This window comes from Cottoperca gobio, chromosome 14 (assembly GCF_900634415.1).
Source record: "Cottoperca gobio chromosome 14, fCotGob3.1, whole genome shotgun sequence".
Taxonomy (NCBI): Eukaryota; Metazoa; Chordata; class Actinopteri; order Perciformes; family Bovichtidae; genus Cottoperca; species Cottoperca gobio.
The window spans coordinates 17,888,037-17,955,658 of record NC_041368.1 but is presented as its reverse complement, the minus strand read 5'-3'; the positions used below and the strand labels follow the sequence as shown (position 1 = coordinate 17,955,658).

General features: G+C 39.8%; 1 protein-coding gene across 4 annotated transcripts; it reads left to right on the top strand.

Annotated features, from left to right (window-relative positions):
- The first annotated feature begins 15,264 nt into the window (after positions 1 to 15,264).
- On the top strand, positions 15,265 to 62,469 carry gabrg2 (gamma-aminobutyric acid type A receptor subunit gamma2). 4 transcript variants are annotated; one of them, XM_029447825.1, is made up of 10 exons: positions 15,265 to 15,646; positions 22,920 to 23,059; positions 28,352 to 28,419; positions 31,600 to 31,820; positions 33,404 to 33,486; positions 35,275 to 35,412; positions 52,125 to 52,277; positions 54,450 to 54,655; positions 56,152 to 56,175; positions 58,589 to 62,469. In XM_029447825.1, the coding sequence occupies exons 1-10, from the start codon at positions 15,531 to 15,533 to the stop codon at positions 58,865 to 58,867; spliced, it is 1,428 nt and encodes a 475-aa protein (XP_029303685.1). In that variant the 5' UTR covers positions 15,265 to 15,530; the 3' UTR covers positions 58,868 to 62,469. The 4 variants fall into 4 exon arrangements, with proteins under 4 accessions (XP_029303685.1, XP_029303688.1, XP_029303686.1 ...); XM_029447824.1 differs by having other exon boundaries at positions 15,266 to 15,646; positions 58,586 to 62,469; XM_029447828.1 differs by lacking the exon at positions 56,152 to 56,175.
- The last annotated feature ends 5,153 nt before the right edge of the window (positions 62,470 to 67,622 follow it).

The window sequence follows — 67,622 nt, the reverse complement described above, 5'->3', positions numbered from 1 at the left end:
AATGTCTAAACAGATGGGTGTGTGTCAACATAATCTCATTTTTATTAATTCAAAGTGCCAATTAACTCCATTGAAGGTGACAAATTCAGTTTAAGGCCACTGAACCATCTTTTCTCTGTGTTCTCGTTTTCATAATGTGTTTGGGTTTCTCTAACTCTTTAGTTAATTTCATCATGCAAGTCAGTAAAGACCTCATTTTATTATTTGCTGCAAATACGTGGCAAGATGCAAAACAGGCTCTCGATGGCAAATTGTGAGAACAGAAAACACAACAAAAAGCAAATGTCCTGCCATTTTTATCCAAAACTGTGAACACAAACGGCCAGTTTTCAGAAGAGGCAAACACAAACATCATTTAGTGTTCCAGTTTGCGAAACAAAGAATGTTCCAAAAGATGTTGTGTTCTCAAAATTCTGGTTCGACAGGTGTCGAGAACCTTCTTCTTCAACACAGACCACAAAATCATCAGTTCACATCTGCAGTCATTTACAGTGTACAACGAAAACACAATAAAATGGAATAAATATTGTTTGTCAATCTGTTTGCTACTCCATATACTGTACTGTCATTTACATCAGCTCATTGCTGTTCATACACATTAGCCTTTCTGTAATATGTTCCCTAGTCAGACACTTTAGAGACTGTTAAATAGTTAGCATGGCAAATCTAATCTTGGTATTACCAGTGTTACCAGTCCATGAATCAGTGACCTGATATTTGTGTTATATTTGTCCATTTTATATTGTTGGAATTGACTTGGAAACTCGCCTAAAATGCAGCTATACAGTTGGAATAAACCATTTATTGTTCAATATGACAGCGTAGCACTGCAACAAAGCTAGACAACTGCTGTCATGTCATAGCTTTCCCCACCTTTTATTCATACAACCCTTCAGCACGGCTGCATGTCCTACTCTCTCTGATTCCAGGTTGGTCACTTCACGCTTTTACAGTACATGTGGTTTCACTGTTTGAACCGCATGTTTTCTCACAGTTAATTAGTCGAAGACACAGAAGCATTTTACTCTTCGCTGGGACCAAGAAGGACAATATTGTGAGCAGAGCACTGCGCTGCACTCTTTGCCTGCACTCTGTGATAGTTGTGAGGAAAGTAAAGAACACTATGTGAAGAGATTCAGAAATCATTGAACCTTTACTTTACTGGTCAACCTTACTGAAGGCATTTGAAGTTATAATCAAGCCATCGATGCATTTGCAGTCCTGGCAGAAGTGTATTAAATAAGTAAAAGAAAAAACAGTTATAACCTTCCCTTGAGGCACTGTTCTCTGACAAAATGTCTGTTGTTCCATCCCAGCTGTCGTGGTCCAGCTGTCTTGTCATATTCCTGCCTTTTTGTTTGACTGTTTGCCTCCCTGCTTCGCTCCTTTGGACTTGGTTGCCTGATGTTGCGTTACTGAACCACAAGCATTTGCTTCCTCAACATTTGCACAAAGATGAAGGAAAATAATCCTTGAATCTAAATATAGAAATAAAAACCTGAAACAAAGTCAAACTGGAAAAGATCTATTGTGTTGTATTCCGAAGGTACAGTACCGTATACACTGAATCTCTAGTGAGGTGTCACGGTAGGTTCAAATGTGATTGACAGACCATCAGATATACAACTGGCAGGGCATAGCAAGACCACTGTTATCTCATATACCCTTTCTCTCTGCAATCTCCGGTGACACTTCTACGCTGTCTTGCAGCTGTCCAAGCGAGTTTCATATTCAACCCAAGTGGCACCGTGAGACCAGCGGAGGCAGAGGTGGAGCGACGGAGAGAGAGACAGAGGAACAGATACAGGGTGAGGAATGATGGGAGGAATGTCAGAGACGGAGGGCGGATGAGAACAAAATCCAATAGAGGTTTTGAATGCTCTCAAGAAAGGGCATTAAAAAGTCACTTAGCTAAATCCATTATGCTTCTCAGGATGTGGCTGCCTTTATGCTCTAAATCAAATTTCACGTCCAGGTAATTGTTCTCACATTAGAAAAACTGCATCCTGCTTCCATACCCTGAATGCTCAGTCTCCCTGACCCATCCGTCTGAGATGGGGGGTGGATGAAGTGGGGAATCAGATGATGATGATGGTGATAATGTTGATGCAATAAACAATATGAGGACGGTGTCACCGCAATTGTGTTGATGAGACGAAATGAAGCATAATGAAGCAGAAACAATAACGCTGATAACAACGATGACAACGCTGGTTATGATGGAGATGATGATGATTTGATTACCTCTCTTTGTAGAAGGCTTTACTGATTGTGCGTGTGATTCTTCAGCAGTTTCTCAGTTACACACTGTCATATATGGAGGCTCCACCAGTACAATGCCATTATGCAGCTGAGCAACACCACTGACGACTGTGAAGGACAAGTGCCTTTCTCAAAGTCAGCAAGATATTCGCTTTTTGGAGGAGCATTGAAAACCAGACCAGAGACAGGTTGAGAAATTCCAATGATTCGAAAATGTCAACGACTTGCACAAAAATATATTTCAGGTCAAGTTGTCAGAGAAAAACTATGGAAAACACTTTCTGTGTGGGCAGCTACGAAAAATAAAGTGAGTTGAAGTCCTTCACTAAGATGGATCAGGTTCCCCATATGTAATCAGATGCAACAAATATCAGAAAGGAACAGTACACTACTATTCATAAGGTAGTCAAATATTACATTTCTTGTACTGTGCAGGAACTTCATTCCGTCTCCAGATGAATCTGTAGTGCACATAGCTTGTTTTGTTGTTGTTTTAGTTTTATTCTTCTTTTTCTGAAGCGTTCAACTGTGTACGTATCTGCACATTCTGTTTGATCAGTTGTCACCACATGACTTCATTATGGGACTTTGGTCACATGGTAACAGTTAGCGTTAAAGTGTATCTTCTATTAGATGTAATTCCGACTTCATGAAAAGTTGGTTAATAAGGCCTAATGCATCATTTAGGAACTCATATAGTGTACAACAAACTAGCGCCCAAATCAGAATTTGCAACACACTGCAGCCGGACCGCATTAGTCCTCATTCGTTCTGCTGCAAGTAAGAAAAATGACTGTGCCACAGCAAATGAATTACTCAAACCTTCAATGTGTGAAGCCCAAATTGACCTTTACATGGCGCCTATCAAAGAGGTGCATTGCATAATTGAAAATCTTTGAAATATAAATGGACACTGAATCTCATCAACTTTCAATGTAGAACATCAACAGGAGTGAACTCATGTGCCGTCCCTGAGCTTTGAGTTCAGTCCTGTTCTTTGGCTTGATAGGTTTTTATACTTCACCCAGAAATTGTGATTTGAATATCAATTACTCCCCCACCACACACACACACACACACACACACACACACACACACACACACACACACACACTCTCGCACAGGCTTCGCCCACCCTGTCCTTTTTTTGGCGAGGAAATTGTTAAATGTCTGGCTGAAATATTCCTTTAAGAACTTAACTGCAACATAATTTAAAGGAATCTCTCTCTCTCCTCTTACACATTATCTTGATCATTCATTATCATCTACTACTAATTGCTATTATAGGATTTATACCAGCATATTGTTTCTGTCTTTAGAAGAGCATTCCAATATGCACAGTTTTACAGAACTAAGTCGATACAGTCGGGTACAACAACATACATAACATTGGAATCTCTCCTTAAATACTGTGACGTGTTTAAGGCAAAGTGTACACTAGTGTCTCTTTGACCTTGACTCATTCGGTCTACCTCTGAAAACATGAAAAACTCTCCGAATGTCACAAACAAGAGAGTGAAGACTAATCTTTGATGTCATCAAGCAACGCCTCCTGGAGCTGTTCCAGCCGCCGTGGATGGGCCAACTTTGTGAATAGTTTGACAGCGCCCAAGGATATGTTCTGGGGATATAGGCACATCTTTTGGTTCAGAGCCCTTAGAGCTATTATGAAATTAAACCCATTTGGCTGTAAAAGACCTAACAGTTATTCTGGAGTCACACTGCAGAGTCGGCTCCCATTCTTTGACAGGAGAGTAGCTGACGAAGTGGAATGCTGATCACATAGGTTGTCTGGATTTTAACATTTGGGGTTCATTTGTTCATGTTCATAAATGCTAATTAAACTGTCCGAGATGATTAGAGTGTTGAAGTGTGTTCAATGCCCGATCTCACTAGAAATGAACATTATATGACTTGATAGTGTAATTAATATGAGTGGCTCAGACTATAGCAAGAGTAATAATTGGGCCAGTTGTACATCTGCAGCTCTATGTAATACACTTGTTTTGAACTAAGTAAATTAGTTTACTAAAATTAGTTTTACAGAATAATGTTGCAGTTTGTGCTTCTGTGCTGTTCGTATACATCGTGCTGGTATGGACAATAGTTTGGATGTTATGAGAACAAACTTTACAATTATGAGTGAGAGAGACATATTGCCAAATTAACTACAACAGTTTGGAGGCATTGTGGAAGCAGCAGCTCATCACCGAAAGCTTGTAAAAATAAAACATAACCAGGGGTATTTCTGTGAACTCAAGCGCACTCCCAAAGCGGAGTCCTAGACACATTTTCATCAAATACAGTGCTTTTAGCCCAAGGCAGATTACGTTCTCCCTAAATTAGACACAAAGCATGTTTCAGCTCCCCAGGTAAGAGCCAATGGCCTTGGGTTAAGCAAAAGGCACGAAGACACTCCCACTGATCCAGAATTAATTTAGCTGCTTTATAAACAAAGAACGCTCTATAAACTCTGTGATGTATCAGACGAGGCACAGTATGAAATCTTGTCAGGAGGGATCTACCAACAACAACTCTTGTTTATTTTTCACTTCTTGCATTTACCAATTAGGTTTTCTCTACAACAATTGTGTTTCTCTTTTATTCTCTCTCCATTTCATTGTGCAGGTGTGACTGTGGGTGTTGGCAGATTTCCTGTTCTTCATATCTCATAAACTACAGTCCTGTCCTTGGTGTGTCTCCAAACATGATCCCAGAAGTGCACTTCCCCTCTGTTAACTTTACTGCAGGTATTTATGCAGAAGGAGCCCAAGGATCTGAACTAGTAGAGACATACAACACAAGGTTATAGCTTTGCTGTCCAAGTATATACAGCAAACCGAGCTGGCACTAGGGCTCCCGCTAATGGTCTTTACAGGATGCTGATCAGAGGAGCAGAAAGGGATACGTTTCCACGGGCTCCCCACTGCTGAGTGGAGAGGGAATACAAGACACAGAGGCAGGCAGCAGCTTGCACTTACCAGGTTTAAAGCCAAATCCCAGGATACATTAGTACAGGTGTGTGGAGAGGCACTAAAAAGTTGAACAATAGAAGCTCAGATAAACAGACTGGACACTACCTGCCCGCCACCAAATAGCTGGTAAACATAGTGGAGTATTTAGCAGCTAATGAGCCAGATGTTTCCCTCAGGAGTTGGTGGAGACCAAAAGAGAGCCAAAAGTAAAGTGAATGTTGGACTTGGATTCATCAGGTGTCACCTCTGCCTGGTTTCCTAAAAAATATTATTTAATTAATTAATTATTGAATGGAAATGTATTTTGAATACGCTCATTTTTGATGTATCACAAATTGGTTTGTAATCAAAGTCCGAGGAAGCCTGCGTAAGGAAAGGTTGGGGTGGGTCGATAAGTCAAACAATGACAGGACTTCCACCCAGGAGGCCGGTGTTTGTGTCCCATGAGAAACCAAAAGTCAACATCGACTTCTTTAAATGTACATACTTCAATAACGTAACAAACATACTTATTTTAAACCAAAACATGCCCTTTAACTAAACCTAGCCAAGTGGTGTTGTTGCCTAAACATAACCAAACGGATTCGTGGTGTTTTTGTTTTGTTTTGTTTCAATTTACAATGTTAACTACGGTTTAAAACAGAAACCGTAATCCGGGACCAAATACATTTCACTCCAAACTTAATTGAGAATGTAGTTTGGTTGGATGGGAACATGCTGTACACGGCCAGGGATTAACAAACAGCGACAGATCTAGCAACCAATCACGAGAGAGTTTTTCTTTTCAAAAGAGGTGGTTTCATCCAATGCTAGAGTGATGGAGTCAGGTTGTTTCCCCGCTATTCACATTTTTTTTTGACTCATTCACACCTCCACAGAAGTGTAGGAACATTTGTGTTTTAAATACCACTAATTGCAGGCAGCAACTTATTTGGAACACACTCAACATAAGTATGGACCAGAGGAAAAAATGAATTGTGTTGCAGGAGTAGTTTGAGAGGTGTTTATACATGTTGGATACTCTATATTATTTGCCTTTGAATTCCATTGCAACTTGTGAATCCAAGCTGAATACAGATGCCATCCTCTTTGAAGGAGCGAGCAACATCCTTTTCCAAACCAACGTTCAAGTCTACAGGGGAAGAGTGTTTCAGAGAGTCCATACTGTTTGTTGTGTACTTTCTTTTTAAAATATATATTTCTTCGTGTTTCCTGGGAATTAAAGGCTCTAAACTGTATGGAAATGTCAAACCTGGCTGTTGTGTATCCTCTTTGTCAGAGACAAAATGGGAGGCCCACTCCACCATGAGCACAACAAGGCTGAGTAAATTATCAACTGTTGTGAGTAACCAATATGCCCACTCTGCACAATAGGACAGAGTGCTATGGCCTTGGGTTAAACAAGATGTTGCGTAAGCATCCTGATAGAGACACAAAGAAGAGTGACGAGGATAAAACCTTCCCCTACGCAATTAATTGAATTCAAAGGCATTAAAAACCACTGATCTGTGTGAAGATCTGCTGCACTGATCAGGTGAGGTAGGACCCCATATTCATAAAACAATTCAACTTTTGTGCTGAATTAGAGTAATTTATTTCTCCTCTAGTCATTTTGAATGTCATCGTAAAGTGAAAGGGCCATGCTGCTCTACCCTATGAAAATGATGTTTCCAGTATTGTATGATGAATAGTTTTCCATAGTATATTCCTTTGTAGATTCAGAGATTAATTTTCTACTGGTTGAAATCTTATTCTCATACGAAAGTCATCCTATTGTCTTTATTATCAATACACATGTTTCCCAAAGTTAAAGCCCAATCAAGTTGTCATAATCCATGACATCATCATCATCATCATGATGTTGCTAAATAATAATTAAAGATACAGTGGTGCTCTGCACACACATCTGCAGTATTGTTAGTCACAGCCTTTGGCCACCATTAGGAAACCCATTTAATATTATCAAAGTGAGACATACAGAAAAAATATTGCTTTCAGAATCAATTCCCCTGCTGTTTTCTTAATGACTTAGGTAACATGCTCTCCATTGAAGAGATGTTGAGTGTATATTGTTGCACCTCGATTGGATGGACTAAATGGTTCCTTTTGTATTGTGGTGCTTTGGATGCCATTAAAACACAGAAACAAGAGTTTAGAGCTGATGGTCCATGTGATGGTGAAGTGTTCCCTAGGGGACGGTCCATTTAGTGACACCCATTGCTAGTGGCCTATCCTCTTTGTGACACACGCACCAGGCTTTATTAGAGCTTTTTTATTAGCTGTGATCAAAGTAAATATGCGTCTTAATGGCTTTTTCAATCCACCAACAAAACATGGGCCAAAAAGATAAAGGGGATTTTCAAACTACGTTTTGAAGTTTTTTTGGAAACTCCAGCCTATGATGAATGTGTTCTTCAGATGACAAAGTGGGGCTCTGGCACATATTCAACTATAAAAAAAAAAAAAGGTAAATGAAAACAGAGATGCCACCTTGAAGGGGAAAATACCAGCAACACTTGCAGTGCTGTGGAGAACAACTTTATTTTGGAAACATCAGGGTGCAATGAAGGCCACAGGCAGAAATGCATTTGTAATTCATTATAAAGTTGTTCCCTACAGCACGAAAAGCATTGCTGGAAATGTCAGGGCATTAGCATTCTGCCAAGGGGACAGCTAATCGTGATAGCAACTGTTGTGTAATGATAGGGAGATTTACTTCTGATAGAAAAATGCATCATACTGTAAATACATCCCAAAGCAGATAAATATTGTTGGCATCTGCACCCGGTGTGTGGAAGCATTTGTGTTTCAGCTTCAGTTTGTTTTTCCCCTCACAAAAAGGCTTTAGAAAAGAAGTAGAAAAATTCCTGAGGGTGCGATGCAGAAATAATAAAAAAAAAAAACCCACTCCACATATTCCAGTATCCTTCTGCTTTAATTTACTTGGCGGTGCTCTGCCTGCAACTTGTACCACTCTTCCATTTTGGCATTTTCTCCCTCATATGTAATCTGTAATAGCTGCATCAGTGACTTTGGGCTCAATTGTGCTTTTGTTTTTGATAAAGCCGTGACTCTAAAGAGAACATAAAAGCCTCAGAAATAATACCGAAGCTGAAACTAGAAACTCCCCGTGATCTACCTTTGGGAGCGGAGATTATACCTGCTTAAATTCAGGCAGACCAAATACCATATAAAAGAGGCTGTGAAATCAGCCAGCTAAATTTCCCCCTAATCACAGTGGAGAGGTTAGACTCTGGCAGGCTCCTTACAAGCCACAATTCAAGAGCATGTGTGCAAGCCTCATGGAAAAGCAGACGATTGAGCTTGACTGATACAAGCTTAGAGCAAACTGAATTTCTAAATAATCCTTATGGTTTGTTCAATCTATGTACAATGGATGGTTTACTGGATCAGACCAATCTAGATAGATCCGGATAAATTGTCATATTGAACCTTGATTCAACTCAATAAAACAAGTTTGGAAACTTAAATAGAACCTAAGATATTATTAATATTTTTTCACTTGGCAGATGAACTCTCACTTTGATTTTTCTATTCCCACTGTGATTTAAAGGCCATTTGAAAAATCCAATTGAAGTAGACTGCAATGGAAGGGAACACACTGTGCTAGATTTATGTATTTGTGTTCACTGTGTTGCAGGCAAATACTTTGAATTAATATCTATATTGAATGTACAATGATTGTACCCAAACAACATATACAAAGCTATGGTTTTAGACCATTCCAAACATTACATAATGATGCATGTGTAAAACTGGCACCTTGAACTTATCTTTTATTATTTCTGTGATTTGTCGAAGCAGTTTCTAAACCCTCAAATTATAGATCGACTTATAGTAGATTGACCTATAGTATATTGACCTATAGTAGATTGACCTATAGTAGATTGACCTATAGTAGATCGACCTATAGTATATCGACCTATAGTAGATCGACCTATATTAGATCGACCTATAGTATATCGACCTATAGTAGATCGACCTATATTAGATCGACCTATAGTAGATCGACCTATAGTATATCGACCTATAGTAGATCGACCTATATTAGATCGACCTATATTAGATCGACCTATAGTAGATCGACCTATAGTAGATCGACCTATAGTAGATCGACCTATAGTAGATCGACCTATAGTAGATCGACCTATAGTAGATCCACCTATAGTAGATCTACCTATAGTACATCGACCTATAGTAGATCCACCTATAGTAGATCGACCTATAGTAGATCGACCCATAGTAGATCGACCTATAGTAGATCGACCTATAGTAGATCTACCTATAGTAGATCGACCTATAGTAGATCGACCTATAGTAGATCTACCTATAGTACATCGACCTATAGTAGATCCACCTATAGTAGATCTACCTATAGTACATCGACCTATAGTAGATCCACCTATAGTAGATCGACCTATAGTAGATCGACCCATAGTAGATCGACCTATAGTAGATCGACCTATAGTAGATCTACCTATAGTAGATCGACCTATAGTAGATCGACCTATAGTAGATCTACCTATAGTACATCGACCTATAGTAGATCGACCTATAGTAGTTCTACTGTCGATCAAATTGTACTTTATTGGCAGATTTCAAGCGGCTTACAAGCGGCTACAATGTATATTTCACTGCTTTACAGTACAGCATATTGCTTAACTGCTCATTACCCTTGGCCCAAATAAGTCAATCATTCATCACATCTGCTTACTCGCAGAGGCATTTTCCTCAAAGACCGGCATTTAAAGTGAGATCCACCCACGATCCAGACACAGTCCATACAGTTTGCCAGGTTAAATGCAAACAGTGTGAGGATAAAAGCCTGAGACGTGATTGATTTGGTGGTTTGTGCACCCTTCAAGTTGACAGATGTAAATGCCTAACAAGTTTGAAACAGTTCACACCCTCCGCAGCTGCCTGTTCACAGTGAGGGGGTTGTTGGCATCTCATATCAATCCAATTCTAGTGACATTATTCTCCATGGTGATCAAATGATCAGCTGAAAACCTCCAGGCTCTCAAGCTGTAACATGAGATATTCAAAAACAAATGCTATTAAAAATACAATAATAAAAATGAAACAGAAAGAACAATATGGTGTTTACTTTTAGTACTTGGTGCAGTATGATGTGACAATTGGGGGGGGGGGCATGTTTGTGACCACATAGTTGTGTATATGGTTGGCCAGGAACACCCAACTAGGACCAGTGAATGAAACACATGTTACTCTCATATGCCGTTAATATCCTGAGTTAAGGGAGTAAAAATGCTGAGTAAATAATGAATAATATTTTCAGATACACTCCCTAATAGGAATGTTCACTAGGTTATTCCTATAATAACAGTGTTTTTGTAGATGATGTATAAAGTCAGAGAGAAACCGTTATCAGCTCAAAGGTAAAAAACAAACAGCAAATCAAACGATGCAGACATGTTACTCTTAATGTGGGCCGTCGTTATATCAGCAGAGACAACAAATGACTCCGCATGACATGTTGTTAAGATAAAGAAACTATTTCTAAATGGGGTCGAATGAAGACAGATTTTAAAGAAAGCGGCGCTATATAACAGGCATGGCAAGTAAAAAGCTAGAGTCAGTTGGACTGAGGACCATTTAGAGACAAGGTGCATTGGGATCCAGTCTGATGGCATTTCAGATATGGTTTAAAATTTTTAGTAATGTCAGACCACAGAGAGTGCTTTCTCATGTTCATGTCCGAAAGCTCTCAGTAAGGAGGGATGTGTTTGCACATTTGCTATGTTTAATAAGCAGGCCACCTGGCCTTATACTGCATTCGTCTATTCTAGTTTCATTGCCCTTTTATTTTCCGAATCTCGCTGCAGTAGAATCTTCTCATGAAGTTTGTTTTGTATCTTTTTTCTTATTCCTCTTTTTGATTTTGATGTTACATCACTGTGGTCTAAATGCCAGACTGTTTCTCAAATCCAATAGTGCTTACAGTGGATCATTCTGCTCCCACAGCTTGATGCTAACAGAGTGGGGCTGTGACAGCATATGTGTGGGTTGTAGAACTGGAATGATAGTGGAACTGGGCATCTGTGTGTTCAATGGTGCCATTATAGAAGACTATACCTCTCCCAGCTCCAATCTAAAGATGACACAACATATCGTCACAGCCAGACTAACACATGTCACCCTGTCTGCAGAGAGAATGGGGGGCCATGACAGATGACGTTGTTATTGAAATTATTTGTAAGAAGACATGTCACTAAACTAAGTCTTCAATCGGCAGTACTTTCACTGCCTACAATGCACCTAATCTGTTTGATTGCAGAAATAATAACCCTGGATGTTTTGTTATATATATTATGCTTCATTGTAATATACTCAATATATTTCATCCGCTTCACCATGACTTCACCATGACTACAGATATTTGGATCAGGTTTGTGTGATATGTCTGTATAACACTTAGTCCACGTGTAAGCCAGGGGCCCCACAACAATTATGAATTGATGCCTGTAGAGGTAAGTACGTGCATGTATTTTCTCAATGTTATAAACACACACAGAGCCCAGGTGAATCCATGATATGGGAAAGCGCCAATTTGGCTCAAATTTCTGCTGTGACTATTGAACCAAGTGGATCTAACCTGACAGCTCATCTCCCTCTCACTCTATCTGTTACTCTCTCTCTCTCTCTCTCTCTCTCTCTCTCTCTCTCTCTCTCTCTCTCTCTCTCTCTCTCTCTCTCTCTCTCTCTCGTGTGTGTGTGTGTGTGTGTGTGTGTGTGTGTGTGTGTGTGTGTGTGTGTGTGTGTGTTTTTTAAGAGCGATTAAGGGACAGCATGAAAAAGAGAAATAGATCGGGAAATCGGGATATTAACTGCCAGCCCTGTATCATCAGAATACATGTTTAGTATAATCCCTGTATATTTAAAGTAAACATCTGGTCACATGTTGTAATAGCAAACAAAATGAAAGCCTTGTGTATCTATTTACCACCCAGCCGGGAATGTCTCCGACTAACAAAATACATCCACATGGGTTAATTCAATGTTACAATTTAGTAGCCAATGTAGCATTTATGTAAATTGCCTCTTACATCTTAGTTAGATCGATACCTTCTACTGCTAACCAGTATAGCCGATGCTGATGTCTGGGTCACGACCTGCATGGCTAGATACTCTGACAGCTGCGGTGACATGGCTGCAGGGCAAGGAGATTTATATGGCCCTAGGGACTGAATGATATGGGATGTGTGTGTGTGTGTGTGTGTGTGTGTGTGTGTGTGTGTGTGTGTGTGTGTGTGTGTGTGTGCGCCCCTGTTTGGACCAGTTTAACGTATGATAAATTGATAAATGATTATGCAGAGCCTACATTTCCATTTATATTTCCACAGCTGTAGAAATATAGAATATCTATATAGTGATATTAAAATTGAAAAATAGCATGTGAGGGCAATATGAATTACTCTACTCTGCTATGTAACTCAACTCATAATACAAGCAGGGTTTTAAATGCACAAAAGAAAAAGTTAAATGTTAAATGCAATTGTGTTTCGCAAGTGTTATAGCCTTACGAAACATAAAAAGGTCAAAACATGACCTATCTTACTGTCTTGATGTTTTGAGGTACAGTATGGACAGGGAGTATGAATTGCAAACTGGTTATAAGACCATACATAAGTATAAGTATAAATATTACGAGACTTTCTCTCACCATTTACACTGTATTTTGGAGCAGTTGTTGGTTTGTGCTTCTTGCCTGATGAAGCATCTGTCAATTTACTTAAGATGATTAACCTACGCTGAGCCTCACTTGCCACAAGTAAACACATGATGGTGTTTTCAAATCAGACACAGCTCATCTTCCATGCATGTCACACTTAGGAGAAAACAGCTACAATCAACTATGATTGCCACAGTCGAATTTTAATAACAGGAACCAGACAATGGTTGGATGTCATTTTGAGTGATCTGGTTTATAAGGCCGAAGACATGTGAAAGTAACAGTTTACCATGACTGTCACCTCATGGGACTATAGAAGTGATAACGCAGCATGTTCACTGCCATGGAATAAATGTTCAGATGGGGAATTTGAACTAATGCACCATGACAAGACGACAACTCTGAAAGCACCTGCCACTCTCCTTGGTGCTCATTTCCCCCCCTTCAACTTTTAGGCTGGTATGTTTTCATATTAAATTAGATAAATTAACTGTATTTTGTTTGACAGCAGACTTTTTATTGAATAGGGACAAAATATATAATTAAAAAAAACAGTATGTCGACTGAGGAAAAAGACAGGAAAAAATATTTCACCTTGTTGTAGTAAATTTTAACGCACTGTGTTGATACAATCTATATGAAGTCAGTAAAGATAGCAACATATGAGAAATGGCGCTCAGATAAAGGATACCTTCAGCATGTACTGTGCACACTTGAGAATGGAAACTTGGCAGATGTGTTCTTGGGTCAGTCAAAACAGAAGACAGAAGAATGCTGCTGAGGACATGTGACCTACTTTGCTCTTGTGTCCCGCACACAGTCCTAACTACCACCAAGTCTATGCTTTTCTTGTGTTGTGTTCATGCTTCATTTTGTTAATAATTACGTTACAAAATATTGTTGTTTAATGAGTATTTGTTTGCATTTTTAAAAGTTTACTACCTCTTTGTACAATGTGCTTTGGCAATACTGTTTTATAATATGGTCATGCCAATAGAATTTGAATTAGAGAGAGAGAGAGAGAGAGAGAGAGAGAGAGAGAGAGAGAGAGAGAGAGAGAGAGAGAGAGAGAGTGAGAGGGAGATATATTGCAGTGTAACAACAGTATCAAAGTAATTTATGAGACAGTGCGTGATAGGCTACCATTTTGTATTTTAGATTATGAACACATATTTTGTTCTCAAACTTCCCCTCAAGGAGTCCTTGGAAAGAAGTAACACCCCACCAAACAGGAGAATTAGCATACTTATATAAGGGTATTGCAATGGGTACTAGAGCACCTTACAAAGGACAATGCACAACTCAGAATGCTCTTTCTGGGTTACTTTCAAAATAGGCCAAACAACTTGTAAAAGCATATATATCATAGACAAATTGTGTATGCTGCCAACATATAAATGCATCCTCTGACACAGGCTACGTTGCCTCATTCAGTCAAGTAATCATTTAAAGTACTACATAAGCAGCAAAGTAAACTAATCATCTTGTTTTTTTGGAGATGACAGTATTTATTTATTTATATTGTCAAATCAACTGGGCCGTGAGAGTCAGTATTCCTCTGATTTAAGCGGTAACACACTGACAGAAGCTGTCCTTGGTGCTGATTGGTGGTTTGTCATGCAGATGAAACTAATAGAGCTGTCCAAGGTGCTGAAAGCGTGACTGGCCTCCACTCAGGCCTGTGGCTCATTTAGGATTCTAAATACATCTGTATGGCATCAACTCACACATACTTCTGCCCCTGAAAGGATTTTTATAATTACTTATACAACACTTTCTTTGTCTGCACTGTACGTAGGAAAAGTACAACTTCCAGTCTTCTATATTCATTGTGGTCACAGAGACTGCATACAATGTTATACTTGCTTATTATTTGTCTGTTAGGGACCCCAAATGTCACCTTAGATCTCATTTTGTGAGCCCCCACATTAAATTGTGTTAACTGCTGCATCACATTATTTGGCAGCAATTACACCTGCAACTAGTAATTATATCGTTACTACATAGTATAATGATATCATAGTAAAACACATGTATGTGTTAACAGTCATCCCGTGGTATACAACAATAGTGTGCTGGCAGTGGAAAAATAAAAAACACAATTGTTCCTGTAGCAGCAAGCTAAGGCTTTTCCCCCCTATTCAGTGCAGCCCTGCTTCCGCTCGGTGAAACCACGCATGTGTTGTTCCGTGCTGCAGCAACGTGCATCAGTTCCTCTCTGACCCCAGTGTTAATCTGCATTCAGACTGAGGCTCCACTGCTTTTTTTTTTCAGCTGCTCGACATTTGAGTAGCATATTACGGGGGGGCTTCGCCGTCTGTGGTAATTGTTTAGGGCCCTGCTAGGCTGACGATTCGGCAAACAGACACGCAAAAAAAAAAAACCCAAAAAAAAAACCGAGCGACGCGAAATCAAGCCTTCGACTCGCATCGATTTTGTTTTGGCTGATTTTACTCCACCGCACGTCCGCCTCGGGTCTAGATTTGCAGACCCGCTACTGCTAACGTGCGTAATGTATCGTAGAGAGGAAACACAGTAAATAGACGGACACGTCCATCTGCAATAAAGAGGAAACGAAGATGGTGACGATGGCTTCACCAAATTTAGCCTCCAAATGCTCGACAGCAATGGCGAAGCCTTCCCTCCCCCTGAAGCTGTTTCTCTGGGTGTTTATTGTCGTTAATCTCCCGAAAAGGTAAGATATTAATGCGTGATATTTCATCGCTTAACCATGATTTTTGTGTCGGCTTTGCTGGGTAGCCGTGTGTCTTATTTTAACAACACATCATTTTGCGGTGCCTCCCATCTAATACCAACACATCCCTGCTTTTAGTGGGATCATGGACAATTAGGTAGCTGAGAGGAATCTCGTTTTTTTTAGAAAACCAAGGCATATAGTGTACATATCACACGTTTAATTGTGGCTCGACATGGACGTGTGATATTACAGTGTTTTAGATAACCATAGCGACACATGCATCGCATTACTGGGAGATGGATCATAATACATTTGTTTCACAGAAAACAGAAGCGACGGACAGAGAACTGCCTTAAATATTCGGCTGTGGAAATTAGAGTGGCATTTCTTTGCATATAAGCGTTTCTATGAAGACACCAGTATCTCACACAATCTGTCCAGCGTTAGAAATAGCATAGTGGCAGGCTAATTTGCTTGAAGCTAAGGCTACATATAGTCTCTGCTAAGCTGCCTTTAAGGATCAGGTCTATTCTAAGAGCCAAAGCCTCGTTATTAAGGATGTGGCCGAACTCGAATATGTGCAAAACAGTCCTTTGTAATAAAGACAACTTGAGTTTGAGTGAAGGTACGTCTCATCCCACGTATTTGAAATAAAAAAGCATTTCAAAATGGCAGACAATCACACAGAGAATGCAAGTGTAAAGGCACAATAAGGACAAGGATAACACATATGGACTCATCCTTGTCTTGTACACACACATACACACACACACACACAGAGGCAAAGGACTGTCATTTCAGCTTTAACTGAGGTGCATATTTGAGTTTGTTGAGAGAAGCTGTTTGGTTGTCCCTGTCAAGACATTATTCTCGTTTACTAAGATGAGAGAAGTCAAGGGGAAGGATAGCTAGGCTCCTCGCTTCGCTCTCGTCTTGTGCTGTTGTAGGGTGAAAAATGGAGGCAGATAAATCAGACGACGTTCAATCACCGTCATGCCGATCGCAACCTCAGGGCTCCATGCCCAGCCTTCATTCCCAGGCCTGTGTATTTCTAATTGTATGCACAAGTAGTGTTCACAATATGTTTGAGTAAACACAACACCTTGCCCCATTGCATTACATCCACAATTGAGATGTATGGGCAAGCTATGGATTTATACATGTTGTGTATAAGTGATTGTAACATATTGAACTGAGATGTGACATTTGGGTGCTTCTTAAATAACCATAACAAGGCCAAATGAGAGCTCTTTATGTAAACACTGGTCCCATATCTGTGGCTCAAACCTTGTCATCCCCCAACGCCAGTAAGATATATCCTCTTTTCAAATAGTTTATATAAAAGTGATTTGTAATAACTAATTAATTAGACGGCTTCTCCTCTGTAAGTTTCATTGCACGTCATTTGTGATTCATGTAAGAGACTTCTTACATAAGACATCTCAAGGCCTCTGGCATGCTTTTAGTAATCTATGCTACTTTGTGACTCATTTACAGTTACTATGTGTAGTGATGTCTGAGCACATCACCATACATCAACCCAAATGCACCCCCCCCCCCCCCATCAAGTAGAAGTAAAAGACATTTTGTTAGAAATGTTTTGGCATATTGTACCATCAGTCAATAATTAGGCTTCAGATGTAGGCCCAGGAACCACTAGGAGAGCTATGGCCATGACAGGAGGAAGTGATGTCACAGTGAGGAAGTGCTGAGCTCAGGCTTTTACTTATTAATATCCAAGTGATGTTTACTGTTCTGCAAACTCACATCAAACACTTTAGGTGGCAGAAGAAAGTCATTGTATAATCAAAGTTTTTTTTTTTTTTCATATAACCATAATTGTACCAGAACATATTGTAATACTAATGTATATTTCTCATGAAGTAAGGGCTTATATTGGTTTGATGGGCATAGACACTAGATATACATACATGGGACATTACAGTAAATCAGATTTCAGGATTGTTGTTACTCGAAATTATCATAATTTGATTCTATGAATTAGTAATACAATTTCCTCTAGCGCCTGTCAAATAATAATCAGTTCTTATAATCGGACATATAGGAACAAATAAAATTACACTTTTAGGAGGTCCAGCAGGAAGTCAACAATGAATTTTCTCCATAGAAAGTAGTGAAAAAGTATTGGTATGGAATATTTTCTCTATGTCTTTCAGGGTTTTACAACATCACACCATAAAATGTCTCTAGGGTTGTGGATTTAACGATATCCTTCATCATCTAAAATATCATATATAATATATAATGCCACGTATCAATGCCAGCAATGCAGGACTCCAATAACAAAAACAACACAAAGCCTGATGTAGTTGTGGCCTCTCACAACCACAGCAACCTAAATCAAAAGGTCCTCTTGCTAAACAAGTCACAAGTAACAGATGCCTTGCCAACAGCATACCAACCCGCATAGTTACCTGCCGTTTGCATACTTTTACATACAACAAATAATGATAAAGTGACTTAAATTAAATCTTCAGTTGTTTAAACATGTGTCTTCTACACCTGCAGTGTGGACGCCTGGCTAACATTATCTTGCTAGCAATAAAATGCTATATACATAGTAAGTGAACTGAATATGGTTCATACATAACAATAATACTGTTACTACTGGCGCATTCTTTTGAGCTGCTGTAAGTGTGGATGATGTTGGACACATTTTTAGAAGAGGACAATCCAGCATGCCGCTTGTTGCATTCCAGCTTTACCCAGCCCAGTTGTACCAGTGCAGTTCCTTCAAAGTCCATACAGTGTATTGGACTCAACCAAACAAACCCTCAAACACTATCTGTCTCTTGTCATCACTGGGGATGTTGGGATGAAACATTTTGACAAACTGTCAATCTGTCATGTATCCCATAATGACTACCATATGTATTTATGTCTCCAAAAAAAGTTGTTGATAGCGCACAAATGTCAATCTTCCTTGTTCCCATGTCGATTTAAGACTTTTTGACAGGACAGTTGAATATGACAGTCAAAGCTCATAGCTGCCTCTTGCTTACAGTTTAGACAGACTGTCATATTCATCACCCAGGAGGTATTAAGGTCAGAGGGATTTCAGATTTCTCCGATATGGTAGTGTGAATTAACGACAGCGGTGATTACTCCCATTTACTCGGCCCGTTAAGTACAGCAAGAAATCTGAAGTGGGGTCATGGATATTGCCACACAACATGCCTTGCTATCTCTGAGTGTCCTATCTAAAGTCTTTTTTTACTACGGCTTTTACTACTTCTGTCTGTATTCTAAGAGATCCGGTGGATAAATTTAGATCTACTACCCTTAGTCCAAAAGGGTTTGCCCATTTCTATTTTAAGTACACAGGTACACAGCAGGTGAATGAGCACACTAGAGTAGAGAGATGATACTTTTAAAAGTAGTCCACGGATGTTTTGTTTCCCTCCATAGGTTATATATATATATGGCCTGATTGTACTGTATATGCAGAAGTTTATTACTGAAATGTTGCATTAGATATAGACACACTGTAATATCTCTGTTCATATGAAACTCAAAGCACCACGATTTAAATCTCACCCCACACAGAATTGAACCCTTCTGTCACTCCCTTAATGATTGACAAGCTATCTAATCTACCAATGATAGAGCGCATCATAATTACCTATTAATAGTTTATGTTGCTGCCGGTTTGTTTACATCTTATTTAAGTGAAACATCACATTGAAATAGTCCAAAAACATATTACTGATTGGCTCTTTAACTTGATACACAACATTGGTACTTGATCGCTGGCAGAAACAAGCCAACCTTGCTTGTCAATAACAGTTCATCTATAGGATCTGCTTTGGATTGGTCCTGTATGAGAGTACCATAACTGCAGATGTTCATTTTTGTAAATTGGCAGCCTGCGTGAGTAAGCAGAAGCACAATTTACATCCACTTTAAATTACTACAGTTTGTTAATTAGTTAATTAATTGTCCAATGTAATGTGTTATTAATGTTAGAGCTTGTGAGAGGAGGGTTGTAGCAACGAGGTTACGTGCAAGATTGGTTTGTTGCGTTGTTGCCATCAGTGCAGGACCAATTTCTTGTTGGTTGATAATAAGCATTTGGGAAACATGCAACAATGATAGCTCAGGGAACTTGATGTGGATGCTAATGAAAGGCCCATAGCTTTTTTTCTAAAGCTGGTATTGCTCTCATTACCCTACTTTAAACCAGCTCATGAATGTTTAAAACAGCAGAGGATGGGGCAGTTCTGGGGCAGTTCTCAGTGCTGCTTTACATGAAACCTGAGATGAGATTTTAATTGAGAACGGTTTAATAGTAGTGGCATACTGCAATATCTGACTAAAATGGAAGGAGTCTCCGTATGTATCTGTGTATTACCTTTGATTTTCTCTCAACAACCGTTCATCCGATCGACTTCACACTTGCCGGGTGTGTTGCTGAGGTCCCAAGGAATTGCTGTGTCGAGTGTGAAGTTGTTTGAATGAGCGCTTCTCGAGAAAGCTGCAAGCGGCAATACTGGAGGCCAAGCAATCGGCCCGTTCCGAACAGGCACGTTTTGAAGTGTATTGAGACTGTGTATCGACGACAGCACTAAATGTGCAGGGGTAGAAAGTATGAATATATCCAAATGTCCTTAATGAGAGTAGCTGTGAGCACAACACTTAACTCCAATACTCTCCATCATTACATACACATCCACGAACATACATATGCATGAAAAACAAATACGCACACAAACACACACACACACACCACACGTACACACACACACACACACACACACACACACACACACACTAGCGCATACCTCTCTGTGGATCTTCAGGTACCGAATTAGTAGGCAAAACCTCAGATCTGCCTGCAGTGGAGAACACATGACTGTTCCTTTGATCTGCTTGTCTTTGGAGCATTTCCATATACTGTGAGATGAATATAGATGATGAAATTGCAAGTTATTACACCCTTCTCTGCCCTGTTTATCCATCTATCTATCTATCTATCTATCTATCTATCTATCTATCTATCTATCTATCTATCTATCTATCTATCTATCTATCTATCTATCTATCTATCTATCTATCTATCTATCTATCTATCTATCCATCCATCCATCCATCCATCCATCCATCTATCTATCTATCCATATCCCTATCTCTATCTCTCACTCTTTCTATATATATATATATATATATATATATATAACATCCAGTAAGGCATATGTAAAAGGTTCCACCTGAGTAAGAATGTTAAGATTTTATGTTTTGGGCACTAGTGTTGTAGTGGAGACGGATGGCACTTAATGGCACTTAATGCAGTCTAAGGAAGAGTGCTGGTCAAAACATTATTCCTTGCAGCCTAAGAACACGAGAAAGCTATCAGGGCCTCCATCCTTCTATTCTCACCATTACTGTTTCTTTATTATTCAATTCAGAAGTATCTTTACCTCTCATTTCTCTCAAGCTTTTCTGAAAGCTCCCAATTGTTTCACTGTAGCTGTTTTGTGCTGCTGGGCCAATTCTCTAAATCCTTCTTTCTTGGAATCTCTCTCTCCATTGTATCTATCACTTTTGTCTCTGTCTTGTTTCTTATGAACAAATCTGTGGTATTTATAAAGTCTTCTGTCACCTGAGGCACAACTTCCTGGTAATTAGCGAAGTAGGACTCTATGTAATGCACATGCAAGGAAGATCGCACAAATAACAGGAGATATGAAATGTGTGCTGATTGCACAACGCATCTAATATTATGCAGGTCCTCAGTTCTCATAGAAAATCAGCTCCTTCCAAAAGAGTGCGTGCACATTTACACGGGTGTATTAGGAGAAACTTGTAGTGGGCGTAAAGTCATAGCAACATGTAGTTGTCAGCATATTACTTCACCCTAATGCATTTCCATACCTTTATCTTTCATTGGATTGTCTTCTCCAGCTCTCACAGAAGCTTGGTGGGACTTGAAAACCCCTATTCATGATTTGACAAAACAATCCTGCCGTCAACTTCCTCAACTTTGCCATGTTGGAATGTATTCACGTCACATCATTATTATTTATTGAGTTATTGAAGTTCATTGTGGAGGTTGTCATTCAAACTACGGGCCTCACTGTAATAGTATTAGCAATTTTTTACATTTGTTTAGATTTCTCTTGTCGCGTTTATGCAACGAAGGCCATTTTGAGAAGCAGTGGGAAGACTGTAATTTCATTTGGGCTTTTCCCTCTGTTCAATGTTACTTTTTTGCAGCAGTAAAACTTGCAGTTCAAGTCCTAAATTACACTCGTCCAAGATGGCCAACTGGATGGAAGCCAGCAAAAGTCAAAACATCTCTCTTTGAAAGTGTCACCATCATTGGACTTTCAATTTTTAAAAGAAGAAGAAATGAAAGAGTCCTCATGATGAATCTGTCCAGGTGGGCATTTAGCATTATGTCCAACTTCCTTGACATTAATGCTAATATCAGCTGTCCAGTTTCCATGACTGATGTTAACAACGTTGCTGACTATCTAACCGCATTACTTACATGAAGCATTAGCTGCACCTCTCCATGGGGAACACGTGTGTACAAGGCTTCCAGGAGGACACAATTAATAACAAAAGTGATGTGTCACATGGATGATAGCCTGGTGTGGTGGTGCACCCCAATGTTGAAAATATATAGATAAACAAGATTTGAGTTATTTCCTTTAAATCATCTAACGATCTAATGTATGGGCCCTTGTGCCATTTGTAGGCGATGATTGCTCTTTGCTTCTGTAAAAACACTAAATGGTGCAGGAGGTAGATTAAGTTTAACATCTTTGATAGGAGTTTCAATCTGAATCAAACAAAAAAAAAAGCCTGTTTGGAGGTTTATTTGTTTGATATCCGTAAGATGGCATTGCTGCGAGACAAACCAAAGTTGAATATTTGATAAAAGACAAGTGTTGAACCCTAGATGATTCATATTAATATGGATTATAAGCACATTCATGGAGGGGCACGCTCGGTCACATCGGTCTGATATAGTTGAACAAGCCGGCGTTTGCAAAAGTCTATTTGTGGTGTTACGGTTACAGGTGCTTGAAGCTGCCAGAAAAGACAAAGAAGGACCCGGATTTCACCGTTAATTTATGACATTTAATATAGAGACTGGGAATAGTGCAACATTTAAAATGTGTTTCTCTCATCTGCTAATATTTCTTTAGAAAGAATGCATAGCACACTAGCAAAAACCCTGCTTGCTCCCCTTTTAAAAGACATTATTGATTGCATGCATTTATTTTCTCTCTCCTCCCTGCAGCTCCTGCCAGACTAATGAAGATGATGAGGTGGCTAACAAGACGTGGGTGCTGACTCCCAAAGTGTATGAGAGTGACGTCACACACATCCTAAACAGCCTACTAGACGGATATGACAACAAGCTAAGACCTGACATTGGAGGTGGGTGCTGATTTTTCACAGATGATCCGTTTAGTCGCAGAATCATAAAGAGAAACACCCACGTGGATGGCCAAATTTGCAATTGAACACATTGCACTCATTAACTGACAAACATGCTTATAGCCAAGCACTTTACGCATTAACTGTAGATAATAGGGACGTAGCATCTGTGATGTCACCCACTGGTTTTTAGAAGGAGCCTGGAGACGTTCTCACTAGTTGAAGATAATCCATGATTGTGAAGCGGTCTGAAGCCTGAAACACTTGGTAATGATAAGTAAACCAACCCCACTTAACCTTTAATGTGATTGTCAAAATGTGTCACTAATAACTACTTTACATTAATAACACTTATGAGACGTTCTCCTTTTTTTGGATTATCAAGCAGCAATTATCTTAAGACACTTGTACAAACTGAGAGGAGACACTTACATACTATGAAAACTCATCCAGTGACACGTACACTTTACGTGCACGTACTTACAGAAAGCAGTTTTAGTTTTTTTTATGAAAAACACATTGGCTTTTGAGATGATGAGATGAGAGAACAGCATGGTGGTTAGGTTGATTATGCTTTTTAGTCATTATTCAGGGGTTTCAGAGGTCAGACATTTCTCTCAACAAGCCATTGATTTCGTTATTGGCTACTCACAAAAACAAAATGTTTAGGTTAGGAATCTGTTGACTTTAAATGTGTCTTTATGAAACGAAAAATACTTGCAATTTGAGTTTAACACTCGTTACTTGTTACTTTATTGGACTCTAGCCTGATGGCTTGTAATCACTTGATATCCTCCCAAAGCCCAAAGACTAAAAATGATGTTATAAATAGTACCTTACCAGTCACATTGCACAAACACAAGTTAAAGGTGCGTTTTGCAGGCTTCTCATTTTTACCGCTGCTTTAGCTGCTTTGAAATGTGACATCACCGGGTGCGGATTATATCATCTGTAGCTTTCTACTTTCCAAAAAGCCAAAATTAAACATTTGCTGTTGTCTGGATTTGAAACTGGATTAATATTTGGTAAAATACTATCACCAACACCCACCTTAGTCACAGGAATCAAATGTTAAGCAACACCTGAAAAAAATCTACTCCACTATTACTGTTTTAAATCCTAAATGGCATTACATTTAAAAGGGATCATTGACTTGATGGAGACTCAAAACACTAATTTTAGGACTTGTATTGGACTTGCCTCACCTCTGGTGGTAGCTCGTAATAACGTTAGTCATGCCACCTGATACATATTCCAATATCTCTGCAGCAAATTGTAAAATGATGAGAAATAATGACTTTTTAAGGCACATAATGAAAACGGCACTAGATGGCCTGTTCACTGGCTGTAGAAATTGAACACGGAGGGTTTAATATGCACAGCATACAGTTAATTATTACGCCAGGCTGGGTAGTACAAGGTGTCCTTGTGTGTTTGCCTGTCCACTCTATGTGTGTGTGTTTCTGTGTCGTGTGTTGACAGGCAGCCGGGCTCACTATAAAGGATGTGTACCTGTATTTATGTACATGCGTGCAATATGGTTGGGATAGCAGTCCGTCATGGTGCCGCGAGTCTTGTCTTGTTGATGTGAGAAGTAGACAAGTAGCTTACTCCCTTCACTTTGACAGACAGCTGGGCAGGGCTCCCTTGTCAAGTGCACATTTATCCTAAAGCCTGTCACGTCCATCTGCAAGAGCAGAATATGGAGATATTCAGTACCCTTGAATACTTGATTCATGGGTCGGTGTTCCTGGGAAAACTGGTTTAAGTCAGAATCTATCACACACTCTTACAGAATGATAACGATATATCACTCTATATACCAGCAGTGAATTGCTTCTCCGACCATTGTAAGGTCACAGGTTAGTGCTGTATTAAAGCGGGAAATGGCACGAATGGTTTGGAAAAATGTCAGTCTTGTCAGTCTGCGCTACAGCCGAGACACTTACCATTTGTTGGACTAAATTGAGTGTTGTGTCTTGTAGCGTTGTACATGCGAATGAAAAGGGAAACAGAAACTGACATATGCAATGAAAATACTGACCTCTATTTGGTATCTCTGCCAAAAAAACATCACAAACTGTTGAGCTACATATTGTATTATTTGCGGTTAACTGATTAACAACTGTGATGTTGCATGTTCTGGAGGTTTACAATTAGATGTTAGCAACACTCGGAGACACCAAACATGCCCTTATTACATTGATGACCATGTAGACTGGACATGGGGATTAGAGAGGGAGGTTCTTGCTCTCGCCCCTAGCAGATTCCTTCCCCTTCCTTGAAGGCGAAGCGGCCAAACCAATAGGCATCTCAAGTGCCAGAGAAAGGGGACAATCCCTCACTGGCTTCACAACCCTAAACATGGCTAATTATTTTAAATCGGGGAGGAAAAAACGACCAGCCGGAGGTACCACTGCTGAGAAATGACTTGACGCAGCTTTAAAGCGTGACTAATGAATTGAATGAAATGATGGCATAAGATGAAAGCAGCGGAGTTACATGGATGCACATAGTCAATCCGTTACACGGCTTTTATGTTGTTCCCATATACTGTACAGTATGTACAATGCTGCATATGATGTGACACATTCCACGAAGGGCATCGACTCTATACTTAAGACTTTAGAAGTGAGCTTGTGCTATAAATTGAAGAGCAGCTCAGATGTGCTTTGAGGTGCAGCCTTAGCCCAGAGAGCCGCTGCGTAGATGGGCGGCTGGCTGCCACCATCTTAACCATCATCTTCAAACACGCTATGATCTTGCTCACTCGGTGGTGGCATTCCAGCTGCTGCCAAGTTACACAGCTACAGAAGGGTTATAATTAGCTGGCTATACTGTCATGTGATCCACCAACCAATCAACCAACCAACTACACTAAGGCAAAGGGAAGATTCTCCTCCACTCCTCAGAGCGCTGCAACGCTGTGGATTTAGATGCATTGCTGATTGTGCCACAGCCTCTCTTTGAAGTCCATTGTGATGCTCATTTAATTTTAATGCCCCTGGAGTCTACTGTACGTAAGCAAACTGAAGCAAATAGGACAGAGACATTAGGAGAGAAAGAGAGAGAGACAGAGAAAATCCGTGGCTTTGATGAAGGTACTTGCCTTCTAGAAAAATTAAGATTGTTTCATGGAATTCACAAATATGGAGAGCAACGGCAAGAACGTTAATTTCTTATACAGTGAGTTTAATTATTAGGGCTAAATGATTGCTCATGCGTGGTGCTGCATTTGGTCAGTACGAGCTAATTACATCAGCCATTTACCAGGATGCCTGTGTGGTGGGTGTGTTGGCGTGTATTATGTTGTCACAGACAGCAAGTTAGAACTCTTAGCACAGCCACTTCATGTTCACTGGCACCTTCAAATAATCTTTGGAATCAGGTTTTGCATTCCTGAAAGACGTCCCATTTCTAGTTGGCTGAAGAAAATATGTTGCCATGCATGCAACTTTATATGTGATTTTACTAACAATCCGGTCCAGAAGTTACATATTTCCATTCCACATAAGTGGAATTGGTATGCCAACGTAATAATATGCACTTTAGTTCATAACCTTCACTGAAATACCTTGTGTATGTGCGAGTTTGTTCATGCGTGTGTGTGTGTGTGTGTGTGTGTGTGTGTGGATGGATGGGGGTGCAATGCATGTATTTATGTATGTTTGCCTGTGAGTGACATGAAAAATGGATGCAAACGTGCACTCACTCCCTCTGTATATCTTTCATACTCACTATAGCTCCCACTTCAACTCTCAACCTTACTCTCCTCTCAGACATAACGCCCAGTCAACCGTTAACATACACATTACATAGCAAAGTGTAGTAATCCAGGTTGATTTAGAGGATCTGACACAAAGCTTTTCAGCTTCCTCAGCGTCTGACGTCTGTCTGTCCATCTCACTCAGCTGCTGCTTTAAAGTTATGCGGCATATTCTATTGGGGAAAAAAATTTCAGGGCACTTCTAACCTAAACGTGCATCTCTGTAGCAGGTCTGTGAGAAAAGACAGTGACTGATTGACTATCAAGAGTAGCTCGCAGGCCTGAGGCGTAGAAGGGTAGACATGGGATGGATGGGATGTTGCTGAGGGCATAAAGGCATTGTGGTTAAATGGGACAGGAGTTTTTGCCGTAAATACAGCCAAAGCATGTGGTTCTTTGACATTGGCAGGAAGCCTTTTTAGAAGATGAAGTCGGCCCTGTAGGCTCCGATGTAGTCTCCTCGCAGACAAAGGAACAAGGGTTTCTATTTCATCAGCTGATGTAATACAAAGATAGTGTAATACAGTGTTGGTAAAGTAAAGTGGGACAATTTCATTTCAGGATATGCTCGAGTGAACCCAATGGCATTAGCTTTTGCAGTGGACCTTACATGAATCAGGCCGGAAATGATAAAACAATATGAAAATCTCCCACTTCTTTACACTGTAGCTGCAGGCTGCAACAACCAATTACAAAATCAAACACCTGAGACAGTTATCAATAATTTATTGAAATAAATACCTGAAAGGAGACACATTTGTAGATCAAGTCTCAAGATTCTTCTATGATAATAATAATAATAATAAGCTTTATTTGTATAGCACCTTTCATATTTTTATAATTGCAGCCCAAAGTGCTTCACAGCAAAACCTAAAAATGTGTACAACATTATACAGAGCATTTACAGTACAATAATCACAATGTTGATGTAAATGTGAAATAGCATTAATAGTATTAAATAGCAGATTAAAATAGTAAAAGTGGAAAAGGCTAATAGTTAGATAAAATAGCTGCTTTAATAAAAGCATGTAAATGAGTTTAAAGTGGCAGCATTAAAGATTGTATAAAATATAGGACTTCTTTAAGAGAGCTTTGAAATATTGGCCTGATAAGTTATAAAACATTAGACTATAAGTTTATTCAATTGGTTGTTTTAACCCGTGGCTATAAAGTATAAAGTTCCAATAATAATAAAGGTCCATGACGAAACATTCACTAAACTCAGCGCAGACAGTTTGCAATAACTCAAAACTTTCTTTTGCATGATTTCATCATCTGCACCTGTCTATTAGGTGTGTATTAGATACTAAACATGACATACCACTACAACCTAGCTGAGCGGTGATGTCTTCCAGCTGCTTCGTATTCACACATTCACAATAGGGATATTATTTCCCAGTTCTTTTTAATGATTATGATGATGATGATAGACAAAGCTGATAAACAACCTTCTGAAACGTGTTGTGCAAGCGCACGATAAGTCATTGCTCATCTCTAAAATGTGATTTCCCTGTGCTTCTTTGCAGTCAAACCGACGGTGATCCACACAGACATGTTTGTCAACAGCATCGGTCCAGTAAATGCCATCAATATGGTGAGTAATTGTGAAATGTGGTGCTAATGTGTCATTGTTGTTATCAATAATCAGCCTGCATGTATACCTAAAGGAGAATATTTGTTTTTGAACAATGTGTATCCGGCCGGCCTCCGTCCTCAGGGAGCTGAGCGTATAATGATCCAGAGAGTAACTCTCTTCTCTGGAGCTGGCAGTGTTTCAGTGTCTTGCTCAAGCACACTTCAGCAGGGCAGATGCTCGCTGTCGTGGTGGATTGCTTGGTCCACCTAATCACTTTGCTAGCCCACTGCCCTTGCAGTGTTGCAACACAATGGAGGTGTCAATCAGCTACTTAACTACTGCACTGGCTTTTGCACCACAAGGGGTAAAATGTGCTCTGCGTTGCATTAAACACCTTTTTATTTTGAGTTAGACATACCGATAAACAGTTGATCAATTGTGTTGCTCAACACACAGGCCAGATCTCAAAGCAGAATATTTGCAAATGGCTCTGTGAGTTGGCAAATCCCAAGATGTTTGCACTCTGTTGTTGCCAAGAATTGCATCAGCGACAATCTGAGGTGTCACCTGTTCAAGCTCTTTGTGTGTTCAAATAAAATACCAGTTTGTGATTTTCTGGTTTGAAGACAAGGTTTTGATCACGTCCGTCTGTTGTTATGTTTAGAGTGACACATTCAAATTGTGTGCTGGTTGTACTGAATCTATTTGTGTTCAACAACTGCAATACTATTATTTTCTATGAGCATTTTTTAAATGAAAAAGTTTTTTTCATTGATTTATATTCTATTAATCTATATGAAATCAATTGTATAAGCTTGCAATTAGGTGATGTATAGGTTAACGTTGATATGAACAAGTACATGCGCCAATATCAGAGTTAGAGGGGGGGCCGTGGGGTTCTTGTATCTTGCCATGTTGACCGCAGGTATCGAACCACCAACCATTCGACTGGTGGACAACCACTCTACCTCCTGACCTACCTACCCCCACATAGTGTATATAGTACAACTCTTAAAGTAGCAATAGAATAAAGATGGTAAAATCATGTTTTCTTTAACACACTTTATTATTGTATGCCAGCAAAGCCAAGTCTGTCTCTTTGTTACATATCTCTTACAACAATGATCAGTTTGAGCCAATACGAGTGGGAGAACTGCTTTTTTGTACGGAAGCAGATTCCAATAAACATATCAGTACATTCCTATTAATAAAAGTAACAGTTCTACGTTTAAAAAGTGTTGGACATGCTGAATTCCAGCCATCAAATACAGATAGCAAGAACCTTCTCCATGTTGTCTTTTATTACCATTGGTAATGTTGTAACAATGCACAGTAACTCATTATTTCCATATTTGAAAACTGAGGCGTAATAACAGAACGTATAGCTGTCATTGTGCAGCGAACACCAAAAGGAAAATCTGATGGTGGAGAGTAGAAATGTTCATTTTGAGAGAAAGAAGGATTCGAAAACGAGAGTCTCTTTTGCAAATCCCACATCAGCGTTGTTTTATGTGTCATTGTTTTCTGTGGCACATCCCCGCTGAGAACCCACTTCTATTGTAATTCTGCAGAGCAGTCTGCTCTACATGGTGGTGGCGTTCCATTTCACTTAGTCTTAGCTAAAACACCCACTCTCAATAACGGCAGTCACAGTGAAGTTGGAAGAGAAGCATTGATGGGATCAGTTAGAAAATGTGTTTGCGCTCACATTAGGGAGTCTGCGTGGATGCGTGTGTGTGTGTGTGTGTGTGTGTGTGTGTGTGTGTGACGAGGGCATCACGCTGACATGAAACGATGACTGATGGCTTCGCATTCATATGTAATCAGTGTGGTTGGGCCGGTGCGTTCACACTGTGACATGACAAATGTGGTGCGGTAGGTAGATTCTCTAAAGAGCATCTAAGCATGAACATCATTTTTAATTACGCAAGTAATCTTTGAAATATGGCAAAGTTGCAATTTATGTTAGATTGGGGGAAGGGAAGGGACAGACTAAGAGAGAGAAAGAGAGGGAGAGATTTGAAGAAGAAGAAGAAGAAGAAGAAGAAGAAGAAGAAGAAGAAGAAGAAGAAGAAGAAGAAGAAGAAGAAGAATGATAAATTGATGCTTTGTAGCCACTAGAGCTTGGAGTTCTTAGCTGTTCTTGGATGCGTGCAGCTTTATGAAAGAAGTGTGGCTCTGTGATAGATCCCAGAGTATATATAGGTTAAAGGAAAGAAAAAAAAAATGATGTTCATCCCACTCAGCAGGGCCCAGATGACGATCCTAAGGCATTCAATCTTTTTCTCATCATTGGATTTGAACTGTCTGCCTGTCCTTTGTGGAAAAAAAAGGATGTTGAAAGGATGGGAATGTTGCCTGGTGAAAATGTTGTTTTTCAAATCTCGTTTAGTACTCTTTGGCATGAATTTAGGCTTTATTGTTGCGCTGAGCTTTGTCAGGAAGTTAATGCCTCGATGCCCTCTTGCACACAAATCCCCAGATTGTTTCTCTCTACTGCTGTACTTTACTTTGAACCTAAGGGCTCAACCATTCCAAATAACAAAAATAAATAAGAGACCGATAACTCCCTCTCACCGTGTCTCCTTTCCCTCTCACATTAGACCACATCACACCTTAGCTCTAAGCTCTTTAACTCTGCCCATCCCGCTTTTCATCCCTCATATGTATGTTCTAACACAGCTCTCACAGGGGTTGAATAGAAGACAGAAGATTGTGTCAAGCTCAGGACAAAGTGCTACCAAGGCAGCAGGTTATGAGGTTAGATAATACTTGAGCCAAACAAAGGGAATTATTAATTGCCTGGTTGAACATTTAATTTTCAGGTTGAGGGCGTCAAGATGGTCTTTTTCAGCAGAACTCTTTAGTACGGACAAAAGGACTTCTTGGCCTGAATAGAAACCATCTTGTCTGAGTGCATGCAAATGTGTTCCAGCGTTAGGTTTCCACTGGCATAGAAAAGTTCCCCTCAGCCAGAGGAAACAGAGCAGTGCTTTTTGCAGCCCACATTTCTATTTGATCTCATTGCATCTCACAGTAAAAAGCCACATATTGTTGACAGCACTGGTTGCAAACCGTTTGCAAGGATTTCCTGACAAACGGAGACTTTTATCGAGTGTGTTACATAAAGCATATTCAACTTCTGAACTGAAGTGAAACATAACAATCCGGGTAAAACTGTGTTTTATCTGTCATCAGGAATACACCATCGACATCTTTTTTGCTCAGACCTGGTATGACAGGAGGTTAAAATTCAACAGCTCGATGAAGGTTCTGCGTCTCAACAGCAACATGGTCGGGAAGATCTGGATCCCGGACACTTTTTTCCGCAACTCTAAGAAGGCCGACGCCCACTGGATCACCACGCCCAATCGCATGCTTCGAATCTGGAACGATGGTCGGATACTCTACACCCTCAGGTAAAACGTCAGGGCTGCCGGAGATGAGATATTAGTAAACAGAAAAAGAAAAGTGATTTGGGTATTCCTCATTCGTATGTGACACACAGTTTCATTATGGAATGTGGTGGCAGAATGATCTAATTTACCACTTATCACTCCCGTTTTATCACATTGAATGCTTAAATTGTCAGTTCTCATTATCCATTTTGCATCCATGTTTGTGTGTCCAAAGCAAAACATCCAAAAGTCCTTTTGATTTGAGATGTTGTGGGAAAAGAGCATATGTCCCTGTGTTGGAACCATAGCTTTTTTTTGTTGTTGTTCAAAATCTATTTACATAAACAATTAATTCCATTGCTCCCAGCTGAATAAATCAGACAACGATAGATAACAGTGAAAACACATGGTAACTAGTCTCGACTCAACACAAGTAAGACTAAGAAGTAATAATCACCGTACAGCATTTCATTTTTTATATGGATTATTATCAATTTGTTGCGACTAAGGTACTCCCTGCTCTTCCTACAGTCCAACACAAGCAATGCGTGTAAGTATTCTGAAGTACCCAACCATTTACGGCCTCTACATAAATGATTTATGGTACTGATTATACTGAATATGACCCTGGGCAATTTGAACATTTTCAATTTGACAATAATTAGAGTGAAGGTAATCTATCCTACTGAATGAGGCAGGAAGTTGTTAGTGACAAGGAAACACTGGAACTGCATCACCTCTACTGATGTGTTTAGTCACTCTTACATCATAGAGGCAACATTTACATTTTTAAACTGTCATTTTTCCTACACTTCTGAATCCTTGGGAATATTAGTTTTTAATAATCAAAATGACACTAATTATAAATATTGTTATAAATATTGTAAATATTGTCTAATAGTCCATTCTTGCCTAATTTGAAATAAATATTTGCCTAATAAAAGACTACTTAGTGTCTGTGAGTGTAAAACCTGTGTGACGAACAACAAACTTGTGAAAGGTGTAAAACGTGATAGGAAGAGATACATTGAAGGGGAAAATTAATTGCGCTTATTATCATGTTTTGCATGCCATGATAAATACAGCGGACGTTTATACTTACGGCACAATATATCATCAGTGATAATGAGAGAGAAAGTGAACTATTCTGGACTCAATCAAGCCGTGATGGATGTTCTGCTATGCAGAACACTACCCCTCCACTTCATTAATTTGTTAAGGAACTCACAATTTAACCACTGGTTAATTAGGATGACCGCTGTGATTGGGAGGACAATGATACATGACAATAGCAAGTTAATGGATGGGTAAAGTCATTTAAGGTCATTCTCTCATTAAGAGGAAGTTTAATGACGTTGCCTTCAAACTCCCTCAAGTGTGAAAAAGAAGAGACGTGTGTGTTGCTGTGAAAAACATCAATTTAGTTTTGTGAAATTCTAATTAATAATTCCTTGTGTTAAAACTGATAAGGGTAGTGGATTAATTCTGACTTTTACAACACCCTCTTAAATGTAAACTGTTATTATGCTACTGTAATTTAAAATGTGAATGTACACATGTATATTGTTCTATAGTCAGTGGATGCAAATCTCGTGTCTCTGCAGGTTGACCATCGACGCCGAGTGCCAGCTTAAACTGAACAACTTCCCAATGGATGAGCATTCATGTCCCCTGGAGTTTTCAAGCTGTAAGTTTGGCCATATGCTGATCCCCTACTGTTTTACCTCTTCCCCGTTTCATCTCAAACACACACACACGCTGTGGCCATGAACGAGCAACAGTGACATCATTAAAGGAATACTTGTGCAACAAGCCAAATCAAGGAATTCAAGCTCAACATTTCTTACAGACCACCAGAAAAACAATCACATGAGTCACATGTGTATTTAGGTCGAATAGACTTATGCACGTAGGAAATGCATGAATGTGCAGAATGTCTTGCTCTCTTTACCAGCTGACTATCTCAGTCTTCAAAGAGCTCTGTTAAAGATGATGAAAAATATAACGTGTTACATTATAAGATGTTTAAAAAGGACATTGGTTAAACTATTCCATTCATCCATAGTATATACTAACATTCAGCAAAGGGATTTAATAATAGATGTCTTATTACAGACTGGACCAAAGGCTAAGTACTGATTGATTTTCCTGCACTTTGTCAATACCGTTCTGAACAGCATTTCAAAAAGTGACACGAGTCCAAATGAGTCAGTCCCTTCGTGTGAGGCGCGGATGGGGGTAAGTTATGCTAATGAGGCCTCTATGGATCTACAGAGAGATGCACCATGGGATATTCTCCAGAGAGAATGCTTCCTAAATAGCTCCAGAGCAACAAGAAAGAGAAAGCGAGGGGGTAGCAGGCCTAAAAATGGAACAGAAACATTCATTTAAATTTGATGAAAGCCATGGATGTTTTCAGAACTTTTGGAAATTGCTTGATGTACAGTACATGAGCTCAATCTCAGACGTAGCAGGCGGAGCAGTTTGCAGCAATTTGTCACGCGGCATATTTTCTCAACTTGTGCCACAAAGCAACAAAGCATTGTAGCTTTTTCTCTAGTGCAACCTCTTCTGTAGTGGTTTCGGAGAATGCTTTATGGATTCACCTGATACACTATATTAGTTCAGTTTGCTTAACATTTTAATATCTTAATCGCAGCAACTGTTTCGACATTAACAACACCATGTATTCAAGATGAATTCATATTGACATTGAGCTCCAGGAGCTCCATTGTTCTTCTATCTTCCCAAAAGAACACTGAATCAATCATTTGTCCTGGATGCATTGCAAGTGAAGGAGCAGAATGCCCGCCTGCCTGGATGTAATGTGGCAAATGGGCAGATCCTTCAGGTCTGATTACCGGATGTCTGAGAGCACTTTAGTAATAAAGCCATTTAATGTTTGAACTGAGGAATTGTTATGTGCATTATTCAAGATCGGCTTCACACGTCTCACCACCAGACTGAAGACAACAATGGACCATACGCAGGATACTTAAACTTAAAATAAGCTTAACTGCGCCTTTTTATTAAACATGTGGATACCAGACATGCATTCAATACTAACAAATATGATTCGATAATGCATCTGCATCTTCTAAATGAATCGGCCTGAGACAAGAGTGTTATTGTGATTCACACAAACCAGAGAACATCCTGTTGACGTAATAAAATGACTGGGATCCAAGTCGTAGACAGACCCACCGATGAACCGCATATGTTGTCAGGAGTCTGTCATATAATAGTTCTTTCCTGAAACAGTTTATTTGCAAGCTAGCTGACTTGGAGTGTATGGATTACTTTTAGTTGTTTTATATAGCTGCAGCGCGCTTATCTAAGGAGTGAAGCCTTAAGATATTTCTTAAAAGGGATGAGTGTTAGTCTTTGGAAAACATTGTGTCGTTTTTGCACCAAACTTTCCTCCTCTCCTTGTTTTAACAGAGCCCCGTGTAACTGTGTTCTTTTACTGTTCAAGATGGCTACCCCAGGGAGGAGATCGTGTACAAGTGGAAGAGGAGCTCAGTGGAGGTTGGGGACATTCGCTCCTGGAGGCTCTACCAGTTCTCCTTCGTGGGCCTGAGGAACACCTCTGAGATTGTCAGGACTGTCTCAGGTAAGAAAACAATCTATTAATTTTTAAACAAGCTCCTGTCTTACTCATTCAGTAAAGGCTGACTGAATATACATGGTCTTTGCCAGTGACGCCCCGCTTGTGTCATTGGACAGAAATGTGCGTGACAGAAGTGATTTCTTGATCATTGCTGCAGCGGAATAGGGATTCCACGGCCGCTGCACGACATGCATGTTGGGCATGATATATTTAATCTGATGGAGTCAGGAGCGTGACGGCAGCGTCACCTTAATGTGATGATATGGTGCAATTTCATATATGAAAATATGAGAGGTATTATTATTATCAAGCTTAACCATGCATGCCAGTGACTCCGAACACATACATTTCTCTTTTCCGACTCTCACAATGTCCCTTTCTTCTTCTAATTCTGTAAGCAATAGCTGCTGAGCTGTAGACGGGTCTGTTTCGTATCTGTTGCTAGAGGTTACAACATTAACTTTTAGAGAAAAAAGGGATTCGGAATGTTTTTCTCCACTTTTGTGTTCACAGTGCCTGAAGTAAAATACATAAGGGCTACCTCCTTGCATACGGTATATCACTTCCCCTGTGGGATGGACAGAGAGATGCTGCAGGCAGAGTGGGATGTATTGCAAGAACAATACATCAAAGATGGCGTTCTGTTCATTCACTCAGTGAATGCACTTTTAAGTTTTTCCTTCTTGTGCATTTTCGGTCCATACCACATGCACACAAAGTTTTTCTGTGGCTTGTCGTGACTAACTTTCCTCCAATTCCCTCATATCCCTCTCTGTGGCTTCTCATTAAATAATGGGCCTCATGGTTCAAATGTTCTTATTTTGGAATGGCAATTTTGAATGTGTGTAACTACTATTAGTTTGAAATTTAGTTTGAAAAACTACTTCAAAATCCTCCAGTGCAGATGCTCACAGCAGAGTGATTTTAAAGTAATAATTGCAAGTCTTAGTTTTAACCAAATACAAATAGTGTAAGTGTGGAATCATAACGCAGATACATTGAAGATGTCAGTTGGCAGAACTATACACCAACAGACAGACAGACAGACCAACAACAGACAGACAGACATACCAACAGACCAACAGACAGGCAGGCAGACAGACAGACCGACAGACAGACAGATCAACAGACAGACAGACAGGCAGACAGACGCACATACAGACAGACGACCAACAGACAGACAGACCATAGACAGACAGATAGACAGCAGACCAGACCGACAGACTTATCAACAGACAGACAGACCAACAGACAGACAGACAGACATACCACAGACCAACATACAGACAGACCAACAGACAGGGCAGGCAAAGACCTACAATAGGACAGACATACCAACAGCATAAGACAGGCCAATAGACAGACCATAGACAGACAGACCAACGACAGACAGACCAATAGACAGACAGATAGACAGGCAGACAGACCGACAGACGTATCAACAGACAGACAGACCAACAGACAGACAGACAGACATACCAACAGACCAACATACAGACAGACCAACAGACAGGCAGGCAGACAGACCAATAGACAGACATACCAACAGACATACAGACAGGCCAATAGACAGACCAATAGACAGACAGACCAACAGACAGACCAACAAACCAACAGACAGACAGACAGACCAACAGACAGACAGACATACAAACAGACAGACCAACAGACAGACAGACCAACATACAGACCAACAGACCAACAGACCGACAGACAGACAGACATACATACAGACAGGCAGACAGACAGACAGACAGACAGACAGACAGACCAACATACAGACAGACCAACAGACAGGCAGGCAGACAGACCAACAGACAGACCAATAGACAGACAGACCAACAGACAGACATACCAACAAACCAACAGACAGACAGACAGACAGACCAACAGACAGACAGACCAACAGACAAACATACTGTACAGACTGAATGTGCTTCAATCATACAGTATTTTAAACAGCATGTTTACGCTGTACTGGCTGGATTCCATTCAGAATGATGCAGGAACAGTAATGTTTGCTTGAGGAAAAACAGCTGCTATCCCCAGACAGTGTTAATGTTTTAGAGGAGGGCCACTGTGTTTTCATGCATATGCTTGTTTGTTTATGTTTATATTCATGAGCAGTCGGTAAGTAATATATGTAATGTTCTGCAAGGAATTATACGTATTCTTTGAGCTCGTCTGTGGTGTGAATAAAATAAAGAGTTTATTTGCATTAGATCAACTGCATTATCCAGAAGAACTGACGATGAAAAATAGAAAAATAAGGGTCTATTATATTATATGTGCACGTAAAACATCCCCTCAAGAACTGTTAAATAGATGGGAAAGAAATACAACCACTTCATTATTTATTCGATTAAATTTGCAACTTTAGAAGTGATTAAAAAGCGTATATATATATGTTTCCCTATTAATATTCATGTGGCGGTAGGTTCATTATTCTTGCTATCATTTGCAGCTCAGCATGTCTCGTCATTTAGTACACTGCAGAGGCGTGGACTCAAATTTGATAACTTTAGACTCGACTCAACGGAAAAAAAACAAAAAACTTGCAAATCCTCCTGGACTTTAACACTAATGCGTCGTGACTTCACTTGGACTTGAGCCTTTTCACTTGGAATTACTTGCAAGTGAAAAGATGAAAAAGTATTTAAAAAGTAAACATCTATTAATTTCCCTTCATTTCCCGAATCAACTAAAGTTAATGCTATTCTTTTCCAGCAAGTCAACACTTAAAATCCCAGAACCAGTTTGCTTTAACCATCCGACAGCGTCCAATGAAGTCGCAGGAAAGCACCACGAACATACATTGCGTTACATTACTGAGCGCCAGTTGGAAAAATATATACCAAAAAATATTTTGTTTACGCACAAAAACTATTCACTGGTCAACAAAAAAAGATTTGCAGTGTGCAAAACATGCAGGTTGAAATTGGTGACGAGCACACTATGACTTGTTTAGGACTTGGGACTTGTCTGTCTTGTGACTTGCACAGCTATGACTTGATCCCAACTCCTGCATACTGCTTCCTTTTCACAATAAAAGCCCAGAATGTCTTTCGAGACGCACATATTGTAGCTAAACAGGCAAGTAGTAAAGTGAAAGAACTAGTGTATACAGTATTGAATGTTTCTTTTCGGTAATGCAGGTGAAGTTTGTTGTGATCTTTTTAAAAAGCTGTACTGTGTGTACGTACATGAATGTTCATCTCACTTTAAATGAGGTAGCTTTAAAACTCATGAACAATGCTCCCATATGATGAACAGTAAAGTTGGAGATTAATATTGTGTTTGGAGTGTTTGCTGAGGGTGTAATAGCTGCTACCCCTGTTAGGTAACTCAGTGCACCATGAACCATCAGCTTAGAAATGTTTGATTACGGTACAAGTTTTGATACATACTTAAAGATAGATAACAGCAATGTATTGGCCTTGGCAATGTAGTTAATATGTTAACATAGTTAAATAGTCATATGAGATACACAGAATCATATTTGCCGTCTGAGTGAAATGCTCACTTTTCAGTAACAAACCAAGCTCTATCAAACATACACAGAAATACGCTTGCATGCCCTCGCACGCAAAGTAGCCATGGGAATAACTGAACTCACCCAGTCGTTCTGTACTTCGCCTCAGTTCAACAGAGTGTCACTGCAACGTAATGCTAACACACACACACACTACACACGCGGGGACAGCTTGTAAGTGTGTACAGTATATGTGCGTAGCAAGACCAAATGCTTGAACAAGCAGTGGTACAAGTTGATTAAAAAAAGATTTGAAAGAACATGCTTGTAAAGTTTCTTTCCGTTTAAATCAAAAAAGAAATTCTGGTAAAAACATGTACAGGCAATCTGTGTAGGAGGATGGGCTGTAGTGGAGCGTCCTCTGACTCTCGCTCTCTCTGATCTGGTTTGTTATTTCCACAAACAGCCATCTGCTCTCTTGTCAGAGCAGAGAACCTTGGCTGTGGCTGAGAGACCTCTTGTCTCATTTTGCAGTCAGTTTGGGTGTCTGACCTGCTTCAAGATTCATGAACGCAACATCTGTCTCAAAAAGCACTCAGTTAGGGCCTTATAATCACCCAGTCATCGCAAGCACTCGCCATGCAGTGGGTAGCGCTCCTGAAAGGTGTGCTGGAAATATAGAAATAATCCATAATATGTTATATTATGCATTAGCGGTAACCTTTTTACATTGTAATAATACTCCATTACTGAGTTTTCAAACTAAATGCATATTGACACTAATGCATTTGGCTTTTAAATGTTATTTGTTATTTCGTCTTCTGGTATTCCAAAGACAAATATGCATAAAATGTAAATGTATCGACACACAATGATTGCTATGTTCCATCATTTTAACCGTGTTGTGTGAAGCAAATAGGGCGGCATTTTTGCATGAAAGGTAGCATACAAAAATTAGTATTTCAACTTCTTCCACCACCACTGGTCTGTTTCTAGTACAAAGTACGGGCAGCTAACAAATAGGACAATCACCGTAATCCATGTCGTTGTTGTTGACCTAGAGGGAAGCTTGAATACTGCTGTGTGTCAACTGCAGCATTTTCTCATCTTGACTGGAGTAGTGTTGGTAGCGGGAGCCTGTACACTATAGAGTAGTAAGTAGGGAGACTGACAAGCTATCATTGCAGCATCTGCTGGTGTGTACCATACTGCGTTGTCCACTAGCAAATCACTGATTCGCTGCCAGCTGAAGGGTTCTGGGTCTTTGACCGGCCAGGATGGTTTTTTAGTTAGTTACAGTTATTCTTTAAAAATGTACCTTTTTCACAGTATTCCAGTTCAAGCACTTCGCTGAATCACCATCAGTTAAACTGAGTGGAAATGGGTCACGTGAGGCAAGAGAGGGACACTTAATGGTAAGCTGAGCAGACAGGCAGGCAGGTGAATTGGCCGGATCCAGACAATGAAGACTGTAGCAAATAGTCAGAGGAGGAGATTTCCTCTCATTCTATGAGACAAGTCGGTCTCTCCCAGGCTCAACTCTTCACAGGACTATTCCCCAGCAATAATGTATCCATGCTCATATACTCTGCATATCTTATTTTTTAATAAAAGGTGATGCATGATTAAAGAAGGAACGAGTGATATTGTAATGTCAGGGGTCCGTCACATCACGTCTCCTGCTCCTATCCAGTTGTGTTGTAGCTTTTTAAAAAGGCGATGTCTGTTTTTATTTTGTTTCTCTTCCCTCCCTCAGCCAGTGTCCAAGGGCTTGGTCTCTCAACATGTCACTTCATATCAGAACCGCCTGTACTGCCTGGAAGTTTATACCTGCATTTACAAAAACAGACACACACACACACACATTTGCATGCAATCTCAAGCCAATAACAAAACATTCATTGCTGCTTATGACAAGCAACGACCCTTGAAAGGACGCCAGTGGACAGAATAGAGAGAAGCTAAAAGAGACGCAGAGGATTTTGAAGGTAGGACAGTCAAAAACACTAGGTACACAGCTAACATTGCTGTTAAGTTACCCTCAAAGTTAACACCTCAGTGACTGGAGTTACACTGAATGCTGGGAGCTGTGTTATCTCCCATCTGTCAGGCAGGAGTTCAGGGATGAACATCACAGTGCAGACAAGGACAGAGAGACGAGGACGCAGGGGAAGAGGAGGAGCGCACAAATCATACAGGGGGATTACAGAAGGGAGAGGGACGGTAGTTGTGGCACTTTGTTGGTTCTCTGCAAAGGGAAATTAAAGAACAGAATACATGTGGCCAGTTTATGGAGGTCAAGTGTGTCAGGATGCGAGGCTTTCGGCAAAATGTGGGGATTTACTGGACCTGAGGCTGCATTTTTGGGACTTATATAAATGTTATTTCGGTATATGAGCAACATTATATAAACTTTTTTGCAAGAAAATACTTAGAACATTAGTAATGGGTTTCCTAGCTTTGACTCTGAATTAAAGAGTGACTTGCAAAGTAATATATTCACTGCGTAATGAATGTAGTGACTTGAATTTACTAACAAAAACATCTATGGCCACCAATTTATGTCCAACAACAGCGTTGCATTAATACACTATTCGTGCAGGTGCTTGATTGATGGAACGGAGGTTAAAGAAGATACATTGTGAGCGGAGAACAAAGACGAACGACTGATTTGTTTTATCAAGAAACTGGTGATTAGTCATCTTGTCTAAAGCCACTGATTAATGAAGCCAGTGTGATGCATTTACATTAACCATCAAATACTATCACAGTGATCTCTCCGAGGCCGTTAACCATCTTCCCAACATATTAGTGGAATAAATGAGTTTAGAAAAGCATCGTTTAGATAGCCAAGAAGCTTTTCCTTACGAGCATGAAGAGAATCGATGCCATTTGCGGTCTATCTTTCTTGTTTTGCTACTAGCCTCACTTTTTTCTCAGCAGTGAATCATGGGACGGTTTAAGCAGCACATGAGGTGCTTAATTTGCTTTCCTTTTAGCTGAGCACAAATGTACGCTATGTGCATCAGCCAGTGGTACATATCTATGTGTGTGTGTGTTTGACAGTATTCAGAGTGCTTTGGTCTGCGCCTGTGTCCCATGAATTAATGCATGTTCCAATGTGTCCATTTGCTTGCATGCACATTTCAGTGTGTGCTCTCCACTGGATCCAAGTCTTCTTCTTTTTATGTATTGAAAGCTATTCTTAGAGTGACCTTCCAAAAGCCATGCCGTGCAGCCCAGTTGTCTGTGTGCGCCCGCCTGTGTGATTCAGTTAGAGTGGAGAAAGCCCAGGGACACATCAGTGGCCCTCTCCCGATTACCGAGCTCCACAGTTTGCAGATGATTCTTTGATGGGGCGAATCTGGAGGCATTGTGGTTGAAAGGAAGAGGCCCGGCGAGAGGAAAACAGTCAGTCAAACAAACACATGAACGCCCATGCACACGGTATATATAAACACACTCATGTAAGAACAGTCACTCTCTGACACGCCAAAGGATTCCCCTTATAGCATGGTAGAGTGTTCTATCTTTAGGCCTTCTGTACTGCGAATGGGGACTTAGACCATAGTTTAATCCTCAGCTACACAAACACACTCGATACACACAATCTTCTCAATCCTTCACATGTGGGTCCATATATCATAAAGAGGGGTCTTATAGAAGAACAATCATTGTCATTGGGTCCTCAGATTATACTTTAGGTATGTGTCAGGAGTATGAAGTGATTAGTTGAGTGTTACATTGTCATTGCACTGCCAAACAATACATCTGTACCTTTAAGGAAATCCACTTAAAAAGAGACGTGGGACAGACATGCGACAATATTGTGTTTGTGTCAGGAGGTTTGTGAAATCCCCCCAGCGGTGGTGTGATAACGGACACGCCACATATGAGTTCAATAGGAAAAATCCAAAGCAAATTCAAGAGGGAATGTTATCAAATTCCTCGAAACATGATTCCACCGAGGCAATGGTGCTCGTCACCACCTGCCTGGTTTAATCAAAAGAAGATGGAGGGAGACAAAAAGCAATAAAACCAAAATGCCAATAGTTTCTTTCGACTTCTGTTCCAGAGACATTGCATCCCTGATCGAATAAAACACCTCCGAAAGCTCAAGCATATTGCGCAAAATCATTCCAGTTTGCGAAGCACAAATTGTCTTGATGAGTTCTCAGAATAATTCACCAAAATGTAAAACAAAAGGAGATGCAATATGAGATGGAGAAATATGCAGACGCATAGGGAGCAGGAAAATGTTCAAATATTATTTTATGGTTGTATCTGTCATGTTTTATGTCAAGTATTCCAGCGAGGCTCTGTTGTTAACTGCCAGTCTTAATGTGTTTCTTAAAAATCCCTTTATTTTAGGAAAGTATTAAATCAGACACGTGAAAGTGAAATGAGAATACTACAAAATAGGTGTACAACAGGTCACCCGTGGCTTTATATTGTATATAAAAACAGTCATTTAATTACGGTAATAATGCGTTGCAGTTTTTTTTTTATCAGATGACGATCACTCCATCTTTGCTGAAGGAAAAAGGTTAAGAAGCGCTGAAACAATCCATTAGCTGCGGTGCGACTCTGTTTCTATAATAGCTGCTCTCTCTAATCTCTCCCTCCCTTCACTCTCCCCCCCCCCTCTCTCTCTCTCTCTCTCTCTCTCTCTCTCTCGCTGTGCTTTCTCCCTCTTGCTTCTGGGTGATAGTTGTGATGGGCAGGAGTGGGAGGAAAAATGCTCTGAGTCAGCCAGAATCCTCCTTTTGTGAAGTGAAATACCAATTTACACTCCTCCCCATCCCCTCTCCCGTCCTCAACGCACACATTGTAACCCGCCCCATACACTAACAGCATTCACACTTACAAGTGTCTGCTTTATACAAGCCTTTCTCCCAATGCTCACTCTCGCAAAAGGGATGATTTTTGTTTTGCGGCCCGTGTATTCCTGTGTCCTACTTTTTACAACCCACTTCCCCCCTGTCTCTCTCTCTCTCTCTCTCTCTCTCTCTCTCTCGTTCTCTCTGCCTTTCACAGTCGACAGTCTAATAAGCTAGTAATTAAAACCTGGAAACAGAGAGTGGTGAGAGGCCATAGGTGAAGAGATTGCTTTGGGAAAATAAGGCTCTTGTTTTCCTCCCCATCAACCACCGCCTGCATATAAGAGCGCGTGTATAGTGCACAGCAGAGGAGCACAGATTTAGAGAAATGGATTGTATTTCTGTCTTCGTGGTATGTTAAGATTGTCAGTGCTCTGTGTTCTATATATATGTGTGTTAGAGTGAAGTACAATAAATGGAATAATATTCAATGTCAAAGGCAGCCCACAGCTCTACTCCACTATATTATGTTGTTCCACTATGTGAGCAGAACCGTCCTCATGATGTAAATTCTTTCATCCACTTCAATGATACCGAACCTTTCCACAGCACAATTAAAGTTTCAGAGCGATAAACTAGGACACTGGAATACATTGACTACAAAATTAAAGTCATCTCATTTGCAAGTGAGAGAAAAGAGGAGGGAAAGAAAGGAGGGACATAAATAAGTGAGGATGTTGTTGGTTCCTGTTTTTCGGTCGAGATGCCGGAAGGGAAAGATGGAGGGCATGGGGCCGAGAGATGCAGGAAAAACATAAAAAATAAGAAGAGGATGTTCAGCCAATACCCAAACAGGTCAAAGCTGTTAAGAGATGGCGTGTTTTGGAGGTTTTGTGTCCTTCTGGACTTCAGCTGTCATTCTGAAACATCATTCTTACTATTACTGTGTGAAGCACTGGAAGAGGTCGATGGGGTTGATTTTAAATTTTGACAATACTGCGAAAGTAGGAAGGAAGATAGTTCACGTATACTGTATTTATGATGAAATGCTCCATTGGATGGTTTGACCAATACTACTGCTCCTGCTGGTACTATGAATAACTTTAGTGCCGTTAGTGCTGCTATTAATACTACTTCCACTTCTGAAATGAATGTTTCCACTACTACTACTACTTCCAGTATTACTACATGTGTGATGCTGTATTGGTATGTACATTTCACAGCCGTGTTTCTCTTTATGTAGTTACTTTTATCACAATATGTCACTTTAGACCAGGATAATAAATAGTGATATTTTATAATTGATCTATGAGGAAGTTGTTCTGATTTTTGGGCAAATATTTAAACTTTGTGTATCTGGTCAGACAGGATAAGCGATGTGAATTTGTCACATTCGGCTCTGGGAAACTGTGATAGACATGTTTCACAATTGCACGAAGACAAAACAATGAATTGATGATTTAAATATGTGTTAGCATAAGCATAACTTATACTGTAAGAAGTACCTGAACAGTAAGAGTAGTAGCCAGTGTGTAGCTCAGTATCTCTGTTAAAACTGTGACTGTAAAGTGAAACAAGACGCCTCCTTTTTTGCAGAGAGATGTGCGAAAGATGGATTTTTATTATATATCTTACATTGCAGCAGATATTACTACAGCCTAAATGGAGTCTCTTCTTTGTACCCTGTTGACACGTTCAGAGCTGGTTTAGAGGCTAAACGCCTTGCACAATTAATTGTTATAAAGTTTGATCCTAGATACTCTTCTCACTCAGCTTATTGGCCTTGCGTAACATTCTGCAACCGGAGGTTTCAAAGTAATTAGCAATAAGAAATAAGGAGAGAGTAGCCGAGGAGCATTCTGTGTCTGGTTGGTTAATGCATGGCAGGGCATAAGCGGCTCAATCTCAGAATTGCAATAATAACAGAAACGGCAGTTTCCCATTAATCATAATGACAATGCAGCGCATCACCTTTCACATCCTAGGCAAGCACTTAACTCAGATTTAAAACAAATCGAATGTTACCGTGGTATTAGAACTGCAGAATCCATACGTATGCTAAGCTTTTAAAGAGCATAGTATATATGTGCATGTTATGCTAATATGTGTCGCAGATACTGTAATGTATCAGAGGCCTGTTTCCAGTAAGTCCCGCAAAGGCTACAGTGAAATTAAATTCAAGTCATCTAAGCTTGGACTTAGAAATGTGTTACTGTCCGTGAACCTGCATTGTTAATATTCATGCTGGGTAGCTGGGATCACGTATGAATTCAAGCACAATGAGCACATTTGCTTATAAGGCTTTTACTGCATTTTCTGCAATTTATTTAAGTGTACATGTGTTTTTTTCTGGGAGTGCTGTTTTGGCAAAGCTTTGTGATTATTGAGGTACTTAAAAGAAAATGCTACTTAGTCTGAGTATGCACAGGCATAAATCAGTGCTGTAGTTTTGGGCAATTCATTTAGTGTGTTGAATATGATTAATTAGATTTCAAAGCTTAAAACCAGGGATCCAAAACTCTAATCTGTAATAGCACTAAGCCATTGGCAATGAAGTGGGGACTGATTGTCTTGGCTTATGGTGTTTGTCTGAGCTCATCCATCGAATTTACATTTAAATTGCATTGTTGCTATTGTAAAGACCATTACAGTGTGCCATTAGGACTGAAAAATCATCCTGAACATATCTCGCAATAGTGAGTTTGTCTTTGTTTTTTAATCTGACAAGCTTTTATGATTCATTAAAGTAGAAATGACAATAAAACGAGGCAAAGTAAATGCGAACCGATTCCTCTTAGTATGTGTTGTGCAAAACTTGAATTATCTGACTCGATCTAATCAACGTAATGCAATCGTTTAAAAATTAGAATGTTCTGGAACATCACATCGTAAAATGTAAAAGTTTATATTCTGTTGTTGTGATTCTTAAAGGCACATGTGGGAGGTACTTTTAGAGCGTCTTTGATGATGGACTGTTACTGAAGTTAACTGCTCTGTGCTTCTTCTATTTATTGCAAACAAATTGCCGTTCACGCTGTAAGACATGCAAGACGAGAGCTTTTTTTATCTTGTCAGCGTCCTGCACCAGGTGTGTCGAGCAGAACAATAAAAGCTCAAATGTGAAACGGGTGTAGTCGAATCACTCGTGTTATATCACTGAAAAATATATTCATAAGGTGCAAAGATATTACTGAGAACATTGCAAATATCGTCCATCCATCTCCTTCTGATTGCTGATGCTTAACGTATCAAGTCATTTATTCATCCATCTGTGTTTTTAGCTTGTCAATTATATTTCTCAGACATACGCACACAAATCATAGATGAATAGATCCGTTGCAAAAGAGCCTCTGGAAAGCTTTTTCTCATTGCATCACATTCCCCTCCCCTTGCTTTTACTTTACCCAAATTAGCTGTATTTATTTTTAATTGCAGGCAGCTCATCTATACTTTTTAAATAAAGCTCAATTGACAAATAGGTCTAGCCGTCGACGCCGCCGACTATTCAGTGAGGAGTAATATCACTGAATAGTTCGAACAGAAGATAAGAGCAAAACAATAAAAAGAGGTGATATATTAAACATGGGGAGGAAGAGGAAGAGCGAGAGTTGAATCTTAGAACTCGGAGCTTATGTAACGGGTGTGAATCTCTCCTCGGTGCGTGAATAAGAAATAATGAAGCCATTTTTAGATGAGGTAAGCTGGAACACAGACTGAGAGAGAAGTGTCTTGTGAATATGTAGGCCTTGTTTCTTTTAATTATGTTGACGTGATGGAAAACAACTCACTAATGAAGTTGTCCTGACATTTCCATCGACAAATAAAGCAGTTTAAGTAAGGACGAGAAATAAGCAAGATGTTTGGCCGGAAATAAGATGTAAGTCTGGGGTGGGACAGTCCCGTGGTCTATGTGTAAGGGCATTGAGATGATGAACATTTTTACCCGACTTGGGTCAAAATCCACACAGCTACCCTGGGCGGGGTATTCAGGTACAGCAATACCCCCCATGATAGCAAGACAGTGACATCATCATTATCTAAAAAAATCATTTTTCTCATAGATATACTACATTTTCTAACTTTTCCACATTCTACTAAACTCTTAAAATAATGTTAAGGAAAACAGTTTTGGCAGCTTCTTACTACCTCTCATAAATCCTATAAACAGCCTCGCTCTCAATAATTTCAGAGCTATTAGTGCAACCGAGAGAGGGATAATCATCTGTCTCTGTCACATTCAACACAATGTTAACAACAAGGCAATCAAACTCTGCAGACTCCTGTCTGCTGTTTAATCATGCTGCTGTGTTCCCGCAGTTACTCATCATGACAATGTTGTGCCTTTTTTGCCGTGACATCATCTTGCCACCCGCTGTCGGGCAGGAATAGCTGCAGCAGCCTGTGGAGGCAAAATGAAAATGCCATACTAACTAGTTAATTACTGACATACAGTCCCAAGACATGTCACAGAAAGGGGAGAGGTAACATCCTCTGTAAGTATTGTTGACCCTGAAAACCAACCATGGCATGACATGGTCAATAGCAAAGCTCCTGTCTTTCACACACACACACACACACACACACATGCACAGTAGCATCCGCTGTCACCTCTGATATAGATGACCCCTGACAGGAGAGGAGCTCAGTAAGACAGCCTGTCAGACGCTCTGCAATGTGTCTGGTTTGTCTCCCTTCATTGGAAGGCCAGCATGTGCCTCAGGTCTCTTCTACCCATCCATATCCAGACCAATTTACAGCCTTGCTGCCAGCAGAATGATATTCTCATGTGACAGTTTTCTTTTTTTTTTCTTCTTTTTTTCTGGTCAGCAATCCGGAATTATCTTATTTCATTGACATAAACTACCCTGTGGCTGTTCTGCAACAATGTACGGCCACATTTGGATCAACACTCTTTCTCGCAGGTTCAATACTCTCCCGTCAAATACAGGATATTTCGGTATTCTAATAATAATAAAACATCATTTCTTTTGTGTACTTCCACCACAGTAGAAGGCTCATACTGGCTCTGCTGTGTGTGTGTGTGTGTGTGTGTGTGTGTATGTGTGATCGTGTGTGTGTGTCTAATTATGTTGAGTGTGTTGTCTCTGCGGCTTTTAACAACAAAGCATCACTGTTTTTTGATGAATGATCATCCCCAACAAGTTTGTATTGCTTTTTGTAGATTACATCAGCTTGTAGTAAATCGCTTTTGCCGAGGAAATGTGTGATCCTAATAAAAATACTTCAAACCATAACTTAATGCAAACACTAGTTTTGAGCTGTTGTCTGCATAGTTGATTTTTCACACAGCTGTCATCAGCATTTTTCATTCATGGATTATGATTACAAAAGACTCGTATTGAATTGATAAAGATGTTATTATAGCAATAAAATGATAGGATTGGAGAAATTCTAACTTTTAGGAATTATGATAACGAAAAATAAGCAGAGGAAAAGAAACTGAATGGGTGGCCTTGAGCGAGATCTGCACTGGATATGAGCACATGAAGATGAGTCGATGATTATGAAGGAGTTATGACTGAAGCTGCCTGGAGGATCACAGGAGATGCGAGCGTTGTTGGATACATGCGAAAGGTTGTGAGATCATAACATGTCACATATGGCGGCTTCTTCATATTCGTTGTTGATTCACACAGAAGATACATTTGAGCTCAGCGATAACAGCCTTTAAAAAGAAATGAGCTTTCGATAGACCCTGTGAAGATAGAGTGTGAACACTCTTGTGAACACGCCCTCATCTGCTGGCGTTGACAGATGGGGAGTTGTAGCTAAGGTTAGTTTGAGGGCTCCCATTAGTAGGAAAGCAGGCATGAAGGCTTGGATGCTTTGATATCCCAGCTGCAGTCCTATGAGAAATACACAGGGACGTTTCATACCACGCACACACAGGCATGCATGCGTACACAACATGGGAAGGACCTTCTACCTTGCCTATGCAGCACATTAAAGTGCAACTTGAATATAATGTGTAAATGTAAAAAGAGGAATAAGTTGGATTTGAAGCAGTAAAAATCAGGTATTTAATAAAAGAAAAAAGGATTTAGACGAAGGGAAATAATCTTGGATAAAGTGGATACGTGTCCAAAATGGAGGTTTCTGCTTTCATTGGGGTAATATTAATATGCAAAGCCTCTATGTGTATAATATCTGACATTGGCTACTCTTAGTGGTGGCAATGCATCACTACACCCCCCCCCCACACACACACACACACACACACACACACACACAGACTGTACCAGTTTTCACTAGGATTGTATACTCTTGTTTTATTATTATTTTAAACAAAAACAAATGCCATCATTATAATTTAAAAGATGTCAGAATCAGAATTCAACACTTTAAAATTCACTCAAGCAGGTAATCAAGTAAAATGAAACATGCAAAACAAAAGTGTGCAATGTAACATGTTCACACCGTCCACTAATTGTGTTGGGACTGTTTATCTGCATCACTAATCTGTTTGCTCCCCATACGGTAGTGTTGTAACAATCCTGGCTGGACACTTAAACCATTTTGTTTTGGGTGGAATCAGGAAGTCATTAACAAACTGATACATTACTACAGAGTCCTAATGGCAGGGCTGAAACAGATACATCAGCCTGCCAGAAGGGGGGTCCATAGGTCGATAACACCTCCTCAACGTGTCTTCCTGGCAAGTGCTGTGGCCTATAATGAAACTGGCGAACAGACTGGGCGAGACGTACGGCAGGAGGGTCTTCCACCGGCCGACCTCACCCCTGTGGTGGAAATCCCATTATCATTAAGAGTCCGAGGAAATGTGAAGAAAGCAATGTGCTGCTGACCGAGCCGGAATAAGTGTATTAACCGGCAGTTTCTCAGCTGTCAGGGGTTTCGGTTTCGGGCCCCTGCTAATGTAATGTTAATAAAAACAAAATAGTGGGCTGTGGGACCCCTGAGAGCAGCCTTCATGTGTCTCCCGTACTCCTACAAACCGAGGCGGCGCACTGTAATATTCCGTGCACCTGCCTGCATCAGCAGAAAACACACGGTGATATGAACAGTTATGGTTGTGCTGCTGAGGTTATTGCACTTGGTTTATTTAATGATGCATGGTGGGATGAATCGCAAAGACTTGGTCCCTGTCCAGACACTACGAGAACACACACACACACACACACACACACACAGAGTGAACATGTTCGCAGACATAATAAACACTGACAGTCTCATCTCGTTCCCTCTCTGTCTCTCATTAACATACAAATACACAGATGTTGGCTGTTTTTCAGTAAACTGCAGTATGTGTTGTGGCATGAGGAAAATTATTAGCCAGCTGTTCAGTCCACAGCTGCAGAGACTACTCCTTGTGCTGTGGGTGCTTAAACACACACACACACACACACACACATACACACTCACAGCACGCACACACACACTGTGTAGATACATGGCTGAGAGAGAGTCGGTTTGTGGCCCGCAGGTTACAAGCCACAGCGAGAGGCCAGGGGAGGTTTCCGACACCGTTAACAGTCTGATGTTAATCAATTAACAGACAACTGACTGAGCTGGAGGCCAGCAGTGAGCTGCCATTAAAGCCAGGGAAACAGACAGGCAGGTACATAGGTAGACAGCCCAAGAGGACAGGAACTATTGGCGAACGTCGCTGCATTGTCAAGCTGGCAGGAATGCTACTGGAATTTGTGTGTGATGAGTTTGTTGTCCGACATGCCACTATGTTTCTGTTTTGGTCCTGGATCAATTCATCCTCCTTGCAAAGGGTGTTAGAAGCACATTTTGTCCGTGTGTGTGTGTGTGTTGCAAGAGGCTGCACGCTCGTGTGCATTCGTGATTAGCATTCATTTCTTTAAACAGGCAAGCCGAATGATCCATATTGTCAGGGTCAGGTCTATCTGGGCTCAGCTAACTTCAACCTCTTAACACGGAACATCTGCTGGGGTCAGACAGCCAGCCAGCCCAGGGATGGCTCATCATCAGCTGGATGCTAGTGTTCATGGTCGAGCTAACTACTGGCAGGAGACGAGGGTTTGTGTTTGTGTGTGTATCCAAGCAAGTCCGGCTCTAGCTCTCTGAAACACTCTGTTTCGTTTTAGATCTCCAGTTGCCTTGGGCAAACACGCTGCGAAGATTTTGGTTACACAACATTACGCATTGATCAGCCCGTGACTTTTGCAGTTTGTTTAAGCCACGCTTGGTGTTTTTGTGTTGACAGTTTTTCTTTCATCGCAGTCAGTTAACGTGTTAAACATACTTTTCAACTTTCTCAGTGCACTACATGTTAGATTATTATTATTTTCTAGTATCAAGACTAATCACTTTGCAATTTGTTCTACACTTAATAACGATGATATACTGCATCCTTATGTTTTGTCACACATGCCCTTACTCTGTTTTTTCTCCTGTTATGTTTCTCTCTCCAGGAGACTATGTGGTGCTGACCGTTTTCTTTGACCTGAGCAGGAGAATGGGCTACTTCACCATTCAGACCTACATCCCATGCACCCTGATTGTTGTCCTTTCCTGGGTGTCATTCTGGATCAACAAGGATGCCGTACCTGCCAGGACATCATTAGGTAAAAAGACAAAAGCAAACCTTTGCCGCTGCAAGACTTTGACCATATGTTGTACCTATGTTTGAAGTCAGTGAGCAGAAATCATTAGAAAAAGTCAAACTGTATTTTACACATAGCACCAAATGGTTAGTTCCATCTTTCTATGTTAGGAACATGAATACAGACTGTATGTTTACATTTCCAGCTGTCCTCTCCTTTTCTTTTGCCGTCTCCTTCATCCTACTCTTCCCCCCTCTGAGACAGGGCAGCTGCTTAGGAATCTAGTCCATCTTGATTAGAAGAGCCTATCCTGCACATATGTTTTCATGCATGCCCTAATGAGGCATTAATTATGCATTACAGCAGGGAAGTTGCAGAGATGCAGCCTCAGCACAATAATAATGCAGGTGGCCTCTTCACTGAATGCAGTAGGTGACACGGAATGAAAAAACAAGGGCACAAGTGAAGATTTCAAGGAAATGTGTAAGCTTTTGGACTTGCCTTCGGCGTCCAGTGGACATCCTCAGAAGTTCACTCGTGATGCAGTAACGTACACATTCCTCAGTCAGCTTTCCTTTTGGTCCCTTAAGGCTCTAAATCCTGACCTCAAGTCAACGTGATGCGATCATTAGCGAGCATAACTGGATGAAGAATAATCCCTGCAGGCAGAAACCCTCATTCTATCTCACTATCGTCATTACTTTGTCCATCATTAATCTCTCGCAAAAATCGGTTGTTTTGTTTTCCTCCTACTTATGCTGCTCCAGACATGATTTGCAGTGGAAACAATAACACTATTAATTCCCCGCTAAAATTGTACCAAGAGTCAAATGTCTTAATTTTCTTTGAAAGATGATCCTGGAGGTACAGGAAGCCAGGTGGTTAGGAAGTGGATTAATGCAGATGACATCATTCTTAATCCTTCAAAGCCAACCAGAAATATATCAATTCACTCACAACACTGCAATGTTAATCATGACGCACGCTGATGTCTTTCAGTCCGAGTTAAATTTAGACATAAATCATCGTCCATATACAAGGCAAATCCCGTGACAAGTATGAGCTATTTAAAAGGGAAGAGGCGGTCTTGTTAATGTTTGTTTGTTGGTGTTTGGGGGTTGTGATGCTGCTGTTGTTTGTCTGTTGTACCAGCGTACTTATGAGCGCATTTCCCAGTCATGTGCCGTCACCCCGCCTCCACGTACATCATCAGTAGAGACAAACAGAGTGGGTAAAAGGGGAGAGGGTTAACAGATGGTGGATAAAGAAATGTTGTATGTCAGTGTGTTGTTCAATGGCAGCTAAACCGTAAACCAGTAAAGTATGTGGACCAAGGGGACGGTGGAAAACAGCTGCTCACTCCGGCCTCACGGGCGTCTAACAGCAAGAGCTTGCAATTAAACAGCCGACAGTAATCCTCTTTTATTTATAAAAAGATATACTTATATATCAGACACACAACTTACTGCTCCTGCACTACAGTGTTAGTTACACAATCGGTTGATTTATAACCTCTAGCATGACCTTTATGAAGTAATATCACAACTAGTCCACCGTATGCAGTTTCAGATATGCAACTCGGTTCTATTTTAATTAGATCAGTGATGTGTTTCTACATTGAAAATGTACTTCCTACACTAAAACAGTTAGGAGTACATGGTTTCTTGGGCTGAAAAATGTACGAGCAAATGAATTTAGAAAATGTGTTAACAAACAGATGCACAAGTTTAAAGCTCCGGCTTCAGCTCGTTTCAGATTCCCTTTTTTGGGGAGAATATCATATTTGTGACACATTGAACCATTCCTTATTAAATCTTCTTTAAGCACTTAAATACATGTTTTAATAAAGCTATGAACATCATGCACATATTGTTCAATTAACACGTCAATAAGATTATTGCATTAATGTTATAACTACTATTTGTGTCTCCTTTTTTCAACACTAATGTGCTGTGCAGGCTACTGTTAACAGATATCGATAATATAAGAAAGTGTAACATTTGGACGTTGGGAAATGACTATTATATATATATATATCCATCATTTTTGGTTTTTTTTACATAAAAAGGAAAGCAGAATGTGAATATGACACATAGCATTGAGCTCTATGCGGCAGTGCATGAAGAGTACAGTATGATGTAATCTATTTAAAGATGATTTAATGTTCTCTTTTCTCTCTGGTCTTATTACCAGGCATCACCACCGTGCTGACCATGACCACGCTGAGTACTATTGCCAGGAAATCCCTTCCAAAAGTTTCCTATGTGACTGCCATGGACCTGTTTGTGTCAGTGTGCTTCATTTTCGTCTTCGCCGCACTTATAGAGTACGGCACGCTGCACTACTTTGTCAGCAACAGGAAGCCCAGCGCCAAAAAAGACAGGAAGAAGAAAAACCCGGTGAGTGTCTCTCTAAAACCAACTGAAGTGGTGTTTCTCAATTTAACAATGTAGCTACAAAACAACGTTATTAGATGTGTGAACTCTTTCTTCATGTTAAATATGTGTGTGATATCACAGTAATTACAGTATTCTTTATGTAGGTGAAATGTCCAATTCTGTCCCTCCCCCACTGTATTCCATTTCAAGGATTAAGCCTCAGAAAAAACCCTGTTTTCCTAAGGGAGCATCTTCCCAGGGGCCAGCACACAAATGACTCAATGAGCGGCGCATGCAGCTCCAACCTTTTCCTAATCCGCCACATATCTGTCACAGTTGTAATTTAGAACCATGTCACATGACTGGAGAGTTGTAGTCATGTGAGCCTGTTAATCCCTTAAGAGATAATGGCAGCTAGCTCCATGACTTCTCACTGTATGATGACGTGTAAACCTTGCACTTCTCCTTAATCATCTGGAAATGTAGATTTGTTTGACAATTAGCTTAAATATTCTACTTGAAGTCTGTTCAGTGGAATTTTATTTTTCATTTTTTTTATATTCTTAAAACTAAACCAAGTTGCATTACTTCTTTAAAGGCTTGTCAGTGACTGGAATTCACCTTTGAAGTTATGGCTTTTTCGGCGACTTGAAAGATATTAAATCTTAAATCTTAAAAAAGTATGCTGTGCTTGGGTGAACATGAGTATTGAACTGGAACTGTGGGGATAGTTGGGCACTTTAGTTTCAGCCTCTATAACTTTGCACACGGTCTAACTGTCCTGTGGACGAATGAATGACTAATGAAGTGGAAGGTGTAATGCCAGTGTGCCATCTCAGAGAGGCTTTTCTAGATCTCACTTGTTAAAATGTGGGAAGGAGGAAGTATGCAAGAAACAGGAGGTCTTTGACTGGAATTATTTTGATGTTTAAGAAGTGTTAACAGCATGGCAAGAATAGAAAATCGAGGAAACTTAAATATAAAAGTTTCTCTTATTACTTTTACGCTGTTTTGGTTCCATGTGATCTCTTTCATGTGAGTCATTCCCGATTATCAGATGTCCTCCCTTTAGATTACCGACATACGTTACCACAACGTTTGTTAAATGTCACACACTGGAACCGACAACGATGCTTGATGAAGTGCTGTGTGAGACGAATTCTTCCTAATTGTGTTGGGAAAACGTAATGATGTCACACTCACAAGGACTATTTCAACTCAGTGTTTACCTAATCTCTCCAAGTTGTGCATCTGTAATATTGTTCCTAAGGTAATGCTGGCGTAAGAATCATGTGAGATACTTGTATCCCACCGTGCATCTCCCCCTGTGTCTGTTCGTTACATGTATGTCTCTCTACAGTATATGATATCTTCTCTTAGACAATAGAGTGAATGTAAATTTCACACATTATCTTGTGTGTATTTGTTTTTTCTTGTTCTCTGTTTACATGTATTCTTTGTTTCTGTATTACTCTCTTTCAATTCCACATATTCTTTGTTTCCTGTCTGGACAAAAGCTCCTCCGGCTCTTTTCCTCAAAGGTATATTGCTTGTGTCTGACTGCATGTGTCTGCTGCATTTTGGCTCTTTGAGCCCCCAGCACCTCACTGCTTTTCTGTCTGTTGTAGAGCAGATACGCCTCTCTCTATCCCCTCTTTATCTACCTGCATTCTTACTGTACTCCTCATCAGTTACTAAATAGGTATCAGAGATAACATTCAAAGGGGCGCTCTGCAGTGCACAGTGCAGAGACAGCCAGCCAGACGTACTTATGCAGGTTTTAAACATTTAAATAAGCATCCCGTGTCCAGAGGAATGTAATAGTCCGTGCCCAGCATGGACTCATTCTGGCTCCCTCTGTCCTGTTTCACTCTTTGTTGTTGTTACCACAGTGAACTAGCAGCCGCTGCAATACCTTCCTGTCCTTTCCCTTCTCCTGCCAGTAAATCTATACTTGTGTGTGTGTTTGTTGGGCTTCTCAACCTGACGCTTCCTACAGAGTCAGCAGAGCCTTAACAGACTGAAAAAGACAACCCCTGCACTGTGTAAAGTCAAATTAGAGTTGGAGGTCCATTTAGAAGATTAACACATGCTAATCTGTACACACCCAAAAGCTTCGAGGGTGGGTGGGCGCTAACAGAGATCTAAATTTAACCTAACACACAAATCAAGACGAGATAATCTGCTTTTCCACATAGTGATCCACATCGCTATTTTACTATGAGGCTGAAAAATGTACCTTTATTTTAACACTACCATCAAATATTCAGTTTTAAACTAGATAACCATGGTATCCTCCAGCAATGATCCCAAATGTGTCCGCCTTTTGTCTCCTCTGAGAGGTTGTCTTCTTTCAGCCAGTTAAAGTTGCCAATGCCACTGTGATGTTTCTGTGGTGCAGCACAGCACAGCACAGCTTGACCAGGCCATGCGGGAGGATGCTGTTAATGCTCCTTCTGCTTGAGCTTCCACTGCACTTCCTCCAGTGCAACCAATCCCCTTTGAGAACTGAGTCATAACCTGTTTTGCTAATCACCTCATCACCTCAACATACTGTCCGTTAATAAGGACACAAATGCTGAAACTGACCCGTATGTTGTTTTGTTGGTGGTTATGTATCGTTTTCAAAGGGGCCGCAGATTTATTCACTAGTGCTGGGCAAGATGAGAAGCGCAATCAAGTTTTAAGTGTTTTAAGCTTGTTTGAGGATGCATGCTTACAGCAGATAAGGTTATATTCAAACTAAAACTGCAATTACCTCTTTTTATATATATATATATATATATATATATATATAAATGGGGCCAAAAACATCCATGTTGTGTAATTTTGCAATTAAAAAAAGAACTGATTGACGCAGAGCGTACATACACACATGCTGTAAAACGTATTTGGAGTGCCAGAACAGTCATTTAGAGATTATTGTTCCTATTTTATGAAGAATAAGCATAAAGAGAACAACTTAAACTTAAAGGAAAGTGATGTGCAATCCTTTTAGAAGTTGAACTTTGGAGTTTGCTGGACTCGCTATGTCTTTTTAAATGATGAGCTTGACACCCTAGTTTATCAGCAAGGTCAAGGAACCTCTGCCAAGGGAGGGGGAGAGGGGGGGGGGTGTATTTAATCTGCCAAACAACCAGAATTCCAATTTGTGCTAAGGTGGCATCTCAAGATAAAAGATGATGAAAACAGTCTGTTTGAATACTAATTGTCTCGCTTTAGAATGGCCACAGACTCACTGATGTCTTATTTTAGGAATCTTCACAAATAAAAGGCATCTGCCCTCCAGTGGTGAGCACAGTTTGAGAAGGAGGTTTAATTATTTTCTCCCATTTAGTGACACAAAGAGTAGGCTGGAGAAATATTGAGCCGTCTGCTGCACATGTGCCAACACATGCTCCTCCCTAAGCTTAGCTTTATGATGCATCACAAGCCAGTTGCAATATATATATTATTAATACATTTCAGATTTCGACTGTATGATCCAGGCAGGTCCAAATGATAACATTTTGTTGAGTCACTGGACATTTAATATATGTGTTTGCTACAGTGTTTTAACTGTATGTTTAAATGAGCATAATCATATTAAATATTGGAGGGGCATTTCCCAGCACTAGCTTTATATATCTGCTAAATAAAGTAATATGGACTACTGTACTAAAAATATTATAACTGCCTCAGCCGCCAAATATTCCCCAGCCCAAAGGTGTAATTGGCATCATGGCTTCCTCGGGAACTAACCCTTTGTCACTATAAGCCTCACTAATTGCAACCACAGTTGGCAATTTTGTAATTTTCTTTACATTAAACAATGCTGACTAATGAAAGAAATCCAAGCGGGTGACAAAAAAAATGGCAGCTCAAATGAGGTCCCCTGTCAGGTCAGTGAGGTCTTTACTGCGGCACTCTGGGGCTCTGATAGCTAACTGTGTCGTTTTGTCCTGTTAAAAGCAGACACCCACGGTGGACATTCGTCCACGCTCGGCCACAGCCATTCAGATGAACAACGCCACGCACATGCAGGAGCGAGACGAAGAGTACGGTTACGAGTGTCTGGACGGGAAGGACTGCACCAGCTTCTTCTGCTGTTTCGAAGACTGCCGCTCCGGAGCCTGGCGGCACGGCAGGTTGCACATCCGCATCGCCAAGATAGACTCGTATGCACGCATCTTCTTCCCCACTGCATTTGGTCTCTTCAACCTGGTCTACTGGGTGTCATATCTCTATCTCTAGGCCTGGATGTGTATCCAGCCTAATCACACAGCTCATTACATTTCTACATATGCTCTGTGCCAGCAAGGGACATTTTGAAGGAGGGGACCCACTGAAAAACCCACCGATTTGATTTAAAGCATTTCCTTTAATTCCTTAGTTTTAATCTCTTTTTTTTTTGTCATTTTATTTGATAACTTTGACAGACATTGCAAATGTTGTAGCATTCCATTTTAACTGGTATGAGGAGGTTAGTAGATGTTGTGAGTTGTGAAAACATTGATTGTGTGAGCAATTAAGAAGAACCTACGTTTAGTTTTTATGATTTGTATTAGATGTTTCCTCTTCATTTCTTCTCAATTGCTTCATTTTTTTTGAAAAATACATTCCTTCCATAGAAAGCAATTTAAATAAATAGCCGTTGAAATCACAGCAAACACCTACCAGAAAATCTAAATGACATTAATTATGTCTTATCATTTCATTTCACTTAACATAGTAAAACTAAAGCACTTTAATAGAGCTGTTTTAAAAAGTGATGTTCAATTATTATTATTTTTTTTAGCTTTAGTGTTGGCACAATTAAACATTGAATTTTTTTCAGGTGTGGTCAGAGAGAGATGATGCTGTTTATGAACAATGCTCAACTGTACAGACACTGTATATATTTTACTATTACATAGTGGTTTACATTTATTGCATGCACCTTTCAGGCCAAAAATCAACATCTTTTATGGTCTTCTATTGTTGGCTATGGAAATATAAAAAAAAAAAAGAGCACTGTTTATTATCATTCAAGATTTAATTATACTATTTTCTAGGAAAATTGGAAAATTAAATGATAAAAATGTGCCCGGTTTATCCTTTTAAGTTGAGGAATCATCTTTGCATACAGGTGGGATGATCAGCCCAGAGTTTTAGGCCAGACAACTTCTCAACTAATCATTTTCCTCGCAGCTATTAGCTAACAGTACAGGCAACACTGACCTCTCATCCTCTCGCCCCTATTTGCTGTTAAAAGCTTGCATTTACATAACGACACACTGCTGTTGCATTTTGGTTATGCAAGCTTTTACAAGAGAAACTGTACTAAAACAAGTTAGCCTTTCTTATATAAAAAAAAGAAGCACGTTTTGCCCTTTACATTAGAGAGTGATAACTGCAGCTGCATAACCAGCGGGTGAGTTTCAAATGGAGAAACTAATCTACACTTTAATGCGAATGTCAATACAGACGGCTGTTGGGTATTTTTGAAAATCCCTGAAATGGGATAGGGTTCATTCTGTGTTTCATTCTGTTAATGTTGAGCAACAAAAAAGAACCCTGAAAAAAATATGAATTGATATGAAATAAACTTAAGTATAAAATAAAAATAAAAAGCATCTGCTTGTGTCGAGAAGAGATGTGTAAGCCTTATTATCGAGCGTCTCACATCCCGTCTCTTTATGAAGAAACACATTGCGAATGTAAATGATTACATAGTGAGGAAATTGATTCACTGGCCGGGCAGAATTTCATTAGTTTTTTTTATTATTTGCTTTGACTTTTTTCCATTTAAACTAGCTTTGAATGCCGTAATGTTGTGTGAAGGGAGCGGAGAACACAGCGAAAGCATCTGAATTGTAAATGTCGTGTATGATAACATGTAACACACATTAATTACGACCCCTTGCAGATTACAATTTTGATAGACACCAGTATGCAACAAATGGAGACAGTGCTTCAGTATGATTTGTAAACTCACGAGGAATGGGTGTAAATCACATTGTTTATGTACATAAATTATGAACGGAAGAAAAACACTCATCAAGCCCTTGGGATTTTGTAAAAGGGAATATATTTTGTAATTTCAGCATTGTTATGGTATATCCTCATACAGTATATTAGACTTATTGTATCATGCTGAACTGACCATGTAGGATACTTGGGGGTAATGGGGTATTTATTTATTTATCCATTTTATGGTATTTATTTATTTATTTTATTGAGAGAAAAAAAAAATAGCAGTATTTTATGTTTTAAAATAGCCCCTGAAAAGAAACACAGAATGCTGTCATTTATATCAAAGATGCATTTTTGTTTGATGTGTCAATGGAGCTTGAGCTTATTTATCTTGTGTTTTCTATGTTGTGATCGATGTACACTACTCTCACAAAGGCCTGTCAAACTGTTATCTCTGTTGAATTAGTGAGTTGCAACATTACTTGTTTTGCAGCTTCTGAGTAGTAGACTTGAATAATTTCAGGGGGGAAAAAAACACAAAAAACAGTTCCCAAGCCACCAGAAGAAGAACATTTGCTTGTCTAAGTGACTATTGATTATTTCCACCTCCACAAGGGATTTCATTGGTCATGATATTTGCCATCTTTGATAAAGCATCAGTGATGATACTACCATTATGCATTTATTACAAGATTATCTCATATTTCCTGCAGTTATTTCCCTTTTGTATTTAATGGTGGTCCTGTTGTGTTCCGAAGCTGCCACTTAGTAGTCTGTCTTTCAGTGTGCACATACTCTATCTCTCACATTTCTTTTTAGGGATGTAAGTGTGTCAATAGCAACGTAGACTGGTCATCATCTGTGTTCTGTAGTTTAAAGAAGTGTAAAAGAGTGATTACATCTTATCAAGTGCCAAACTGACACACATGCAATAGAGAATATCAAATTACAATATCATTTGTGATACTTTTGCTGCCTTGAAGAAAAAACATATGCGAAAAGTGAGTGTTTTCTTGAAGGAAATGCTATACAGTGAAAGTTAGACACACTGATTCCCTCAGATATTGTTATTTCTATGTTTTTTTTCTTTTTTCTTTTTGTAAATGATACAGAACCAAAAGCATGAGTACAATTGTTCGAATGTAGACCAGACCAATACAAACAAATGACTGTATCAGAGTGAACAGGAAGACATTTCTGATTCAGACTGAATCTGACGTCATCAGTACGCTGGGTTTGTAAGTAACCGAGCATGTCTGTGTTTGAACAGTGGTGCAAAAAAAACAAACATACTTTAAAGGTATATCGTTTCTTTTTTTCATGATGGTAAAAGCTTGTTTATCATTTGTTTCTTATATTTTGTGTGCACTCTACTGTAAATGCATAGATATAAAGGTGTATGGGAGATACTGTATATGTTCAGTAGTGTACATGTTGGATATGTTTTCACAATTGGGACAAATTCAAAACATCGTTTCATCTGGTCTCAGTCTTTTGCCTGCATTGACATGGACTTTTATTACACTGTACTTTTTTTTCTTTTGGACAAAGTGATTTTATTTATGTTGGGACCCACAAATGAGACATATATGTGAACAGCACATGTAGATATTTTCTATTGTTATGTATTTTGTCAAACTACAGAAAACAAAATAATATGCACTGGAATTACAGAGCTCAAAGGTATCCAAGAACAAAATAAATTTCATATGATCCTCATACATACATTATGTTTGTTGTTTGCCATCTATGTATATTTGAGTATTGTATAAAAGGGGCACTGATCAATTCTGTTAGGGTCTGCATAATATACTATACATGTACTGGAAAAAATCCTTTTCATAAGGGAATTGCACATAGCTGTGGAATTTTACAATAAAATGGTTGCATTTATCAGTGTGCATAGGTTCATTATTATGTATTATTTGTGCTGTTGTTGTGGCAGTAATATGTCATTCTATACTGATACGGATATGTGACAAGACCTGCTTGTGTAAAAGTACAGAAGAATTATCAGACACATGTACTTAAAGTATCAGTGATATATTATTATATGACATTATGACTGATGCATCAATGTGTAAGCAGATCGTTTTGAATAGTTTGCACGCAGTTCTGTAGTTTATGGGTTAGGGTTAGCTAATAGCTAATAGCTGTCAAACAAATCTACTGGAGTAAGAAATACAATATTTCCATGGAACGGGAAAAACACTCAAGTAAGTGCCTCGAAAAACTATATTTAAGTTCAGTGCTCGAGTAAATGTTCCCTTCCACCACTTTTTTGACATCTTGTCAGGATCTCAGATTGCTCAGCAGCAGACAGCTCCTGAGCAATTAGACTAAAACCATCAGTTTGGGAGGAAATCCGGCCGGTTGTGAAGAAATATGACGATACGTTTCAGCGAATAGAAAAACAATGTGGCAGATTTAAATGAACTAAAGTAACCTTTCGCTACCGTGTACAGTAATGGTAAATTGGTGCGACCGGAAAATTCAGGAGTTCAAGCCAAAGACTGATCATATCAACCTGTCAAGAGTCGAGCGCTGCAGTGTGAGAGTATGATGAACAGGAGAGGTTAAAGTTAATAGAAAAAAAGAAAGAAATCCACATTTTGAGAGTGTAGAAGCTATAATTATAGAGATACAGCATTGTATACACACCACAATGTAGTAATAATAAGTAAAGTACACTGACTTCTCAAAGGCAAACACATGCTGATATATATAAAAAAAAAAAAAAATCCTCCTCTAGAGTCAGACGTTACTTAATTTGATCCAGTGAGGCAAAACTAAATATGCAGCATTTGGAAGTCCTGGCAAAAATAGCAGTATAGAGTTTACACCCACACCATCTTACATGACCACTTCCAGACTTCACATTTGGACTTATTGTCAGGCAAAACAAGCTGTAAGTAAAGCAGACTATGATAAACACACATCATTGTCATTTAATCATTTTGTCAAGGGGTCACTTTACAAATTACAACCGACATGTTGAGACGTTTTAACAGCGACGTCTGCAAACTGTCCGGAAAGGATTGATGGAAATCATCGTTGCTCTCCCCTCGTGGAAGCAAAACATATTCAACAGTGTCACCCTCCGCTGTGTCAGTTGGCCAAATTTACAATTCAGCACTTGTCACTAATCTTGATGAGCTGTCAACATTGAAACTGCATGTTTTCTGAGGCTGAGGTAACCAGCCTCCATGCAGCCACCACATGTTTTGAGGAAGCAGATGGTGGATGTTATATGTGTTGGAATGATATTGCATACTGTACGTACAGTGTAATAATAGAAGAGAAAAGTTGTCAAGATGTGTCACTGAGAAATCTGATGTAGGGGGGGGGGTAGGACATTAGTGTATGCATGACCAACTCTACCAGAATCATGTTTTCCTTTTTCAGGACAGTTTTTTTGTTATGTATGAATAGCACAGCCTGTTCTAGTCTCAGCCAGTGACTCCCTTGCTTCCAGGAAAGTGCACTTGAAACAGAGCGGCAGTTGGCTGATGGAACCCTGTGCTGGCACCCCTCCCTCCACTGGGCAGTGTGGCAGCTGCAGAGGACAGCCATGTGAATCCCTCTGATTATTACACAACCGTCTGCAATGTACCACAGCAGCGTGCCGTCACAGCCAGCCCTTTCATCAGCTGAGGAACAGGCTCTTCAGCGAGTACAGAGCTGGGAGTGCAGGGAGTCCTGCATGAATAATGCAGTCTGCACATGGCTCACTTTTTAGGACTTCACCCTCATGCTTGCATCACTGTGAGCAACGAGATATGCAGAACGTGAATACACCGAATCCCTTTTTGTTTTGAATAAAAAATAACAGTCGACTGTAATAGTGACTACAGATTGTTGACTAGAATCAGCAAACTCTAGATGTTCACTTACAAAACAGCAAACTACAGGAAGATGAAATGTTGCAGTTTGCATAGTGACAATATGCTGTAGTCTGGAAATATTCTATAACAGCATCAATAAAGTGAATGAAAGTATCCAATAGTATACTAACTCTGTGTGTCCAATGCCTGACATGGTTTATTGTTCCGTGACATTTGCAAACTGAATTTTTATGATTTCCAACTCGAATTTCCAGCTGGCAGAGGCACTTAGCTTGAACCCAGAAACACTTTGATCTTGCTAATTACTGTAGGCACTTAATTGCCATTACTGGCAGTACATGTATTTAAAGAATCATGCTTATTACACAGTGAAATTATATTTATCTCATCTAGCCTGGGAACGCCTTGGGAGTTTACAATGTTGCTGGGCAGAGGGACGTCTGGTATACATTGCTCAGCATGCTGCCCCCTCCCCCCCCCTTGACCTGGCGCGGGTAAACCGATGAAAATGGATTCTCTCACACAGTATTTCATACAGATTATAGCAAAGCACGTGCAATACTGTATGAACACACTGTACACGACAAGTAAGGGTGACATGTAATTCACCTGCAGTTGATGTACAGCAGGCTCTGTATGGAGATCATAGAGGCATCTCAGCCATACGACAAAACATGGATGAACGGAACATAGATGAGGCATATGGGAAATTAAAAGAGGAGTTCAAGTAAAAGGGACGAATAAAGCTCAGCAGACCAACTGTCAATTAACCTGATACGATCTAGCTGGAGGACTTTGCATTTAAAAACGGTAGAGCCCCTTTAATAAACAAACTTAGAAGTGCATCAGCAGTGATTCCTTCACACCCATCAAATAAACATACTGATACTGAAGATACCACATCAACAGACTTCATTAGAGATGACATTTAGTGACTTTTGAAGCGTTCAATCAACGATGCACATTGTAAAATGTCAGCCATAAAATATGTTGACCTTTCACATTCATTTAGACTATGCCTCACCGTGTTATCACTGGGGGCTGATGGGAGCGATCACCACTGTCCATGTGCGTTGTTCCAGGTATCCCGGTGTTTTCACTCGTGGTTGTGAAAATGTATTTCACTGTGCGTGCATGTGTTTGCCTGGTTTACTGCACCCTTCCTTAACAGTTCAATGCAATGTGCTTGGGTTAAGTAACAATGTGAGCAGGGTAACAGAGGGATGGTTGCACAACTTCTTCCTTTAGCCAAGACACTGTATAGACAGGGATTAATTACCAGGGTTTACTGTCGAGATACACTCAATCCACAACCATCACAGGCGGATGATGAATGGGAGCCTAAATGCACATGCACGTACTCATCTTTTTTGCCATTTCTGACACTAATGAAAGAAATAAAACATTAATGTTATTTATTTACTTCTACAATCACAAATGTAAAAGTCTTTCATGGAATACATGTCATTTAACCAACCACTGTAAAATCACTGTCCCACTATAAACTCCATAGTCTCATGTGTGTAATATCTCCAACTTCAAAAGGCCAAAGAGGAGGGGGATTGAGGGTAAGTAAAAGACAAATAAGGAAAGAAGATTTGATTTGTTTCACTTTGGTAATTAGCAGAGACTTTAATGCCTGTAGAGACCTCTGACATTCATGATTTTTAAATTCCCACTCAGCTGTTTTCCTTACAACTGCAGCTGCCTCCATAACAGCACATACTCAGCTGGGATTTCTTACAGTGATTACAGATCCAAAAGATAAATATGTTTATTATATTGTTCTGCAGTAATGAAAGAGTAATTCATCATTCTTGGCATGTCCAAACCTGAACCGTATTGTATCTCCTGTCGTTATTTTTGGTTTCTAAACTTGTTTTCTGTGAGGTGGCAAAGCATTGTGTTTGTGGAAATGATTATTTCTACTCATTGTTGGTAATATGTGGTGAAGATGTAATCAACCAAGCAGGTGACAATCCTTACATTGCCATCCAATTTACATAATAATAGTCTGAGCTTCTACAGTTACTAAACTACTGTATGTGGTTACAATCAGAGAAAAGAATAACGATGATTCTGCAAAAAGGCAAATTTTTTAAAGCAAACACTTATATGTCCATGCACCATTCCAAAGAAATGTTGCCATATTAATGCATCAATCTATATATTCATTTATTTTCAATTGCTTATATTATAAAACAGCTGAGTGGGAATTTAATTAATGCATTGCATCAAGTTATTTGTAATATACTTTTTTACAAACCATGTTTTCTTCGGGATGAAGAGAATTCTGTCCTATCTTACAACTCAAACCAGCCTCACTTTTACCTGAAACACATGCACTGAACATAAATCACTCATGCATAATCATTAAATATGTGCATACAGCAATTGAAAGGAGGTTGCAGAGCAGAAAAGCATGTCAGAAAACTCCAAAGGTTTCTGAAGAGACATTTCTGAAGCTATGATTTGAGTATTTTGCTTAGTGATGTTATCAGTTGCTGGAGCTGTGAGCAAGTGGCAAGTACTGTACTATGGTTGACTTTAAAAGGCTGAGAAAGCTGTCAGTCAAGCAATAATACTCAAAAAAAACATAGTTTTAAATGCCATCTAGGTGTTCTAAATTGAAAGAGAATCCCCATTGTGTTCTCAGGTGTGAAAAGCCCCGTATTGTTAGCTGCTAATTGAACCTCTGGTGATTCAGATAAAGAAAACACACGCCATATTGGAAGCACTCGTTCCTTTATTATGCCACTGAAATCATCTGAAGTGTACATTACAAATGTGATGCGTTTGAGAGTAAGAATTACCATATGCACTTCACTTCCTTTTTTCACCGTTTGCTGAACACAAATCTGACCGAGATAAAAAAGTATTTCATGCCCTTCTTTTTAATGTAACAGCAAAGCGCTTACACAGTATGGCATCCTTGAACGATGGGTTTTTGCGGACAAGGTACATTTGCCAGGAAGTGAAAGCACCATAAAGCACAGGCTTTATGGGCAACTGAAGTTCAATGACCCGTGATGCTTGGAGCTGCAAACCAGGCTTCCCGTGGTCCTTCAGTAAAGTTACCTCTTGGTTTTAATCTGACCTTCCTGAAGTTTAGGAAATGTGTTAGACTGGGTTTAATTGACAGATTGAGGTGAATTTAGATTTCAAAAAAATATTATTGCTTTATAAATTCTCATTAGAAGTCCAGGGAT

Bases quoted from the DNA above. Each gene is read 5' to 3' on its own strand.
- gabrg2 (XM_029447824.1), top strand. From the start codon at position 15,531: ATGGTGACGATGGCTTCACCAAATTTAGCCTCCAAATGCTCGACAGCA. The intron at 23,060-28,351 runs GTGGGTGCTGAT...GCTTCTTTGCAG, and splicing joins GCTAAGACCTGACATTGGAG to TCAAACCGACGGTGATCCAC. The intron at 54,656-56,151 runs GTGAGTGTCTCT...TCTGGACAAAAG, and splicing joins ACAGGAAGAAGAAAAACCCG to CTCCTCCGGCTCTTTTCCTC.